At 34.3% G+C, this 72,089-nt stretch overlaps 3 protein-coding genes and 2 non-coding genes across 10 annotated transcripts; 2 read left to right on the top strand and 3 right to left on the bottom strand.

The window, feature by feature from the left end:
• The first annotated feature begins 7,648 nt into the window (after nt 1-7,648).
• Nucleotides 7,649-7,755, top strand: LOC112098639. Its single transcript, XR_002905749.1, has one exon. It is a non-coding gene; the product is annotated as a small nucleolar RNA R71 (small nucleolar RNA).
• Nucleotides 7,756-21,132: 13,377 nt separating this feature from the next.
• Nucleotides 21,133-22,089, top strand: LOC112098126. Its single transcript, XM_024183749.1, has one exon. The coding sequence runs from the start codon at nt 21,133-21,135 to the stop codon at nt 22,087-22,089; it is 957 nt and encodes a 318-aa protein (XP_024039517.1).
• An 8,939-nt stretch (nt 22,090-31,028) lies between these two features.
• LOC112098438 lies at nt 31,029-32,415 on the bottom strand. Of its 4 annotated transcripts, none has more exons than XR_002905544.1 (6): nt 32,324-32,415; nt 32,074-32,153; nt 31,819-31,988; nt 31,646-31,699; nt 31,280-31,390; nt 31,029-31,142 (listed from the first exon to the last, which is right to left on the bottom strand). XR_002905544.1 is itself a non-coding variant. In XM_024184806.1 (6 exons), exons 3-6 carry the CDS (start codon nt 31,888-31,890, stop codon nt 31,049-31,051), a joined length of 375 nt encoding a protein of 124 aa, XP_024040574.1. In that variant the 5' UTR covers nt 31,891-31,988; nt 32,074-32,153; nt 32,320-32,415; the 3' UTR covers nt 31,029-31,048. The 4 variants fall into 4 exon arrangements, 3 of the variants coding, with proteins under 3 accessions (XP_024040574.1, XP_024040576.1, XP_024040575.1); XM_024184806.1 differs by having other exon boundaries at nt 31,029-31,186; nt 32,320-32,415; XM_024184808.1 differs by having other exon boundaries at nt 31,029-31,390; nt 32,320-32,415.
• A 25,883-nt stretch (nt 32,416-58,298) lies between these two features.
• LOC18041254 lies at nt 58,299-59,628 on the bottom strand. 3 transcript variants are annotated; one of them, XM_024184817.1, is made up of 5 exons: nt 59,544-59,628; nt 59,300-59,379; nt 59,043-59,213; nt 58,870-58,923; nt 58,299-58,655 (listed from the first exon to the last, which is right to left on the bottom strand). In XM_024184817.1, exons 2-5 carry the CDS (start codon nt 59,372-59,374, stop codon nt 58,314-58,316), a joined length of 642 nt encoding a protein of 213 aa, XP_024040585.1. In that variant the 5' UTR covers nt 59,375-59,379; nt 59,544-59,628; the 3' UTR covers nt 58,299-58,313. The 3 variants fall into 3 exon arrangements, with proteins under 3 accessions (XP_024040585.1, XP_024040586.1, XP_006432875.1); XM_024184818.1 differs by having other exon boundaries at nt 59,300-59,376; XM_006432812.2 differs by having other exon boundaries at nt 59,300-59,376; nt 59,548-59,628.
• A 7,066-nt stretch (nt 59,629-66,694) lies between these two features.
• On the bottom strand, nt 66,695-66,798 carry LOC112098624. The gene has a single exon (XR_002905734.1). It is a non-coding gene; the product is annotated as a small nucleolar RNA R71 (small nucleolar RNA).
• Between the last annotated feature and the right edge of the window lie 5,291 nt (nt 66,799-72,089).

The raw sequence follows: 72,089 nt of genomic DNA, 5'->3' as shown, positions 1-72,089 counted from the left end.
AACCTCTTTTTTTTTTTATTTGTTGCATAAATATTTTTAAGCTATGGGGTTTAAAATAGTTAATTTTTAACTCTCTTCAATCTCACTGCTTAAGAACGTTTCTATATTATAAAAAAAAGGCGTCCGCACTTAAAAATAATTATATACACGCGCGCGCGTGCGCGCGCGCACACACACACACACACTGATATACGAAATTGATCTTTTGGCTTCTCCTTAGGATCATTAAAAATTTGGCCCAATAATGTAAAAATTGTGGATGTTATAAGCAATATATTTTATTTGAATTTTTTTATAATATTAATATATATGGATAGAGAGACCATTTATAAAACCAAAATTAGAAAATTGAAAGACCATTAACTAAACCAAAATAAAATCAAAGGTAGTTCATTTGCCCCAAAATGTTTTAACTTACTTTGCAAAAAATTGAAAAAAAATTCACCATTAACTTTTCGTTTCTCTTTTTCATTTTTAGAAAATTGACCATTATACAATTTCATTTCAGACATGATTTTAATAGAAGTAAGATACAATTTTTTTTAACAATTAAATTGAGTAATAAACCATTTCAATTATTTATATATTTTTTACATTTTTTTCTATGATGCAAAAAATATGTTATTTGTATATTTGGGCAAAATTAAGAAAAAAAACTTTAATTTGAAAATCACTGCTAAGTATGGTTTATCATTAGACTCATTTAAAATTTAGTCAAATAATGTAAAATTGTGCATTTATATGTAATACCTTTTATTTGAAATATTTATTTTTATTGCATAATATTAATATATCTAGATAAAGAGACAGTTTGTAAAACTAAAATTACAAAACTGAAAGACCATTAGATAAAGCAAAATAAAATCAAAGTTAGCCTATTTATTGAATAAAAACACCATTAACTCTACTTTCTATTTTTCTTTTTGAAAAACCATCATTGTAAAATTTCACTTTACATGGGAGAAGTAGTCTATTTTCCAACAAAATTACATCTAATATTTTAAATTTTAATTTGTAAGTAGGGTTTAGATGACATGTCCTTTGTCATTTAATAATAAAACGACATGCCATCCAAAGTATTAACGTAAATAGTATGCGTTGGCGGTTGGCATATACAATTTGTAATTTGTCATTTGCCTTTTGGTGCAAACGACAGATTGTTTACTTTATCAGTGATCAAATGGTAAGACATCTATATATGTTACTAGAAAATGACATATCATCTATTAAATTGAATTCCACTTCATTTATGAAAGCAAGAGATTGTTTATATTTTAACAGTTAAATAGAATATTAAATCATTTCAATTATTCATATATTTTTACATGTTTATTTTCTTTCAAAGAATTTTTTTTGAAAATAACAATTAAGTACGAATATATATACACACATATATACAAATAATAATTTTAAATTATTTTTTATCAAAAAAGGAAAAATAAAATTGTATATATACAAAAAAAATTGATCAAGATGGACAAGATGCTTAATTTTATTTATTTGCTTACTTTTGTATACAGTCTTTCTATCTAAAGAAAGCTTAGTGGTGAGAACGACATGAAGTCGCAAATTGCTGTCCATGGTGTGGATTAATAATAACAAAACAAGAAAAATTGTTGTGGAAGTAAACTGTTTACCATGTTAGGTGTGTGAATTATTGTTAGTGGAATAAGTTAGGTATGCTTGAATGGATTGAGTTAGGCTTATGTTTTGTTAGTGGAACAAATGTATGGCTATGAAATAATTGGCTTTGTTTATATGTGTGGTGTGGATTGATCATAAGCTAGTATAAATAGCTTCTTGATCACTTGTTTTTAGTATTACAATAAGAAGAAAAATCTAAGTTGTATTGGAGTGAGTTTCGAGCTTTGAGAGTTGTATGAGTGTTGAGTTTTAATGATACAAAAGTGTTTGATTTTTCAGAATTCTCAATAAAATTGTACTAGAGCTAGTAATCAAGTCTCCACAATGTAGCATATCAAATCGAAGAGCTTGACGAGAGGAACATGATACTGTAAAAATCAGCTTGATCGGAGTAAGCATATCAATACTTGCTATCATTATAGAAGGTGATGGGTGTCGAAGCCAACAAAAATAAATTCCTACTCTAAATAAATTGTGTATAGTGATTGAGCAGGGTCGTGTCCACAGAGATCGGTAATTATTTAAATCCTTTTAAAACGTAAAACGTAAAATGGGGGAATTGTTGACAATAATAAAAATCAAATTAAAATAACGAGAATGTAAATTAAAGTTGTGATTCAAATTGGAGAAAGCTCTGGTTGAAGGAATTAACTCAGCTTGATTCGACTACTGATCATTGATTCAAATATAGATTATTATTACTTATGAATAGACCGGTTATAGCTACTGAGACCCTCTAATAGCCAATCTCTCCTTAACTAGTCGATAACCAAGGTACGACCGTTGGTTATTTCCCTAATCAATAGACAACCCTAGATACGATCATAGGATTTAATCAATTGACAGCCTGAAAAACCAGAGAAACCCAAATCCTAATCAACACATATGATGATTCATTTAAATTAGATTGTTTATTCTCACAACACAACTCTCTGCTATGTTATTTGTCACAAACATTAAATTCTTCATACGATGAATCCTTTAATTGACAATAGATTAAGTTGATAATTAAATAGTGGCCAATTACCTAATTAACAAACATAATCATGAAAATAATTCAGAGAATAAACAAATACCCAAAAAACAATAAAACAATTAAAGCACAAGAAAGATCTCACAGTAGTGATGAATCAAAGCTTCATTATCCTTCAACCAGAAAAATAGGTTTAGTTCTTCATAGAGAGAAGAGAAAAATTAAGATCTAGGGTTTCTTTGTTTTTCTCCAATCCAAATCCCCCCTTTTTCACAATAGATTCCTCCCTTAAATACTCTCTCTCTCTTCTCTTTTAGAATTCTATTTAAAATAAAATACTAATATCTGAAATATTAAATTCGTAATTACAAAAATAACCAAAAATACAAAACACGTTAAACTAAAAACTGCAGGTCCGCAGTTGACAGCACGCGCCCACGCCTTATCAACAAAGTTCTTCTGACGCTCATAATTTCTCCAAGAGAACAATCCTCCTTAAACATCATCTTTTAGCTCAATTTTATCACCAATCAATAGAATTGCACCTACAAAAGTAAAACACAAGTAAAACATTATTATTAAGTGCAAAACATCGATATTAAGGGAAGTAAACAATGCAAAACTAGTGCATAAATTGCACTCTAACAAATTCCCCCACACCAAGATGATGCTTGTCCTCAAGCATATAACTCAAGATTAATCCCAAATCTCCACTCAATTCTCATCTCAACTCATCCAAAAATAATTTTAAGCAAGCATACCTCAAGAAATTAAGTCGATCAACATTCGAGAGACAAGGACTTTTAAAGCATAGAATCTCATAAGATAGAATAAGAACATTTAACCACCAAGAAGATCCATTCAAAATTCAAGTGCAACAAGATTTAATAGCCCTCTCAATGACTTCACTCCATGCACTCAAAGTGTTTAGGGTATCATCTATGCACTCAAATCAAATCAAAGAATGCTATTACCATAAGCTTGCTCATATATCACATCTCAATCCACAAAACATGAATAAAATGCAAAAATCTAAGGGTCTTAAAAGGGTTGTAATGGGGTTAAATAGGTTAAATGAAAAAGAAAGGTCTATGAAAGAAAAAGAGATCAAAATGAGAAGAATGAACTCATTGAATGAACTTATGATATCAAAATGCTTATTTCTACTCAAGTCACCACGAATGTAAACATTTTTTTTTTCTTCTTTTTCTCTTTTTTTTTGATTTTTTTTTTGATTTTTTTTTATTTTTCTTTTTCTTTTTTTTTCTTTTTCCTTTTTTTTTGAATCAAACAAAAGAAATGAACCTTGCACAATTTAATTCAAGCATAATGCTTGTTGATCTAATTGAGAAACTTTAATACAAGGTAGAAAAAGCAACAAAATATATACAAAATATATCCACACAATGAGTCCAAAAATCTCCTTAAATTGAGGCTCAAAAAGAAGAAAAATGGTTAAGTAGACGGAGAGAATTAGATGGGTAATGGTTAAGGCTCAAACAAAGATAGTAAATCAAGGTCTTCGGGTAGAGAAAAAAAAAGAAAATGCGAGAATAGAAAAATGGTAAATGGTTTGCCCTTATCATTTTAATGCAAAAAATCCCGTAATGTGGCTTCAACATGCATAACAAAGCAAGTTCTAGAATAAACAAACTAAGATTGATATTCACATAATAAAAATAATTAGAGCAAAGTGGTTGCTCATAGGCTCAAATCCTCACAAAGTTGGTAAATTTGCCATCAAATCATGTACACTCTTCAAATGAATCAACCATCAATAGTGGTGTAGAATGGGAAGAAGGTATGAGTGAAGGAAAGGTAAAAATGATAAGAAGTGAGAAAGATGTATGTAGTAATATGAAAAGTGAAAGATAAAATGTGAGTGATGAAAGAGTATGATAGAATAAAAATAGATGTAAATAATTTGAGATAGATGGGAAAAAAGTAGTGAGAAAGAAAAGAAAAGAAAAATAATAATATATGAAGCATACTAACTCCAAAATCATTTAAGGATGAGTAGAATGAAAATAGATGAGTAGAGTGAAAATAATACTTCCAGACATCAATAATGCAAAAATCCCTCCCCCACACCAAGAACTTACATTGTCCCCAATGTAAGATAATTAAAGCTCATATAAAAATTAAAGCGTAAGGATAAAAGATTAAGGGCAAAAAGAAACTTCCCTGAATTGTGAGCTTTGATCCACATAACGTCTATGGGCTTGGAGGAAATGGTGGGGTAAAACCCACACTCTCGAAGTATGCGGCCAAATTATGCTCCATCTTGTCACGGATTTTGATTCACGCGGCTGGAATGCAGGTTGTAGGCTGGTTGCGGACTATTATTGCTCGACTGGAGCTTGCGGATACACGACTGTTGGTTCAGTTGCGCGCGGATGGTTGTGCTTCGCGGGTTGGTGCTGGTTGTGTTGCGCGTGTGGGCTGGGACTGATGCTACGAACTGGTGACGCTGGATCTGCGTGCTGCGGCTGTTGCTGCGCGCTGGGGGATTGCTGGTGCTGCGCTGGTGACGCTTGTTGGGTTGCGTGCTCGGGCTGGGGCTGGTTCGTGCTGCGCGCGCAGCTGGGGCTTACGTTGCGCGCTGCGCTGCTGGGGCTTGCGTTGCGCGCTGGTTGGACTTGCGAGACACGGGATGCTGGTGCTGCGCGCGCGGGGTGGTGCGTTTTCTGGCGGGCTGGTTTGCTGCTGGTGTGCTGCAAGCGGCTGGAGAAGAAAACAAGATTTGGAAAATTAGGGATTTTGTGAACAGTAAATTTTTTTTTTTTTTTTTTTTAGTGATGAATCACTTTGAGACACCAAAAATTTCAGAAGTACTTTTTTAATAAGCACGTGGGCACGCCTTAAAACTATTTTACTTTAAAAATTACAGAAGTACTTTTTTAATAAGCACGTGGGCACGTCTTAAAACTATTTTTCTTGAAAAATTACAGAAGTACTTATTAGTTAAAACGTGGGCACGCCTTATCAAAAAATTTCTTCTGACCAAAATAAGCAAACACAAATTTTTTTTTTTTTTTAAATCTGAATCAAAACTAAAAGAAGATAAAACAAAAACCAAAATAAACAAATCATTTGGGTTGCCTCCCAAAAAGCGCCTTTCTTTTATGTCTTTGGCTAGACACATTTATGCATCAATCTCCATAATTGGGACTCTCGAGAGCCACATCCTCCATAATATTCACCGAAAAACCTTCATAAAAAGATTTTAAGCGATGACCATTAACCTTAAAAACTTTGTCAGAGGTCGGACTCCGAATCTCAACTGCACCATGAGGAAAAATATTAGTAACAATAAAAGGTCCAACCCAACAAGAACGTAATTTACCCGGAAAAAGTTTAAGCTTAGAATGAAAAAGAAGAACGTTTTTACCAACAGAGAACTCCTTTCTCAAAATCATTGTATCATGAAATGTCTTCGTCTTTTCCTTGTAAAAAACTTCCTGCACTATAGGGTTAATAACATCCACAGAAAATACCGAATGTTCCTCACTAGGATATTTCATGGCATCATTCATATTGAATTCTATAACCTCTCCATCAAACTCCATAGTGAGAGTCCCTTTATGTACATCCATTTTAGTCCTAGCAGTCTTAAGAAAAGGTCTTCCTAGCAAAATTGGGACAGAATTAGAGGAGTTATCATCTTCCATATCAAGTACATAAAAATCAGCAGGAAAAACCAACTCATTAACTTGTACTAAGACATCTTCTAATACCCCGTCAGGATATGCATTAGACCTATCAGCTAGTTGAATTATCACGCCAGTTTCTTTTAATGGACCAACATTCAAAGATGAATAAATGGAACGAGGCATGACATTAATAGAAGCTCCTAGATCTAACAAAGCCTTTTCAATTCTAACACTACCAATTTTACAAGGGATAGTAAACATACCTGGATCCTTGCACTTAGGAGGTAGTTTCTTTTGGAGAACTGCTGAAACATTCTCCCCCATGTGAACTTTTTCATCTCCTCTTAATTTTCTCTTGGAGGTGCACAGTTCCTTAAGGACTTTAGCATATCGAGGTATTTGTTTTATAGCATCTAATAAAGGATTATTTACCTCAACCTTGCGAAATGTCTCAAGGATGTCTTTCTCTTGTTCCTCCTTCTTGGATTTTGCAAACCGGCTTGGAAAAGGAGGAGGTATCACAGTAGGTAGGGGTTTCGCTCTGGTGGGTTGCGCATCTTGAAATTTAGGCATCAATTCATTCTTCTCAAGCTCATCTTCTACATGCTTTGTCACTTTCTTACTAGGCTCTTGCGACTCCTTCCTACTTCTAAGGATGACAGCACTAACGTTTTGCTTTGGATTCACCTCAGATTGTGAAGGCAATCTCTCTAATACTTGAGACTCCAGACGGCTCACTGTAGTCGCCAATTGACTCATTTGGTTCTCCAAGTTCTGAATGCTTGCTGTAGTTGCCTGTTGAGTGTTAGTCGCAAGTGATTTAACAATTTCTTCAAGAGATATACCTGACTTGGAGTTTAACTGTGGAGGTGCTGGTTGTCTTGGTGGATACTGTTGTGGGAATCCTGACGGCCTAACTCCATAGCTGAAGTTGGGATGATCCTTCCATCCCGGATTGTATGTTTGTGCATAAGGATCATACCTCCTTTGAGGCATGCCTGGAAATCCTCCAACTGCATTGGCTTGTTCAACGGGTTCTTCTTGAAGTGTAGGACACATATCAGTTGAATGACCCATATTGTAACAAATGCCACAAGTCTTCACCTGTTGCACATTGCCTACAACAAACTTTTCCACAAGAGAAGTAAGTTTATTTAAACGTTGTTCAACAGAAGAAATATTTACCTCATTCACCTTCCTTGAAGTAGGATCTTGCCTGCTGCCAAATTGTTGTGCGTTGGCAGCCATATTTGATATCAACTCCCTTGCTTGAGTAGGGGTCTTGTTCACTAACACACCTCCACTAGCAGCATCTATCATACTCCTATCCATCAATGATAGTCCTTCGTAAAAATATTGAATAAGAAGTTGATCAGAAATCTGATGCTGAGGACAACTGGCACACAATTGTTTGAATCGCTCCCAATACTCATACAAAGTCTCCCCAGGAAGTTGTCTGATCCCACAAATGTCTTTTCTGATGTTGGCAGCTCTTGAAGCAGGAAAGTACTTCTCGAGGAACTGCTTCTTCAAATCATTCCACGTTGTAATCGATCCAGGAGGCAAGTAATACAACCAGTCTTTAGCTAGCCCATCTACAGAGAACGGAAAAGCACGCAGCTTAATCTGCTCTTCAGTCACGCCTTGTGGTCTCATACTTGAACACACAACATGAAACTCCTTAAGATGTTTATGAGGATCTTCACCTGCAAAACCATGAAACTTGGGTAATAAATGAATAAGACCAGACTTTAATTCAAAATTTACCTCCAAGTCTACATATTGAATGCAGAGTGGTTGTTGATTCAAGTCTGGTTCAGCTAACTCTCTAAGAGTTCTTTCTACAGGTGCAGCTCTATCCATCACTTGTTCTTCTGAATCGCTAGATGATTCAACTAAATCAGGCACCGTATCTGTTTCAGAAAGCAAAGGCGACGAGGATCGTTGCTTAGCTCGCTTTGTCTGCTGTCTCAGCTGGCGAGCTGTCTTCTCAATTTCAGGATCAAACGAAAGTGTACCTGTACAAGAAGAAAGAACCATACACCAAGTAAAACGTAAAAAGGATTAAATAAATGACACCAATCCCCGGCAACGGCGCCAAAATTTGATGGGTGTCGAAGCCAACAAAAATAAATTCCTACTCTAAATAAATTGTGTATAGTGATTGAGCAGGGTCGTGTCCACAGAGATCGGTAATTATTTAAATCCTTTTAAAACGTAAAACGTAAAATGGGGGAATTGTTGACAATAATAAAAATCAAATTAAAATAACGAGAATGTAAATTAAAGTTGTGATTCAAATTGGAGAAAGCTCTGGTTGAAGGAATTAACTCAGCTTGATTCGACTACTGATCATTGATTCAAATATAGATTATTATTACTTATGAATAGACCGGTTATAGCTACTGAGACCCTCTAATAGCCAATCTCTCCTTAACTAGTCGATAACCAAGGTACGACCATTGGTTATTTCCCTAATCAATAGACAACCCTAGATACGATCATAGGATTTAATCAATTGACAGCCTGAAAAACCAGAGAAACCCAAATCCTAATCAACACATATGATGATTCATTTAAATTAGATTGTTTATTCTCACAACACAACTCTCTGCTATGTTATTTGTCACAAACATTAAATTCTTCATACGATGAATCCTTTAATTGACAATAGATTAAGTTGATAATTAAATAGTGGCCAATTACCTAATTAACAAACATAATCATGAAAATAATTCAGAGAATAAACAAATACCCAAAAAACAATAAAACAATTAAAGCACAAGAAAGATCTCACAGTAGTGATGAATCAAAGCTTCATTATCCTTCAACCAGAAAAATAGGTTTAGTTCTTCATAGAGAGAAGAGAAAAATTAAGATCTAGGGTTTCTTTGTTTTTCTCCAATCCAAATCCCCCCTTTTTCACAATAGATTCCTCCCTTAAATACTCTCTCTCTCTTCTCTTTTAGAATTCTATTTAAAATAAAATACTAATATCTGAAATATTAAATTCGTAATTACAAAAATAACCAAAAATACAAAACACGTTAAACTAAAAACTGCAGGTCCGCAGTTGACAGCACGCGCCCACGCCTTATCAACAAAGTTCTTCTGACGCTCATAATTTCTCCAAGAGAACAATCCTCCTTAAACATCATCTTTTAGCTCAATTTTATCACCAATCAATAGAATTGCACCTACAAAAGTAAAACACAAGTAAAACATTATTATTAAGTGCAAAACATCGATATTAAGGGAAGTAAACAATGCAAAACTAGTGCATAAATTGCACTCTAACAGAAGGATAACAGGAAATGATGTATAAGTTAATTATGTGATGTTAAAAGACCAAGTAGGTGATACATTCACCAACCCATTCAAGATAAAAGATTTTATTAGATTAAAAAATTTACTTGGTATTGTAAAATAAGTTTAAGAGGGGGTATTATGAAAGTAAACTTGTTTACCATGTTAGGCGTGTGAATTGTTAGTGAAATAAGTTAGGTATGCTTAAGTGGATTGAGTTAAGTTTATGTTTGGTTAGTGGAACAAGTGCATGGCCATGAAATAATTGGCTTTATTTATGTGTGTGGCATGGATTTTTACAATACTATGTAAATTTCTCAATCTGATAAAATCTTCTAGCTTGAATGGATAGGTGAAAATATCATCTACTTGGTCTTTTGACATCACATAATCAACTTGAATATCTTTTCTTGTGATGCACTTCCTTCTGTAATGATAGCAAGTGTTGATATACTTAGCTAAATATTTTGCTGACTTGTTATCGATACAAATCTTGGTGGGTTATTCCAGCGGTCCTTAACCTATTTAACAAATTTCTGAGCAAAATTTTTGAAAAATCAAACACAAATAAATTATTTCAGGCCTATATGTACGTATACTTTCTTATATTATATATAGAGAGTATGAATATGGTGTCCCATTCATATTAAGACTAAGAAAGAATGATTCTTAAAGAGGTGAATAAATTACAAAACTTCAATCATGAGGAGTTTGCCTATAACTTTACTTGCCCTTCTTTATTAATAACAGTAAGAATTAATTCCCTGTAATTTGGGAAGCCTAGCGCAATTAAAATCATACAGGGCATCATCCCTTGTGAAGCTCTAATTTTAATGATGCTCTATTTATTTAATTATTTTATAATCCGTCCGGCCCCCAGAATCTTTTTTGATTTAATCACACGTTCAAGAAGATTTTCCTGAATTTTCTTCAAGAGGAGTTGGATCTGTGTCTCTCCAATTAGCCAAAGAATTCATTGCCACATTGTAATGCCTACATAATGTTGTGAAAAATTTTAATATACTCGCAAGTGCACGAATGTAGAAAAAGAATATAGTGTTAACGAGGTCGAACCCACATGAATTATAATAAATTGAAAAGTATAATTTAAATATAAAATTAACATTAATTCTAACATAGTTGAGCAAATTGAGTTTTTAAGATAAATAAAATTAATTAAACTAAGAAAATAATTAAAGCGAAGGAAAATTCAATAAAACAAAAATTACCAAGCTTTCAGAATCCACCACTATTCAACTAGTAAGTATCTAATTGTTAATTAATCCTCAATTTTTAAGTGATAATTCGAAATCAATCTATGTCATCTCATAGATATAACAATTAAGTCCAATTAAAATTAATCTTGTGTAGATTCTTTTTCTGCTTAAAAATATGATATCTAAGCATCCCATGCAAATATATTGAATAACAAAGAGTCAAAATTTTTCTAAGCACTCTATGTAAACATTTTAATGAAATACATAGAATCAAAGATAATCATATATCAACTTCATAGATCCAAGCATAGATTTAGACAAATATTAATCCTAATAATTAATAATGCATGACATAATTGGTGAAAAGATTTAATTACACCCAACTAATTATGTGAAATAAGAACTATAAATATTAAAAAATATATGTAGAGAATTAATTAAATAAAAAGATAATTATTTTATTGAATAGAGTTTCATCCTTAACCTCAATATAAGAAAATTAGCTAAACATACTTAAATTAGGAGCAACAAATAAAATAAACCAGCCATGGGGAATATTGAAGCTCTGCTGCGGCTCTCGTCCTTTTCTTCTCTCTGTCTCGCAGCTGCTTCTCTTGCAAAAGGCAAAGTTCGACTTATATAATGTTACCGACCAACCTATTTCATCCAAAGGCTAAAAGGCTTGGCTTTCTAAGCTTTGATTTGGTCTTGCACGTGCTCTCCACTTAGAATCACATTAGGATTTTCATTCCTTTTTAATGCCAGGCATTAAAATGGCAATTGCTTCTCACGTAAATTTGATGCATCCCCTCTCATCTTGAATTAAATCTTAATAGATTAATTTTTAATTCTTTGTCCTGTTCCCAATTTAATTTGCATTGCTTCTTAAATTGAACTTCTTCATGTCCTTTTTATCCATAATCTTTAATTAATTTCCTGTTTAAAAAAATAATTCAATTAATTAAAAATAATAAATAAAATAACCAACAATTATATAATTAAGAGTAAAAAATGTATATATTATATGCTCATCACCCAACAAATTATACGAGTGAATTCTATCTGCCCCGGTGCCCCCAGTAAATATGGTTAATTATTGTAACAAAAATTCAATGTGTATAAAAATTCATTAATTTGATTTCTTTTTTCTTTTTAAATAATTAAGTTCGACAAAGCAAGGAATAGCATGGGTTGGGTTTGGTATGTTAAAATGGTGAAAGCCCTGGCAACATTGCCATTAACTTTTCAATGAAAGGCTATTGCTAGAAAGTTTAGGATCAATAGTGATATATAGAAATTTAGACTTTTGAATAAAGGTTAGTTGGCCTACAATGCTGCTTGATTGCTTTGTTTTAATAATACAATTATATGTATATAAATAATTTAAACAAGTCTCTCTACTTGTATGATTTAGTTGTACTTAAGGATGAAAAGTATTGATAGCAATTTGTGACACGGTGGCTCAAACAAATTTGAGGCATTAGAGAATTTTTTAAAAAAACTACATGCAGACACAGGAAAGGAGTAGAATTTGAGTGATTGTTGGTTGGATGCACAAAACCAAAATCTTGATCAAGGCGTATCAAAGAGGAAAACATAATAGTTATGTTTTTTTAGTGTAAATAATAGAAAGATCGGGAACCTCTAAAATTTCACAAAAATTTAGTTGCCTATATTCCCATCCCTCCTTTTGTGTAACACAACACCACATTTATTTTTATTTTTAGTACTTTCGTTCGTATTGATGAGTAAAATTATTTTTTCGGTAAGAAAAATTAAAGACTTTTTGACATAAGTTTTAGTAATTAATTAATTATCATCAGTATGATCTTTTAATACATCTTCTCCCTGCTGTGCTGTTGATTCTCACTAAATTAGAAAAATCCAAAAAGAATTTTTGATCTAGAAACTACTGTATGTACATCAGGATGTTGCAACGTCTTCAACCTTGGAACATGTATCTCTTTTACTCCAAATGAGTCATAGCAATGTTGGGAGAGTAGTCAATGTATGTCTACTTTGATGCCATTGAAACTTCCTGGAGCTACCAAGCTAGAAAATCATCATTACAGGCATTTGTTGATTGCTTTCATCACTTTTACGCTTCAAGTGTAAGCTATAATATGGATAATCAAAGATAAAGTTTTACTGCCAACTGGATATTCTGGTCATTAAAGAAATAAAAACATATATTATGAAAAAAAAGGTTTGGCTCGTACGCATGTTGTTGTCTGCGAAGGAAGTGTGAGAATGGGAAATCCAGTTGCCTAAAAGAGTAAAAATGTCATCCAGTGGGGTTTATTTACAAATTAACATGTTTTCAAAGATTTTAATGGGTTGTGTTTTGGCAGCGGAACTGGTGGTGTTAATTGAATTGGATGAAGCCGTTTCCCGCTCTGATACACCAAGTTAAAATTCTAAGGGAATAAAAACTACTAGATAGAAACAAAACCCACCACTCAAAGGAGAAGAAAATTTTGAAGAAAAAGAGGTCTCTCTGCATGGAACCGAACTCTAATTTGCTGAAAGCGGCCCCTCCCCTGCTGGAGGAAGACCGCACGACTAAAAAGGCACGCTTCAGAGAACAGGGGTCCGATGAAGATAATCCGCCGGCTATGTCTTTTAAGGATAGTTTAATGAAAGATCAGTCGGGGCTGCAACTGAGATGAATGGAGGTGAGGATGACCTAGATATTGCGGATGAGGATGTAATCATTGAAACAGATGGACGTATTCCTTCAGTTGTGTTTTCACAGAAGATGCAGGAACAGCTGATTCGACCATGGAAAAACACAGTGATTGTGAAACTGTTAGGGCGATCCATAGGCTATAGATCATTATGTAATAAATTGGAATCCTTGTGGAGAGCGGAACGAGGGTTTACAGTAATTGACTTAGAAAATTATTACTATCTTGTATCCTTTGGAGCAGAAGAGGATGGGGAATTTGTCCTCACGCAAGGCCCTTGGACTATTTTTGGGCACTACTTAACTGTGCAAAAGTGGTCTCCAACCTTTGATTGCTTGTCGGATAAAATTGAGACCATAGTGGCGTGGATCAGACTTCCTGGCATGCCGCTTCATTACTATCATAAAAGGGTTCTTCGGATCCTGGGGGAAGTGGTTGGTCGTGTCATAAGGATAGCTTACAATACTTTGGCTGCAAAGCGTGGAAAATTTGCTCGAGTGGCTGTTGAAATTTGTTTGAATAAGCCCTTAGTCTCACAATTTCAGTTGAATGGTAAGATTCAAAGGATTGAATATGAGGGGCTTCCTACTATATGTTTTGAGTATGGCAAGGATGGGCACACAGTTGATACTTGTCAAAGAAAGAAGGAGGTGTCAATAGGGCATGGCTGCGACGGGGGGCCTCAACTGGAGGGTGAAGCGACGGGTGTGACGGTGGATCCTTCAACCTTTGATAATCCGAATAATTCGCTCTTTGGTCCTTGGATGATTGTTACTAAAAAAGGAAGGCACGGAAGGCTAAGGAAGGTACGATTCAAGGAAATTATAATCGAGCCCAGAATGGTAATGTTAGATCTGGATCTCATTTTTCACTCTTCAATTCTGAAGATATGGATAATGATCGAGAAATCATTGAAAGGATTCCTCGCAATCATGATCTTGAGGTCAGCCTGGCATTGCAAGATGAGAACCAAAATAGCAACCAGCCCATGCAACCTAACCATCGATATTCCTCACGTAAACAGAATCACATGTCAAACCGTGGCAACGTTGCGCATCCTCACAGCCCGAGCCTGGTCCAGTTACATACCCGCCCTCCCCATGCAAACCATGCAGACCAAACCAAGCTCTTACCACCAGCCATGGAAAACTAACACAAGAGTGTTTGAAATATTTGGTAATCAAGTTATACCAAGTGCAGCTCAAGTTCTTACATTAATCAAGTAAGCAGAATTTCTGTACACAAGGGGCATCTTTGGGAATTAAGCTGTACTGCATGAGATCCAATTAATTTTCGAGCCATACATCATTGGAAAGATATTTCTGTTAGCTTTCCAATGAATTTTACTAATCTAAATTTGGAGTTTTCTACAGTAAGTTATGATCAGTTAAGTGCAGACTGTTCAGTTTTGAGTCAAGAAGAATATTTCGGGACTTGGATTTTTTTTTAATGTTCTTTGTTATGTTTTAAGCATACCAATGTTTTATTAATGTCTAGCTTTAATGTTGGTCTTTAAAGTGAATTTATTTAAAGGGTTTCTTTGTAGTAAATCTATGCTTGGAGGATTGTTCCAAGAAAGCTATTTAAGCTTATGTAGTTGTAACCAAAGGACAGAGATTAATTTTGGGAATTGGATGAACTTTGAGTTATTATCAAACTCTGTATCTCTTTGGTGGATTCCATTGAGTGGTGAGTATTTTTAAGCCCTGTATCCTTAGCTTAAACAACTTTAGGTGGTGAATTTTTCTGTATCCTTTTGTTGTTTGCTGTGGTGGTGAGCTTGTGATTTCTTGGATGTGTGACGTTGTGTTTTCTCATCTATTGATGTCCGGTGTCAAATTTGGTATCAGAGCATTGGGTTCTGAAAATTTATGGCTCAACAACGTCGGTGTAATACAAGAGTTGCAGAGCCTTCTGTTCGTGAAAGGGACTTGGGTGATATAGAAAGGGATGATCTTAGAGGACAAGTAGAACAGCTTCAGCAACGATTACAACACCTTGAAGGAACTCGAGAAGCTGCTCCTAATGGTAGTTCGGAAGAAGAATGCTCAATCAATGACGGGGTAGATTATAATCCCTTCCATCAAGAACAAAGCTCCAATAGTGAATTTTCTTCTCGTTCTCGAATTCAAAGGCGTCGCGATTCTTATCAGCCTTTCGACTTCAAGGTCGAAATTCCTGAATTTGAAGGAAGAATGCAACCAGAAGTGTTTGTTGATTGGCTTAATACTGTTGAACGCATTTTTGAATACAGAGATATGCCTGGAGATCGCAAAGTGAAACTCATTGCCATTAAACTTAAAAAGTATGCTTCTTTATGGTGGGAAAATCTTAAGAGGCAAAGGGAACGAGAGGGATGGAGGAAAATTGTTACTTGGGAGAAAATGAGAGCTTAAGAGAAAGTTTTTGCCCGATAACTACAGGCAAGATATCTACCTTAAGTTCCACAACTTCAAGCAAAAGGAATTGTCAGACTATACAACAGAGTTCGACAACCTAATGATGAAATGTGATTTGGTAGAGGCGGAAGAGCATACGATCGCATGCTATCTGGGTGGTTTGAAACCTGAGATTGGTAATGTGGTCCAACTCCAACCATATTGGACTTATAGTGATGTATGCAGACTTGCTCTTAAGGTGGAAAAGCAACAAAAAGATGCTCGTGGTGGGGGTATTCGGTTCACAGTTCGTGATGTCAATCGAGGGAGTGGCTCCGTTTCTAAGCATAATTCTGGTTCGAATTCTACTGCAAAGAAAATTACGAGGAATGATATCGGGGAAGGATCTAAACAGTGAGCAAGTGGTTCGAATGCTAGTTCTCGTCCATGTTTTAAATGCCATGGTTATGGGCACATTGCTTCTGAGTGTCCTAATCATAGGGTGGTTGCCCTTGTTGAAGAGGAAAGCAATGACGAGGATGCGGAAGATCATGAGAATCCTAGTGTCGAAAAGGATGTTGAAGATGGAGAAGTTACATATGCTGATGATGGAAACTCTCTAGTTATTCAAAAGAGTTTGAGTATTGTTTGTGAAGATGGGGAAGATTGGCTGAGAAAGAATATCTTTCACACCAGATGCACTTGTCATAGAAAGATATGTAATGTCATTATTGATAGTGGCAGTTTTGAGAATGTGGTAGCAATTGAAATGGTGAAGAAGTTGAAGCTCAAAACGGAGCAGCATCCTCAGCCTTATAAACTTTCTTGGCTTAAAAAGGGAAATGAGATTGAGGTAAACACGCGTTGCCTTATTTCATTTTCTATTAGGAATAAATATAAAGATGAAGTTTGGTGCGATGTTGGCAGTACGATAGAAGGGTTGTTCATGATGGTTATAGGAATACTTATACTTTTATTAAAGATGGAAGTAAAGTCATTCTGGGTCCTTCAAAGGTAGAGAAAAGTCCCAAACCTATCAAAGGAGTGGAAAACAATTTACTGAATGTTTCAGATTGTAAAAAAGAATTTGAAATGGGTAGTGAAGTTTACATGCTGGTGGTGTTTGAGGAAAATGAAGATAGCAATGAACCGCCTCTGATTATGAAGTATTTGCTTGAAGAATTCTCAAATGTTGTTCCAAAAGAATTACCACATGGCCTTCCTCCCATGAGGGACATTCAACATTGCATTGATCTTATTCTGGGTTCTGTACTACCAAATAAAGAGAAAACACAACGTCACACAGGCCTCTGTATCTCAAAATGGCCTCCACCTTACTTGGATCCATTTTAATTCCATCTTTCGATACAACATAACCCAAAAAGACAAGACTCCACTTTTGACTGATCATCAATTTAGTGGAGAGGCTGAAGAACGCTCTAAAAGTATCAAGAAGATGCATGAACAGGTTCAAGATAGAATATTGAAGCAAAATGAGAAGTATAAAAAATCTGCAGACAAGCATAAAAAACATGCTAAGTTTCAGGAAGGACTTTTGACCTTGAAGTCGAAAGGCTGATAAGAATCGCGACGCCTATGAATTCGAGAACGAGAAGAAAATTCACTATTGGAGCTTTGTTCCTGATGGAAGGGATTATAATCTACCCCGTCATTGATTGAGCATTCTTCTTCCGAACTACCATTAGGAGCAGCTTCTCGAGTTCCTTCAAGGTGTTGTAATCGTTGCTGAAGCTGTTCTACTTGTCTTCTAAGATCATCCCTTTCTATATCACCCAAGTCCCTCTCACGAACAGAAGGCTCTGCAACTCTTGCATTACACCGACGTCGTTGAGCCATAAATTTTCAGAACCCAATGCTCTGATACCAAATTTGGTATCAGAGCATTGGGTTCTGAAAGTTTATGGCAAGAATCCAATCAGTCCTTTGGATTTGGCTCCACTTTTGACTGATCATCAATTTAGTGGAGAGGCTGAAGAACGCTCTAAAAGTATCAAGAAGATGCATGAACAGGTTCGAGATAGAATATTGAAGCAAAATGAGAAGTATAAAAAATCTGCAGACAAGCATCGAAAACATGCTAAGTTTCAGGAAGGAGATTTGGTTTAGGCTCATCTTAGGAAAGATCGTTTTCCACCTGGAAAATTTGCTAAACTTAGACCAAGGGCTGATGGACCATTTAAAGTGTTGCAACGCATTGGAGATAATGCTTATAAGATTGAGCTACCAGATGGCTATGGTGTTTCGTCAACGTTCAACATATCAGACTTGTCTCCTTATCATGAAGAAAATTATCAAACTCGAGGTCGAATTTTTTTCAACTAGGGGAGATTAACACAGGAGTGTTTGAAATATTTGGTAATCAAGTTATACCAAGTGCAGCTCAAGTTCTTACATTAATCAAGTGAGCAGAATTTCTGTGCAGAAGGGGCATCTTTGGGAATTAAACTGTACTGCATGAGATCGAATTAATTTTCGAGCCATACATCATTGGAAAGATATTTCTGTTAGCTTTCCAATGAATTTTACTAATCTAAATTTAGAGTTTTCTACAGTAAGTTATGATCAGTTAAGTGCAGACCGTTCAGTTTTGAGTCAAGAAGAATATTTCGGGACTTGGATTTTTTTTTTAATGTTCTTTGTTATGTTTTAAGCATACCAATGTTTTATTAATGTCTAGCTTTAATGTTGGTCTTTAAAGTGAATTTATTTAAAGGGTTTCTTTGTAGTAAATCTATACTTGGAGGATTGTTCCAAGAAAGCTATTTAAGCTTATGTAGTTGTAACCAAAGGACAGAGATTAATTTTGGGAATTGGATGAACTTTGAGTTATTATCAAACTCTGTATCTCTTTGGTGGATTCCATTGAGTGGTGAGTATTTTTAAGCCCTGTATCCTTAGCTTAAACAACTTTAGGTGGTGAATTTTTCTGTATCCTTTTGTTGTTTGCTGTGGTGGTGAGCTTGTGATTTCTTGGGTGTGTGACGTTGTGTTTTCTCATCTGTTGATGTCCGGTGTCAAAAACATTAACCCAGCCCTTGCCACAATACAAAATCAATCATCCATTAACAGAGACACCCAGCCCAGGCCATCTCGCCAGTACTTCCCTTGATCCTCTTAAACATTCGGTGTACTCTTTTGCTAATCCCCCTGATGGTGCTGACATGCTGACTCATTTTGCTAGAGAGAACTCCCTTTTTGCCAATATGACGAAGGATAATAGGAACTATCCCCTGGGTGAGCCACCTGATAATGCGGGATGGAATGAGTCTGGTGATGATGAGGACTCGGACGGAAGCGATTATATGGCTCGAGGTGGTGTTGACGAGTCCCGAGATGACTCAGAATCTGGAAGGTCTCTAGAGGAAGAAGCGGATATGGAGTTGGAGCTTCAAGCTGACAACCTTTGTCAGTAAGGGTCTTGGTTCTTGTTCTCTAATAATTCTTTTAATGATTTTTTCAATTATGTTTTGGAACTGCCAAGGTGCACTTTCCCCTGACTTTCGAAAGACTTTCAAAGCTCTAATTCAGAAGTATAATCCTTCCATGGTTGCGTTATTTGAACCAAGGATAAGCGGGAAAAAGGCTGATGATTTTATTATTCGGAGTGGTTTTGAGAGGTCGCATAGAATTGAGGCCGAAGGTTTCTCCGGAGGTATTTGGTTAGTGTGGAAAGATTGTTTTAAAGTAGAGGTGATCATAAACCATAAGCAATTCATTCATTTTAGTATAGCTACTGATATGGGTTATATCTCTTGGGCTACTGCAGTTTATGCAAGTCCCAATAAACATATTAGGAAGCATCTATGGAATAACCTTGAAACAGTGGCTCGTACTATGTCGGGGCCTTGGCTCCTCGGAGGTGACTTTAATACCATTTTACATCCTTCGGAGAGGAGAGGTGGTTCGACTCGTTCAGATGGTGTTTGTCATCGGTTTAGTGATTGGTTTCATCGGAATCAGTTTTGTGATCTTGAATTCAATGGGTCGAAATTCACTTGGGAGAGAGGAAATTTGTTGAAACGACTAGATAGATGTTTTTGTAATGATGAGTGGGTACTGAAATTTGATAACTCCCAAGTCATGCATTTGCCTAAACTCAACTCGGACCATCGCCCTATTCTAGTTAAATTTGAGAGGGTAAGTCGGCAAGCTAGTGGTGCTAAACCGTTCCGCTTCTTGGCGTCTTGGCTCACCGATAGCAGGTTTAAAACCTTTGTTTCTGAGACGTGGCAAGGGAGTGGAGATTATGTGAACTCGGCTAGCCATTTTATTATGGAGGTGCGGAAATGGAATAAGGAGGTCTTTGGATACATACACAAACGGATGAATAACATTTTAGCAAGATTGGCCAGAATTCAACGTGCTCTAGAGTGGCGCAGACCATGACACCTAGTGGATTTAGAGATGACCTTCAAGAGGGAATCAAAGAGTGTTTTGAATCAGAAGGAGATTTTGTGGTATCAGAAATCTAGGTGTGACTAGATTGAGTTTGGTGATCGAAATACTAGGTATTTTCATTGCCAAACAATCCAGAGGAGAAGATAGAACCAAATAGCGATGATTGAAGATGATCATGGCAATTGGATTGAAGATGTTAATATTATTAAAGCTCATACTGTAAACTTTTTTAAGAATCTTTATACAAAAGAGCCTAGGGAGCATATCCCTTATCCTTTGGTGAGTATATTTCCTGGAATTGATGAACTTAATCTCGGCAAGCTTAATGCGGAACTGTGTGAGGATGAAATTAAGGAGGCAATTTTTATTATGCATCCGTTCAAAGATGGTCTGAATGCTGTATTTTATCAGACGCAATGGGATACTGTGGGAAGTTCGGTATGTACTTTAGTGCAGGGGATTTTCAATGGACAGCGGATACCTAGTGAGATTAATAAAACTCTGATTGTGCTTATTCCAAAAGTTGAGCATTCGGATAACCTCCAATTATACAGGCCTATAAATCTTTGTCCTGTAATTTATAAAGCAATTACTAAGATTGTGGCGAATGGATTAAATGGCATTCTTCATGACTTGATAGGGTCAATGCAGACTAGCTTTGTTCCTGGAAGGCACATAACAGAGAATATTATTACTGCTCAGGAAGTTATTAATACCATGCGTCAGAAGTCAAGAAAGATTGGTCAGATACTAATTAAGGTGGATCTGGAGAAAGCTTATGATAAACTGAGCTAGGCTTTCATCTATGAAACTCTATATGAAGTAGGGATTCCTTAAGACCTTATTCGTATCACAATGGACTATATCACTTTAGCATCTATGCAAATCCTGTGGAATGGGGGATACACCGAGGAGTTTGTTCCCTTTCGGGGGATTAGACAAGGAGACCCTATTTCTCCGTATCTTTTTGTCCTTTGTATCAAGAGACTTAGCCATGGAATTCATCGTGCCGTTAATAATGGATCATGGAAGCCAATCCGGCTTTCTAAGCGATTTACCCCTATCACTCATTTATTTTTTCCTGATGATTTGTCACTTTTTACTGAAGCTTCTTGCACCCAAGCTGCTGTGATCAATGATGTTCTTAATACGTTTTGCGCGAGCTCAAGGGAGAAGGTCAATAAACAAAAATTTCAGGTTTTCTTTTCTAAAAATGTTAAACCGTGCATTGTGAGTAATATTGGCACGGCTCTTGGCTTCTCTGTGACTACGGATTTGGGCAATTATTTGGGTATGCCACTATTGCACTTGAGAGTTAGTAAAGCAATGTATCATGGCATATTAGAGAAGGTGGAGCGCAAATTTAATGGTTGGAGTGGCAAAAACTTATCTTTTGCTGGTAGAGTCACTCTCACGCAGATTGTAATGCAGGCGTTGTCGATTTATTCAATGCAAACAACGAGATTGCCTACAACTACCATAACTAAAATTGAGCAACAACGCCGCAGATTTATTTGGAGTGGGAACTCTGAGGTCAAGAAGCTTCATCTGGTTAACTGGGTTGATGTGTGTCATTCGAAACTATCAGAAGGTTTGGGATTGAAGAATTTAATGCTTATGAATAAAGCTTTATTAATGAAACTTGGTTGGGGCTTGCTAGTCAATAATAATAGCTACTGGGCACAAGGTATCTGCTCGAAGTATGGCTTTGATCCTACTGGTTATGCAACTTCTCTACATACAAAATATGGCTCATATTTGTGGAAGGCTATTGGTCGGGTTTGGCTAAAGGTGTTGTATGGGTTGCGATGAATGTGGGGAATGGTAAGCATATTCGTTTTTGGCAAGACACTTGGGTTGCAGATGTTGGGCCGCTCGTTAATCTGGCAGTGGCACCTATTCATGAAGCTATTTTTCATGATTGGGTGGCTGATGCCATTAATTCTAATGGTTTATGGAACTGGAGCCGATTTGGGTTTCTTCTCCCTCATAATGTGGTGCTAATGATTGCAGCCATTAAGCCTCCTACCCCGAATAATAATGCTGATCAGTTTTATTGGGGTTCATCAAATTCGGGAATGTTCACGGCAAGAATAACTTATAACTTGATTCTTGGAAACGTTATTCAGGATGAAGAGGTGAGATGAAGGAGTATTTGGAAATGGCGAGTGCTGCTAAAAAAAGAATTAAATGCAAGGCCGAGCTTTATAGAAAACATATTGGGATGGATATGATATGCATGCGTTGTGGTTGTGCTGTAGAGGATACAACTCATGCACTTCGCGATTATATCACATCTCGGAGATTTTGGAATATGTTGTTAACAGGTCGTGAGCATGATTCTTTCTTCACCTTGCCAATCTGAGATTGGATTTTCGCCAATATTCAAGGTACGAGTCTTCATAGTAGCACTCGAGAATTGAGTTGCATATTCGGGGTAGCCATCTGGTGTATATGGGTGGGAAGGAATAAGTTGCTTTTTGAAGGTAAAGTTGTGAATGAGGAAAGCATGGTTCAGGATATTAGGGTGCGAGTTGAGGAGATACTTCGTACATTTGATGCTTTTCAAAGTGATCGCGGGTTGAGAGTTCAAAACATGTTTGGGTGGTTGCCTCCTCGATGGCCGTATTATAAGTTAAACTCTGATGGTGCAGGAAGGGATCTGGTTTGGTGGGTGCAAGTGGTTTGATTAGAGATGCTACTGGTAGATGGCATGGTGGTTTCTGCATGAATATTGGTATTTGCTCTGTAACAATTGCAGAGCTTTGGGGTTTATATCAGGGACTAATCTTGGCTTGGCAAATGGGTATAAGACTGTTGGTGGTTGAGATTGATAGCCTTTGTGTTACTCAGTTACTTAACAAGAAAAGCTTTAATGCTACCTTGCCCCTCGTCAATGATATTCTTGGTCTTCTCTCTCATGATTGGCAGGTGTTTGTACACTATATTTATCGCGAAGCTAATTTCGCAGCAGACTTCTTGGCTAGTCATGCCCTTACTCTCCCTCTTGGCCTTCATCATTTTGCTACCCCTCCCCTGGACGTTGAGACTTGGCTACGTAATGATGGTTTAGGGACTGTGTTCCCTCGTGTTGTTAAACCTTAGCCTTAGTTGAGGTTCTTTATTTAACAAAAAAAAAAAGATTTTAATGGGTTGTGATTAGAATTGGATGCTATACATTGAAAAAAATGGTGGAAATAATTAAATAATTAGATCAATATATCGATACATATGTGTTTGAAGTAGATTTGGGGCTGAAAAAAAAAAAGTAAAAACCTACTTAAACACAATAAAATTTGTATTAAGGTGACAAGGTGCCTTGAGTGGTGAGATGCATTACTTGATATGGTCTTAGATGAAGCTTAAGAGTGAAGGGAGGAGGTGAGGGTGTTGTCAGAGACTTAGATCTAGAGTGAGAGTTGAATTGATGGGCTGTGTTTAACCTACAAAATTGAGAAAAGAGGTTACACATGGAACATGTGATGACCGACGACCACACTCTGATGTCAAGTTAGCTTCTAGTACTATTTTTTGGGTGTTAAGAGCCTGCAAGCTCTTAATAACGATGGTTGAATGCTGAAGAAAGCCTCAGCCTTGTTGTGTGTGGATTTTTATGATGAATGAGAAAAATAGAATATGATCTCTTTATATGGATTGCCTTGGGGTGCTTGCCAACTTGAGCATTTTTATTGCTTTACACAAAGGACATTCTTGTCCTTTGGCTTGTATGACTGTTTGGACAATTGAGAGTATGCTTAGAGAGTAAGTAGGTGTGCCATTTGTGTATTTTTTCCACACATACACGTGCTGGGCAATGCTTGGCGGTCTTACGTGCTTCTGAGAGGCTGTTTGGCGTGGCAGGTAAGGATAGATGGTCCTAACTCGCTTGATAGGCAGCTTTGGCAATTTTTACAAACGTGGCAGGCTGCTGCCTCTACTTTTCCGACCTGGTATCTCCTCATCGATTCCCTAGTATCAACTAAGGAATCAATATCTTTTTGATATGATAATGACACTTCACATGCTTGATTTTTTAGGCATTTTCTCTGACCATTTTGGCTTTGATATAGGAAAGTTTGCATGCCAATCTAATTTTTTAGGGTATCCGACATAAGTCAACCTCACTTGGGTGACTTTACAAACTCTATGGGTGCGTTTGGTACATGTATTGTATTATGCTGTTTTGCATTATTTTAATGCTGGTGTATTGTATTATGCTGTATTGCATTATTTTAATGCTGGTGTATTGTATTATGCTGTATTGCATTATTTTAATGCTGATGTATTGTATTATGTTGTATTGCATTAGCACTGTATTATAATAATACTGTACAATATTTGGTACTACACTGTACTGTAATAAATTTTTTGATTAATTTAAATTAAATATTATACTATATTATATTATATTAATATACTTAAATTGTATTAATATTTTATATTATTATTAATTTTAAATTAATATTATTCAAATTTATTCATATTTAACTATTTATTATTAGTTATAATAAATTATAAATTTATTATTAAATTATAATGTAAAAAATAATATAATATAATAATATTGAATAATAAATTACATGTTTATTAATCTATATTAATAATTATAATATAAAAATATAAAAATAATATTAAATTAAAAGTTATATTTAATAATAATTATTATTATTATTATAAAGCAAAAGTCAAAAAGCAAAACTCAAAAACAATTGCAAAAGCAAAAAGGGAGAGAGAAAGAAAGAAAAAAAACAAAACAAGCAGCAGTTGCCGCATTAGTTTGGGCTTTTAATGTGGTGGTCCTCTAATTTTTTATTTGCCAAACATGGGCTTGTGTAAAATTAATACAATGAGAGGCTTTAATACAACAACCAAACAAGCCCTATATCCACACGTTGCCTTTCATCATTTGTCTTTTATTTCTTCCCCAAACATTATGTTTTATGTTTTATCCATGAACAATAAGAGTGTCTTAATTAAATTGGGATGTTGGAGTCAATTAAAAGATAATAGAATTTATTTATTTTTATTTCTTTTATGAATATGAAATTGTCTTTACTTTTAAATTCGTGAGCGAGAGAATTTAACGACATATGTGCAACTTTCGTGGAAACACAACAAGAAATTAAATAATATTTATGCTTGCTCTTCTTTAGATTCAGATAGGGGAGGCAATCTAGGTTATGATTCATTTATTCAATATTTAAATGAGTTTGGGTTTGAAAAAATTGATTTATTTAATAAATGGGCGAATTCTATTCTATTTACTAACTAAAGGAATTGAATTCGGATTTGAGTACATTAATTCGTTTATTTGTTTATGATTTATTTAATAAATGGGTCATAAACGAATCAAATATGGTTAATTCGATGAAAATTCATTTATTAAATTACTTATTTATCTTTAAATGTTTTTTTTTAAATTTTAAAGTTGGATGATTGAGATTGAATAAGCAAGGGCATATGTAAAAGGAATAGTGCTAAATGAACAATGGAATGACAAAGGGACGATAGAAATAAGTTTTTGTGGGTCCTATTTCTGTTTCTATTTTTTATTAAAAAAATATTAAAATAACAAAGTTCAGGGGCTCTTTCCTTTCTCCCTCGTTACACTGCTTTCCTTTCTCCCTCATTGCAACTCTTTCTCTCTCGTCTCCTAGCTGCCAGCCGCAGCCATAAGCTCCACTGCAGCAGCTGTTTTCTCCCATCTCCACGCAGTTGCCTCATTCCCAACAGTACAACAACAAGTCTCTTTGCTCTCATACCCTCACATACACAACTGTCTCATCCAATAAATCAATTTGTTAACATCAGTTGGGTTTTGAAGGTGGGTTATGAAGAAATCATTCAAGGCGATCAAGCTTCACTCCAACTTCCAAAAACTTTGATCTAGCAATAATGTCATCACTGAGCCTTTGTCGTTGTTGTTCTCAGTTTTTGTTCTGGACTTTGCCATCTATCTTTTCCATCAACTTTGCAGCCTCTAAATTGTTCTATTTTGTTTATCAAATTTATTACCCACTATTGCCATAAAAAAAATTTATAGTCTGTAACTTTCATTAAAAATTCACACGCTTGTCAGTTAAAGTGAAGTATTTTGTTTGTAATTTTTGTAGTATTTAAAGCAACTATATTGTTTAATTAATTATTTTTCTTGCTCTACCCGTGTTTTGTTTTAATTTGCTTCTTTGTGCTTCAATCCTCAGCAGGATACTTCTGAGGTTAATTACAAATTCAGCAAAGTTAAATCTAAGTGGGTTGAAAGCAAAAGCACACAACTTAGTAAATAAATTAATTTCGTTCAAAGCACCAAGGAATACAATCCAAAAAAAAGGAAAAAAAGCTCTACCGCATTCTTCATTCTTAAAACAAAACAAATACAAAGTTATTTTGTAAAATCACTTCTAAACATTACTGCGATTATGTTGTGAGAAAAGAGACTGATACAGTGGAGCTTGTTGTAGTGGCTGGCAGCTTGGAGGTGAGAGAGAAAGAGTTGTGATGAGGAAGAAATGAAAGAGCCAGACGCGTGAAGGTGGCTGTTGGGTGCTTTTGTTGCATGTGTGAAATCGTAAGAGACATTTCATACTTTATTTCGTGAGAACATCGTTTTTGTTTTTTAAACTTATTTTATTATTTATTGTCAGCCCCACAAAAAAGATTAGAAAAAAGAACGCGTGAAACGACAGCATTGGCTGCCGCTTCTGTCTTTTTGTCTTGCATTTGTTAGTTTATCATTTTCCTAGTGACATCATCGCATGCATCACCGCTGTAGGGCCTACAGTCAATTCAATTTACTTGGCAATTGCAGTCTGAATTAAGATAATATCCACGTGACTCAACGGACTTATACAAAGCAATATTCCTAATTGTCAGCAGTTTCTATCGTTTGATTCGTTTCCTCCCGCCAGTAATCTCTGTATAAATGGGAATCAGCAATCACCAGCACTCCAGTTCGTAGTCTTTGAAAATCGTAGCAGCAACAGCCACATGTCCGACCTTGCATCTACTATTAAAAGTTTTTCCTGTTTATTTTTTTTTTTTGCATTGTAGATTTAATTATTATTTCCTTAACAATATTATAAATTCACAATATATCTGATATTTTAAAATATTACAATGACTCTTATCAGTGTTGCAATATATTAATATCATCTTATTTACTTTTTATGTGCAAGATTCTTGTTTTCAAGATGACAAAGACAAAATGAAGAGAATTAAAGAAATCATTTTGGTTTATAATTTGAATTTGAATTACTTTTATTTGTATTGTCAAAAATTTGTAATTTGGTGTTTCAATGTTTGTATATTTTAATCTTAGAATATGTTTGGATTATGTTATGTATATTTTGTAGGATGTTAAGTTTATGGTATTTTTATATTTTCTTTGGCTTAATTTTTGTTTATTAATTATATTTTGGTAAACCAATTCATATTCAATTCGATTCATTGTAGATTTATTATATGATAAACAAATAGTAATGAATCCAAATTCGATTTGATTTGTTTATGAAATCCACTAAATGAATTAAGTGAATTGAACTGGATATTTGTTTAATAAATGAATGGAATTTAAATTATGAGATTTCCATTATTTTATCTGAATCACTAGAATTTTGACCAAATTTGTTTATGATTTGATTCGAATTCGATTCATTTATTCATTTTACCGCTCTTAGATTCATGATAATTTGGATAGTTTGCCACTCTTAAAGAGAAATGCTTTAAATTTATTGGGAATCTTGTATTTTATGATATATCAATTTTTTCTAATTCATTTGTTTAAAATTCGTTATCTTCAAACAAGCATTATTTCTTCAAACAAAATACTCAACTTCATAAAACAAATAAATATGGGGAGAGGAGGCAACCTTGTACGAGCCCTCCTTGTGGAATTATTTTATCTCGAGTCTCTCACCATTAATAAGAAATGTGAATGCAGGCAAGCAAATAAAGGACATAATTAAATCAACACACCTGACTGAAAATCCCAGCTTTAGCATATGTACAACCTTTAAAAACTTCTACTTGTAGAACTTAAATTTAAAGGAAAAGAGAAGTTAATAGGTCACTTGCTTGATAATTCATCTTGAAAATATAAAAAAGATATTTATTATATGAAAATGTTTAAAAATAACAAAAAGTTGTAAAAATATCTTATTATTAATTTTTTTATTCTCACTAAAACATGTATTTCTTATTTTTATACTAAAAATTTTTATTTTAACTTTATTTTTTTATAGTTTTCAATTTATAATAAATATATATAAAAATATATTTAAAAATAAGGAGCATACTGTAAGATTATTCTGTCAGGCAGGTTATTGACTATTATAAAAGTGCTAGGTGGATATATTGATTTCAGTATAAGAAAGTGAAATTAAATAATTCATTGTACCCTATAACTTTTAGATATAGTTCAAATTAGGTATCTACAATATTACTTTTAATCATTATCTTGGGTTAAAAAATTCATAATCAAAACTTCAAACTTGTGACCTAACTAGAGTGCCCTGTTATTTTAAATTTGCTTTTTTTTGGGGGGGGGGGGGGGGGGGTTGGCGGTGCGTGTGGTGGGGAGATAAATGGGATTGATAAATATGGCTCAATAATCATTACGTCTCTCTGCAAAGCTCATTGTAAAATGCTCTTGTCTTCCTCAATAATCATTAATAGATGTTGTCACATGCCAAAACCCTGATCGATGGTGAATGTTCTCTCCTCTCTAGTGATAGGGATATAGTTATGAAGAAATAGTGGATCGCTTCCCGTTAGGACTCAATCTTTCTTGTAACAAGCTAATCATTGAGATTCCTCCTCAAATTGGAAATTTGACTAGGATTCAAATATTAAATCTGTCACACAACAACTGACTGTCTCAATCCCTTCAATATTTTCAAACTTGAAGTAAATCGAAAAGTTTGGATTTTTCTGTTGAAAAATAGCGTACCAGTCGCTATTTTGAGGCATGATTTTGAGTGGGACCTTAGTGAAAGTAAAGGTCTAGGGCGATTCAAATGCTCCTTCGCAGGTACTTCAAAATAGTATAGTTATATGATCAAAATGATATTCGAGTGAATGAGAAATTGTTACTCAACGTACAACCATGGAGTTGGAAAAATTAAAGAAAAAATGCACTTGTCTTACATGGGAGAAAGTTAAGGTATGAAAGGTTATATATGATTACTCATGTCTATTTGATTAAGAATATAAGCACAAAGATTCCCTCTTGCATGTGCTCACGCAGTGGGGTGCAAGTCGCAGCCTGGTTAGCTTGATTCGTGTGCGCTCACATTCTACATACATGAACATCAGCTTGATTTGTATGTAGTCGCATTCTGTGTAGACAAATGTCAGCCCAAAAAGTGCCAAGCTCATCTTAGTTGTGTTTTACAATTTTTATTCAATTTTCTTTAATGTTTAACTGCAAGGATTATTATTTTTAATTGATTTGCTGATTAAGCGTGAATTTAAATTCAAAACAGTGATTATGCCATTTAATCAAACAAATAATGGCTAACAGTTATACATGCTTTTAATTACTAAATTGTAAAAGATTTTTCCTCCCTTGTCATTTTCTTTGGCAAACAGTTTAAGCACTTCGGATGTCCTCGGAATAGATTTGTTGATGTGCCAAAATTATTTCATACCCGTTGTATTTTAGGAAACAAATGTGGTCACCGAACAATAGATGGCGAATGTATTTTAAGAAAACTGTCTAGTACAAGCCTTGGGTGTTCTACAATTTTATATTGTTTACAGCTTCTATTTAGTTACTGTATTTGTTGTAATTTAGCTGTATAGTTTAGTTGCATTTTAGTTCTGTTCTACTCACAAGATTATATATTTCAACACTTTCACACAACAAACTGAATGGGAAATCCCTCGTCAACTAGTGGATTTAAACACATTTAGTTGTTTTCAGTGTGCACACTATAACTTTTGAGGCTAACCCCATAGTGGACTGCACAATTTGCAAACAAATAATTTTCAAACGCACGAGGGAAATCCTTTTCTTTGTGGATTGCCATTGCCCAAAGGTTGCAACGAAAATGGAATCCAATTTTAATAACTATATTCAGGGTAAGCTGATAGTATAATTTTCGAGGCTTGATCAAGTTTATAGGAATTTGATATTGCTTTCAGTCCTGATCAAGTAAAAAGTTTAATTATTTAGGTCATCATTACTCATTGCACTTTCAAGTGGAATAGGAAGAGGAAGATTATGCTACCATACATTCTCCGGGATGCTACCAGATATTTACAAGTCAATGCTCGGAGATTTCAGAATTTTATGATTGGAAATTAAGTTTCACGATGACTCGATAAATTCTGGATTCAACCTCCATCTGAGGCCAATTCAGGCAGGAAGTGATAATTGATATCAAGCAACTGATCAGGCAGGAATTGAAGTAAAGTAAAACTGGGAAGAAATATTAGTAGAAATTTACCACTAAACATTATATCATCTGAGGCCAATTCCTTTATTTGCAAGGAATGAATAAGAATTAGTTGTGCTTACCGCAATAATTGATTGCGTTAACCATGCAACTATATATAATAACAAGATTTCAACTGCTAGCTAGTGACATAATTAACGAGCTGATCTTCAATTGTTATAAGTACACGCACACACACAGATATATATTTACATATGTATGTATGTATGTATCGCTCTAGGACCTTGTTATAAAATAAAAATAAATAATTGCAAATGAGTAATTGATTATTAAATAAGAAAAAATTAAGTTAAATAATTTTATAAAGAAAGAAGTCACACAATTTCGTCTGAGCCTGAGCTCTCAGCTGGTTCTTTTGCTGTAGTAGCAGCAGCGGTTGTGGTTTCCGAGAAAACGAGGGGTTGGCTCCTAATAAACTTGAAGCTATCAGCATCGCAATTTAGTAGCAGCGGCTGTATAAAACTTATTTGGAGACATGAGAAGCCCGACAGAACATAACACATTAAATAGTAAAAGCCGTCTCCTTGCGGTTCGAGAAACAATACCAGTGGTGCTATGTAGAGGACGGCCGCATTTAGAAAACCCGCAAAATTTAGGAATACGAGGGATGACAACATGAAAGATTTTGGTGTCGCCTGATGGTGATCATACATTATCTGTAAAACAAAAATTAATTAATTTTAGTTCTTTCGTTCGTTCATTAGCTAACTGCAACTGGTTAATTTATTTATTAAACAATATGCAATTAACTAACAACATACATTATTATTATATCAAAAATTTTCCGATCTATGAATCTCGATTGTATTTTGATCTACTAATAACGAATTTTAATAAAATTTGAGTTTACCAGATTGGAAGCTGACGACACTGATTATATATATGTAATATTATTAATAATAGATATATACCTGACAATAATGTAGGGTTTCAGTAAATTGAATGATATTCTCCAAATCTGCCTCCTGAAACACAATATACAAAACATAATTAAATAAATTAAAAGAAATAACATTATCAAATTAATCTCCTTCTCATACCAAAACCTCAATAATTACCATATATAATTAGATCTTTTACGTACCTTTTTAAAATATTTGAATAGACACCTCCACCGTACCTCAAACAAACTGTCAATATTAGTGCCATGGAGCATGTTTCGGCCGTCAAAGTAATGAGAGGGGCGTCGACGCCATACATGACGAACCACCAACAGAATAGCAACAGCACAGGAAAATAATCCAACAAAATCAACTGCATACACGCATATATGCAGATGCAAATAGTAATTTTAAATTCTTTTTTAATAAAAAAGGAAAAAGATAATTAATTTACTTACTTTCATATACATTGTCTTTCTATCTAAGGAAAGCTTGGTGGTGAGAACGACATGAAGCTCTGAGTTGCTGCCCATAGCCGCTGAATAATAATAAAACGAGACAAATTAATTAAACTGAGGCCTATATGTATATATACTTCTTATTTTATTATTATATACATAGTGTGTGTGTGTGTGTTTCTTATTCCTAACAGGACTAAAATAATCTTTAATAACAAGCCAATAGGAGTTTGCCTCCAACTTTACTTGCCCTTCTTTATCAATAGCATTAATAATTAATCCTCTGCAATTTGGGAAATCTAGCGCAATTAAAATCGTGCAGAGCATTTTCCCTTGTGAACCTCTAACTTTAATGATGCACTACTTATTTATTTTATAGCCCGTCCGGCCGCCACATTCTTTTTATGATACAACCACATTTTCAAGAAGATTTTCCTGAATTTTTTTTCTCCATGAGGATTAGGATCTGATTAACCAAAAATTCATGGTAATATTATATTGCCCACCCAAGAAATATGAGTGAATTCTGCCCGCCCCGAGTAAATGTAGCTAATTATTATAACAAAAATTTAACATGCATACAAATTCATAAATTTAATTTGTTTAAAAAAATTAATGAAGTTGGACGAAGCAGGGAATCATAGGCGGTGTGGTTGGCATGAGAATTCTGCCCGCCCCAAGTAAATGTGGTTAATTATTGTAACAAAACTTTAACATACATAAAAATTCATAAATTTGATTTTTTTAAAGAAAAATTAATGAAGTTGGACGAAGCAAGGAATCATAGGCCGTGCGGTTGGTATGATCAAATGATCAAATTGCCCAGGCAACATCTTAATCACTGTCATGTTACTACAACAAAAACGACTTTTAACGGCAAAAAAAAAAAAAAAAATGCCGTCAAATAGTTATGTTGACACATAAATGGGTGCGATGTTGATTCATGAACCGTGGAAAGTCATTTAGTTTTTATGACATAGATTTAATGCCGTAAACATTGCCGTTAAAAGAAGTACATGACAAAAGACTTTTACTATTGATGGTCAGTTTAACAGCAACAACTGCTCTCCTGTTATAATTAAAATAATGCATTCTATTTGTTAGAGTGAAACTGCCTTGGATTTATTACTATTTTTTTTTAAATTCTTTTTTATATTTATCCGTCACATGCCCCATCCAATAAAAACAGTACACTTGAAAAAAAAAATCAATAATAAAGCTTTAATTACAACAAATCACCTTTGTCCAATCAAGCAAAATTGTTACAATTCATTAAGATATGAAAGAAAAGAAAAAGCGTTTGAAGTAGAAGTGCAGAAGGAAATAACTAAAACACAGAGCCTTCTTTTTGCACCTAAATGCTAAAGTCATTGCGAAAATAACAAAACAAATGTTAAAGTCTAGATAAAACAAATGGAATATATGTAATTAAATAACTTTTCATTATTCTATTGAAAACTAATTTTTGTATTCGATATGCTCACCTCAACTTATCAAAAACACTTTCTAAATCTTTCGTCCTTTCTTCATCATAGAACTCTATTATAATTATTTCCAAGTAGTTACCTACACTTGCTCAATTCCGATTCATATGACTTATCCAATTATAATATTTCATAGTAACGTTGGTTATTTGCCTGATTCGGTTTTATACATACAAGAAAAATAGAGAAGAAAACAGAATACTTATAGAGAAGACAAAAAAAATTATTTATTTTATTTCTTAATGATCTTAATTAGTCTTACAATTGACATATATATAGTAGCTTCAACCCTTTGACAATAAAGAATTTATCTAATCTAACATAATATAAAATTATAGGACTTCCAGTTGTTGTGGAAGCGCGGCTTAAGTAATTATCAATATTACGATGACTGCGACTTTTAGGGAAATGTAAATGTGGTGACAAATAAATACAAAGAAAATCGGACACAACAATTTACGTGGTTCAAATTAAAACTTACATACACGGACAAAGACTGAAAGATAATTTTACTAATAAATGAGAATTTACCAAGTTTAGGAAAATCTCTGAAAATCCACAACCTCAATACACCCATTTATATCCTCACTAGAACACTCAAGTAGAAGCTCTCTCAAATCTCTCAAGTTGCTTCATTTGCAATTGCTCTCAAACTTGGGATATTAGGATGGATTACAAATGGATTCTACTTCTCTATTTATAGGCGAAGCTTACATTATGAATACTTGGAAAAAAATCTTGGCCATCTTTCAATTTTAATGGCTTTGGTGCTAACTTTGTTGAAGAGTAGGAAATTTCATGGTAGCACATGCAAATGCAGTCAAAAGTTTCTAACCATATGCAAATGTTCAACAAAGTTGGCTTCGGTGTTGACTTTTCAACAATTCTTCACTTCAGAGATTGTTTCAATCCATAAAGCGACTTTGTCAATTTGCAAACCCAAATTTTCTTTTCTAGTAATCTTGAATCTATTTGGTTGAGTCATGTACATTTCCTCTTCGAAATCACCATGTAAAGATACAATTTTTACATCACGCTGAACTAATTCAAGATTAAATTGCGCAACCATGGTTAACAAAATTTGAATAGACAAGTGTTTCACATTTGGAGACAATACCCCATTGTAGTCTATTCCTTCTTTCTGAACATAGCTTTTTGATATCAATCTAGCCTTGTATCAAATTTCATTCTTATGAGGAAATCCTTCTTTATTTGCATATACCAATTTGCACCCAATTGCCTTATTTTCCTTGGGCATTGTAACTAACTCCTAAGTTCCATTTTTATGAAGAGATTGCATTTCTTCATCAATTGCTAGCTTCTAATGTATTCTTTCAGGCTACTTATTACTTCTCTATAAGTGGAATGAACACCATCATTTTCTTCAACTAGAAATGCATAAGCCACCATATCAACAAAGTAAACAGATCTAGAATCTCTCTTTGTCCCCTTCTATATGCAATTGAATCTTGTTGCTATGAAAGTTCCTGGGTCAGAACCTCTTCTTTATCCTCGGTTGATGAAGAATCACTATTTGTTTCCTCAACACTAGCTGGATTATCTTTAATCTTTTCAAACTCCATCTGCTGCAAAGTACTATTGGTTTTGTCATCCTTTTGTTAATATTTTTGTTTCAACATGACTGATTCATCAAAAGTCACATCACTACTAAAAATAATATTATTTGTAATCGGAAACTAGAAACAATATCCTTTTACTCCACCAGTTATACCCATGAACAATGCTTTCTTTGCTCTTAGTTGATATGGTGGCTTATGCATTTCTAGTTGTAGACAATGGTGGTGCTCCTTCCAATTTTATAGCTAATCACGTGTTTATTGCTTTTGGGATATAAACTAACAAATTGGAAGGAGTTCTGCCGAATTCTATACATTTGAGCCTGAAGAACAAAAGCATGAAAGCAGGTCAATGTTTAAACTTCTTGTGCAGTATATACATCTTTGTTTGTTAATGAACAATGTAAGTTGATGATGATATATCTTAACTTTGTTTTATTCCATATCTGTGGCATTATTTTTAAAGTTTGACAGTATTAATCTTGTGATTAACACTCTAATGGAAAGAAAGCATACACTTAGGATGAACTTGATGAGGTTCCTTTGGAGTCGGCTAACCATTTTTTTGACATCCTTGTTGCTTCAGCAAAATGGTTGGTATGAGTGTAAAACTATAGATGCACCTTGTTATTAGTTGTTACAATTTGTCAAAATTAAAGTTGTGGTATCAAACTATAGTGGTTGTTCTTAAGGATTGTAGTGTAGATGTTATGCATTTGATAACATTAGGTATTTTGATTGATTCTACATAGATTGGGTCACTGGATATAGGTTGGAGTGTTTCTATATACGTGGTTGGAATTAGAGTGCTGTTGGAAGATGTTGGGTTGCTGCATATGAGTTGGACTAATAGTTGGAGTGTTGCAGGGCATGTGGCTGGAATTAGAGTGCTCTTAGAAGATTGGATTGCTGTTGGAAGTTTTACTGCAAGTCCTGTTGTTGGAATACTTGAATTAATCTTTAGAAGTTTTGTTAAGTAACTTGGCTTTGTGGTTGTAATTTTAATTGCTTTTCTTGGAGGTTGATTATAATTTAACTTTTTTTTTAATACTTTGGGATGATTTTCTCAATTTGGGATATTTTATTATTTATTAATGGTGATCTCATTGAATATTAGATGTATTTATTTTGAAATTAGTTTGTTGGATTGAATGGATGTTAATTAATATTATTTTTTTTGGTTTTTCTAATGATATTAAATAGGAATTCATCAATAAATTGTAATTGTAATATATATATATATTTTTTTAAAAAAATGAAAACTTTATGACGGGAAATAGCCATCATACATTCTGTCATAAATAATTAAATTACTGCTAAAATTGAATAATAAATTTACAAATGATAATTCAATTTTTTGCCAAATTTTTTTTAAAAAGCGCGTAAATAAATTTAAATTTTATTTAATTATTTTTTATATTAAAATATTGTGTGACAGATATATGACTGTGAAAAGCCATCATAAATTAATGACGGAAAATATTCTGTCATAAATTAATGACAGTGATATAGATGACATATAAACTGTCTGTCATGCACCCTCTTTTATGACAGTTATTTTCCGTCATCTATTGCCTATTTTCTTGTAGTGAATTTGATCGATTGTTTGCCTTGAATAATATTTTGATTCTCATTGGTTTGTCAATTTTTACTTTCCTTATAAGCTATAAGTTGGCGTTGACAATGTGGTAGATATAGATTGGATAGGAGAAGTGCGGTGAGAACCACTTAACCAAGAGATGATTATGGAATATGTATGATTAAAAAGACCTGAAACTTATGGGAAACTGAAGCATAATAAGTTTCGTCTTTTTCTTTATTAATAATGTTATCAATTGTTTGGGGGACAAAGTAGAAGGCCTAGCGACAAAGTGCCACATGTCGATACTGTTGCATAAGTGCGAGTTGAGCAATTCTAATATTTTGGTAACTGCGACTTTTGGAGAAATATAAATGTGGTGATAAACAAATGCAAAGATAATAAGACACAATAATTTACGTGGTTCGGCATAATTCATATTTCTACGGGCAAAGACTAGAAAATAATTTTACTAATAATGAGACTTTACAAAAATTGGAAAAACTCTCAATATTTATAACCCCAATACATCCAATTGAATCCTCCTAGCACTCAAGTAGAAGCTCTCTCAAAATTGCTTCACTTGCAATTGTTCTCAATTCTCTCAATTTTAGGATCATCAAGCTTTAACCTCTCTTCTCTATTTATAGGCATTGCTTACCTACCATTGCATTCAATTTGACCAATTTGTCAAATTGGAAAATTTAATTTTGAAATAATAAAAAATTCAACTTTGATGGGCATTGAATTCGATGCCCACAAAGTAAAGTTTGATTTTTCAACAATTCTCCACCTCGTCGAAAATTTTTTAAATCTGAGCTGATTATCAACAAGTCATCCTCCAGTCTTTGCCTTCTCCGGCTGCTTTCATACTTGTAGGATATTGATTAAGTTTAGACAATGCTCAACTTTTGTGAATATTTTTGTTTCAATATGACTAATTCATCAAAAGTCACATCTCTACTAAAAATAATATTCTTTGTAACAGGACACTAGAGACAATATTCTTTTATTCAACCAATTATACCCATGAACAATGCTTTATGATAATAAGTAGTAGAACCAAAAACATGTAAAGAATCATAATCATTAGTAGGTTTACTAGTCTACATCTCCATGGGTGTTTTGCCCTTAATTACAGTTGAAAAAATGAAATCAAATTTTGTGGGCACCAAATGCAAAGTGCTGAAAAATCAAACTTGGTGCTAACCAAAATTGAGTACAATTTGCCAATTTGGCAAATTGAAGCCAAATTGAAACTTGTGGTAGGTGAGCAATGCTCCCTATAAATAGAAGGACAATTCTTCATTTCTTACACATCCTACATTTGAGAATAATAGTAAGTGAAGCAATTTGAGTGATTTGAGAGAGCTTTTACTTAAGTGTTCTAGTGAGGATACAATTGGTGATTTGGGGTTTTTTTTTGTTTGTTTTTCACAGTTTTGTAAATTTCCATTTATTAATGAAATTATCTTATAGTCTTTACCCGTGGACATAAGTTTTAAGCCGAACCACATAAATTATTGTTTCATCTTTTCTTTGTAGTTATTTATCATTATATTTATGTTTTTTTTCCAAAAGTCACAGTCACCATAATATTGATAATTGCTCAACCCGCGCTTTCGCAATAATTAGTATCATAGCAGAGGCTCATACTTGGGTATACGGTGCTATTTACGTATTCAATACTGTTGACGTATATGGTACTGTTCACACATACTGTGAAGATGACCATTTGTACTTGGGAGATTGTTTGTTGTAATTAATGTGAATTTATGCTGTCTAGGAAAGGTTTGTCAATAAGATAATAAGAATTTAAGGAGTTTGACTTTTAAGTGGGACCTTTGTGACCCCTCTATTCTCCTGAAAACTTTCTTGGCGCATTTATTCACTTGAATTAATATCATAGAGGCTGTTCTTTCAACTGTAAGTAGTTGTTGTTGAAGGCATTGGTTATTTGGGTTAAGAAAGATGGCAAAGGCATTACTGTCGTCTTAATCAGCAAGGACTGCTATGACTAATGCGAAATTTGAAGTGGAGAAATTTAACGGTACCAATAACTTTGGTATGCGGCGATTTAAGGTGTTGGATGTCTTATGTTAGCAAGAGTTGGATTTTATCCCTGAAGAAAAGCCTGACAAGATGGATGATAAGGATTTAATAAAGATAAATAAACATGCATGTGTTATTGTTTGTTGATATTTAGGTAAAAATAAAAAAATACTCTTTCATGAGGGAGACATTAGTAAAGAAATTACAGAAGACACTGGAAGAAAAGTACATGAAAAAAGCCTTGAAAATAGGCTTTGTATGAAGAAAAAAAACTTTATCGATTTTTATATGCACTTGGGCTGTCAACGAATGACTATGTGAACTTATTCAATAAGATATTGGTGGATTTATTACATTTGGATGAGAAATTTGAAGATTAAGATAAAGAATTGTTGTTATTGAATTCTCTTCCAGATGAATATGGTCATCTCATCACCACTTTACTTTTTAAGAAGGACAATGTCACATTTGTTGCTATATGCAGTACATTATATAACTCTAAGATCAGAAAGAAAGACATTACAGAAGCATTGACAATGAGATGTCATTCACAAATCTGTAAACTTGGAAAAAGGAGCAAATCTAAAGGGAGGCCTGCCAAAGATGAATGTGTTTTTTTATCCCTAGAAAGGGCATTAGAAAAAGAATTGTCCTAAGTTATGAAAGGGCAAAGCTATTTCTAATGCACGTGTAGTAAAGCATGATAAAGAGTCATACTTTAATTTGTTTGGCATAAGATTAACAAGTCACATAGATGAATATATTTTGGATTTGGGTTGTACTTATCATGTGTGTCTTAACAAAGGCTGGCTTTCTAGCTTTAAAGAGCTGGATAGTGGAGTTGTTTTTACAAGTAATGACAATGTCTGTAAACCCATGGGAATTGGTTCAATCCAATTAAAGAATCATGATGGCTCAATCTAAGTCTTGGTAGATGCTCGCTACATGCCAAGTTTGAAGAAAAATCTCATCTCGTTAGGAGTCCTAAAATCCAAAAGGCTTACAATCACTCTGAGAGATGGATTTTTAAAAGTAGTAGCTTAGGCACTGATGGTGATAAAAGGCACAAAAAGAAATAATTTGTACTATTTCTAAGCAAGTACAGTTATTGGATCCATGTTAATAATGTTTGGAAAAGATGTAGATTTAGAAGTAACCTAGTTATGGCAAATGCATTTGGACATACTGGTGAAAAAGCTTTGCATACTTTAGTAAAGCAAGGCTTATTGAAAGGTGCGAATTCTTGTAAATTAAAATTTCGTGAGCATTGTGTTCTGGGTAAGCAAACACCGGTAAATTTTTGGCTAAAAAATTCACCGTACAAAAGGAATTCTGAACTATGTTCACAATGATGTTTGGGGACCTATCTCAATAGCTTCTTTAGGAGGTATGCACTATTTTGTTACTCTTGATAATGATAATTCAAGAAACGTATGTGTGAAATTAACGAAGAACAAGAATAAAGCTTTATGCATATTTCTAAAATGAAAGAAGATGGTCGAGACTTAGACTAGTTGAAAGGTCAAAAGAATTCGCTCAGACAATAGTGGTGGTACATGAATAATCCATTTTTACAAGTATGCCTAATTGAGGTTATTATGAGATACTTCATTGTTCGAGATACACCATAGTAAAATAGGGTGGGAGAATGCATGAATCGGATTATACTGGAGAAAGTTTGGTGCACGTTGTCTAATGTTAGATTGGGCAAGGAATTTTAGGTTGAGGCAATTGTATATGCGCGTCATTTGATCAATTTTTTTGCCATCGGCTGCAATTTAGGGCAAAACACCTATAGAGATGTGGAGTGGTAAACCTGCTACTGATTGATTAGTATTAAAAATTGTCTAATTATCAAGCAATAATAATATTATTTTGTGCTTATGTTATAATTTATATTTGTGTTTATGCAATATATTAGGAATTATTAATTATGTTTTAAATATATCTAATTTTGTGTATTGTTGTGTGTTTATTAGGTAAAATATTAATTTCACGTAATTCGAGGCTCCAAACAGATAAACGAAGGTCAAATTTAGATTTCGGAGGTCCGAAAACCTTAAGATCAATCAAGATCGACTTAAAATTGGGCATGTGTAAAAAGAGTTGACTTTTTCTGTTGACCGGGCACTGATTGGATGATAAAATGAGCTTACAATAGATATGAGTGCATGGGATAGTTGGCAATTTTGACTAAATCTCAACCGTTCATGATTCAATGGCCATAATTGTGCCATGTGGCAATGGTTGGTGAAGCAAGTTGTAGGATCTAAATCTTTGTATTTGGGTCGACCCGATCCACCCATTAACCCGCCAAATCTCAACCGTTCTTTGGGCAAATTGGACGAGTCAAACGATGCCACGTGTGATGTTGACTTTTGAAGTTTGACCAACCATTGGATCTTGATCTAAAGGTTGTGAGGAGCACATACATGAAGGTTATGATGGACCGCAACACACTGGATTATGAATTTATTTTTCTACAAAAAGAGCCTCATTTTATGTTTTTAATCATCTCTCTACAACTCTCTTCTTCTCAAATTCTCTCCATCTCCCTGTGATCTTGATTTTCAGGTGTGTTTTTAATATTTTGTATAATTATTTTATAAATAAAATTAGTTTTATTTTCAATTTTAGTTGTTTTTATTACTTTTAATTATAAGTAATTCAATTTTAATATTTCTTTTTATTTCAATTATGCTCAACTAAATAATATTAGTTAGGGGAAGGTGAAACTCTTAGGAAATAAATATGATTTAATCAAATTCTATTTTTAATTTTATAAATTAAATTATTTTCTATTTAATTTTATACATATTTTATATTTTGAAATTTTGATTTATTGTAGACAAACAAATGAATTTGGCATAATAAATTCTTAATATCTTAATATAAGGTATGGTAAAATGGTATTTTGACTTATTGTAGACAAATTAAATTTGGCACAATAAATACTTAATCCATCATAAAATTAAAGGGAAAATAATAATAATTTATATAATTAATCTTTTGGGCAATAAATCTAAAAAAAAAGGCAAAAAGAATTTGTTAAGTTTTATTTACTACTAAGAGTGGATCCACAACCTTAACTAGTTCAATTTCATAGTTTCATTTAAATTAAGTTGTTTATATTCAAGTTTAAATTTCAATTTTTAGTTAAAATAAAATAAACAAATTAAATATTTTCTCTGTGGATCGACTTCGGACTCACCGAGTTATAATACAACAAGACACTCTTATACTTGGGAGTTAAAAATTACTTTTAAGTTGTGTCATTGGTTATGATTCTTTACATATTTTTAGTTCCACTACTTATTATCATATAAAAGAATATGAGTTAGACCCAAAAACAAAAGAAGCTATTCATGGGTATAACTGGTGGAGTTAAAGAATACTATTTCTAGTATCCTATTACAAAAAGATTTTTTTTAGTAAAGATGTAACTTTTGATTAATCAAGAATGTTGAAACAAAATGATGGCAAAGGTAGTCATACTTCGTAGTAGGTAAAATTTGAAAAGGTTAAAGATGATCTAGTTGGTATTGAGAAAACAAATGGTGATTATCCATCGATCGAGGATGAAGAAGAGGTTCTAACCCAGGAATCTTCACAGAAACAAGATTCAATTGAATGTAGAAGGCCATGAAGAGAGATTCATAGACCTTTTGGATTTGTAGATATGATAGATTATGCACTTCTAATTGTAGATGATAATATTCCTTCCACTTATAGAGAAGCAGTTAGTAGCCTTAAAAGTGTGTAGTAGAAATTAGCAATAGATGAAAAAATTCAGTCACTTTATAAAAAATGAAACTTGGGAGCTAGTTACACTATCTAAGAAAAAGAAGACAATTAGGTGCAAATAAGTATATGCAAAAAAGGAAAGATTTCCTCGTAAAAATAAAATTTGATACGAGATTAAATTAGAAGCGAGGGGTTATGCTTAGAAGGAAGGAGAATATTATAATGAGGTATTTTCTCTAATTGTGAAACACTCATTTATTTGAATTTTCATAGCCATGATTGCACAGTTTGATCTTGAACTAGTTTAGATTGATGTGAAAACTACATTTTTACATGGTGATTTAGAAGATGAAATCTATATGACTCAGCCAGATGGATTCAAAGTTGTTGGAAAAGAAAATTAGATTTGTAAATTGACACAGTTGCTTTATAGATTGAAACAATCTCTAAGGCAGAGATAGAAGTGATTTGATCGGTTTATGAAAGGTTAAAAGTACACAAGAAATAAATTTGATTATTGTGTGTATTTTTGCAAGCTATAAGTGGTATCCTTAATATATTTGCTCTTGTATGTTGATGACATGCTAATAGCATCTAAGAGCAAATATCAGATTGAGAAGTAGAAGAAGCAACTTAATAAAAAATTTGAGATAGAAGATCTGGGTGAAGCTAAGAAAATTCTTGGCGTGGACATATGCAGAGATATAACACGTGGCAAAGTCAACTTTTCTCAAAAGCAATATTTAAAGAAGGTACTACAACAGTTTAGCATGATTGAGTAGACAAACTTGTGAGTATCTCGTTGGGTTCTCATTTCAAGCTTTCTACACAACCATCTCTTTCGATAGACGTAGAACGAGAGTACATGTTACAAGTTCCATGTTTAAATGCAGTGGGTAGTTTGATATATGCAATGATATGTACAAGGTCTGACATTTCACATGGAATTAATATAGTGAGCAAATATATGTATAATCCCAGAAAAAGGCATTGGTAAGCTGTAAAATGGATTCTGCAGTACATTAAAAAAATCGTAGATGTTGGTTTATTGTTTAAGTAGGATGATTCACTTGGTCAAAATATGATTGAATATGTTGATTCTGACTACGCTGGTGACTTAGACAAACAATAATCAACCACTAGATATATATTTACTCTTGTTGGTGTACTAGTAAGTTGGAAGTCTACCCTATAGTCTACAGTTGCATTGTTGGCCACAGAGGTTGCGTGCATGGCAATTAAAGAGGCTATTAAAGAGACTATTTGGTTACAAGGCTCGCTTACAAACTTGGGCCTGGTATAGGAACATGTTAACGTGTCCTGTGATAATCAAGGTGCAATGACTTGATAAATAATCAAGCTTATCATCCACATACAAAACATATTAATGTACGATTTCATTTTCTACACGGAATGTTATTGATAAAGGAAAGATTCTTATTCAACAAATCAAAACTGCAGAGAATCTCGCAGATATGTTGACTAGGGTGGTGTTGTCGATCAAGTTTGAATATTTTCTAAACTTAATCAATATCCTACAAGTTTGAAAGCACTCAGAGAAGCTAGAGATTGAAGGATGGTTTGTTGATAGTTGGTTCTTGTTTAAAAATTTTTGTCGAGTTGAAGAATTGTTGGAAAAAAAAATCAAACTTTGTAGGCACCAAATTCAAAATCTGAAAAATCGAACTTGGTGCCCACCAAAGTTGAGCACAATTTGCCAATTTGGCAAATTGAAGCCAAATTAAAACTTGTAGTAGGTGAGCGATGCTCCTTATAAATAAAGGGTAATTCTTCATTTGTTACACATCCCACATTTGAGAGCAATTGGAAGTGAAGTAATTTGAGAGATTTGAGAGAACTTCTACTTGAGTGTTCTAGTGAGGATTTAATTAGGTGATTTAGGGTTTTTAATGTTTTGAGAGTTTTTCTCACTTTTGTAAATTCCCATTTATTAGTGAAATTATCTTCCAGTCTTTACCCATGAACCTAAGCTTTAAGCCGAACTAAGTAAATTTTTATGTCCTATTTTTTTTTTGCATTTATTTATCACCATATTTATATTTCTCCAAAAGTCACAATCACCGTAATATTAGTAATTGCTCAATCCACTCTTCCACAACTATTATAGGTTTTAAGAGTTTTTCCTAAATTTTGAAAATTTCCATTTACTAGTAAAATTATGAAAAATTATTACTCTTATACCCTTAGTTTACTCCGTTATCAAACTTACTACAACACTTTCAGGGTATATTAATCGTCTACCCTAAGCTGACAAAATGTATTTGCCGTCCACTAAATTGTTAGTTTCCGTTTAAATATGTTGATGTCAGAGGGGTCATCTGGTCTTTTCATATGAAAATAAAGAATGGAAATGATAATTTAAGGGCATACAAGTGATAATACAAGATTTTAGGGTATACAAGTGATAATATTCCTTTACTTTAATTTAAGTTCCAAGGGTAAAATTGTCAATTCACTGCGATTATGTTAACTTTCAAACGACGACTAATGATTTAATGGTCAGCAAATAGCTTTTGTCAATTTTGGGTAGACGATTAACATACCCTTAAATTATTGTAGTATTTTTTTATAACAGAATACATTTAAGTTATATAAATGATAATTTTCCTAAAATTATCTTATAGTCTTTGTTTATGGAAATAGGCTTTACATCAAACCATATGAATTATTGTGCCTGATTTTCTTTGCATTCACTTGTCACTATATTTATCTTTCTTTAAAAGTTGGAATCACCGTGATATTAATGATTACTCAACCCATGCTTTGGCAATAATTGGCCACTAGAACACTCAACTAAAAATTTACACTAGTTATTAGTATCAGCAATTTTGTGTTACAATGGTATCACATAAATTTTGATTCTAAGACATCACGTAGATATTGATTGTATGGTATCAAAACAATATTGATGCTAAGACATCATATACATATTGATCCTATGATGTCAAAAAAATTTTGATGCTAGGACATCACGTACATAATGATTTTAAAATATTAAAAAAATTGTGATTCTATGGTATCAAAGAATTTATAACTCGATGGTATCAAAGAAATTCTGATGTAATGCTTTAAAGAGTTAAAACAACTTCCTTTATTGGGTTGCCTCCCAATTAGCGCTTGAGTTTAGGTCTTTCAGCCTAACATTTCTTGTTTCCTCAACCTGGATCCTTCAAGAACCGATCCTTCCTTAGGTTGTTCACATTATCTCCCATATAATGCTTCACTCTTGGCCCATCAACCTTGAATTCTTGTTGGTCTGGAGTGAGTTCTCTTTGCTGGATTTGCTCGTCAATTCTGAAGGGTTGCTTCTCCCCTAACCATACTATGTTAGTTACTCCATGATCTTCATCATTAAGTTCTTCAATTGTTACAGCATTGATTTCTTCCTTACTACAGCAACTGTGTAATCTCTCTACTACAACAAAGTCCACAACACTGATAAAATTACAATATTCAATCTCATCGGGACTCTTCATGGCATCTAGCACATTGAATGTAACTTGCTGGTCATTCACCCTCATGGTTAATTCTCATTTTTAAACATCAATTAGAGTCTTTCCCGTGACTAAGAAAGGTCTTCCTAGAATGATTGGCACTTCTTTGTCTGCCTCAAAGTCTAACATAATGAAATCCACCAGAAAAATAAATTTATCCACCTTCACTAACACATCTTCAATCTTCCATTCTGGATATGCATGAGATCTATCAGTAAGTTGTAAAGACACTGTTGTTGGTCTACATTCACCAACTCTCAATTGCTTAAACACTGATAAAGGCATGAGATTGATGTTAGCCCCCAAGTTACAAAGTATTTTGCCACTGTATTTAGTGCCTATGGAGCATGGGATTGTGAAGTTTCCTGGATCTTTCATCTTCTATGATAACTTACTCTGAAGCATTCGGCTGCACTCTTGTGTTAAAGTAACTGTTTCAAACTCTCCAAGTCTTATTTTCTTTGTCAAAATATCCTTAAATTTTTTTGCATAATTTGGCATTTTCTCTAGAGCTTCCACAAAAGGGATACTGATATGTAGCTGTTTCAGCACTCGTAAGATTTTGTTGAACTGTTTGTCTTGTTTTTGCTTCTGAAACCTTTGAGGAAAGGGTGGTGGATGTCTAAACTGTTGTGCTGTAGCAGGTTGTGCAGACTGCTTCTCTTTTGCTCTACTCAGGTCTGTTGCTGTTGGTGTTGTAGCTTCCTCACCACCAGGTGCTGGATCATGACTTTCTGCAGATGTTGTAGCACAATTGTATTAATTTGCATTCTGAAAAGTGGAAGACTGTGACTCATTCTCTACTTGAGTGTCTTTTTTGCCTTTATTGAATCTTCAAGTTGATGGAAAGATGTGATCTCGTTTCTCAACTTTGCATTCTTGGTTGGCGGGAAGTATTTCATCAAAACTTTGTTAGCCAAATCATTCCATGTGGTGATAGAATCTAGTGGTAGAGAATTCAACCATGCTCTTGCTCGATATCTCAAAGAAAACGGGAAAAGTCTGAGTCTCAATACTTCTTGCGATGCTCCAGCAATCTTGAAAGCATCACTTACTTCCAAAAATAACTTAAGGTGTAGATGAGGATCTTTGGATGGCAAACCATACAATTGCCCCACTGTTTGAAGCATCTGAAACATTATGGGTTTGAGTTCAAAATTGTCAGCTTGAACATCGGGTTTAACTATTCCCGGATGTATGGCTTGAGGAGTCAACACTGCGTAGTCTCGAATGGCTCTATCTCTATCATTCGCCATGTGAATAATGTTGTTGTTCCCTGGTTGCCTTTGAACACACTGTCCATTCAGACCTTCATGTACATCGACTGGTTGTATCTCTTCTCTACAGTTCAAGTTTCTCAAATCTTGCAAATCATCCATTGCTGCAGCAGCTTGTAATTCCCGATGCTCTTTTCTCAATCTCCTTACAATTCTTTCAATTTCTGGATCAAACTGGAATTCAAAAGATTTATATTTGCGCATGCAAGGGTTGCTAGATCACCTATGTCAACAAAATAAACAAATTAAAATAAAATTAAAAATTAGCACTGTTAAAACTAATTTCACAAATCACAATGAACAATCAATCCCCGGCAATGGCGCCAAAAACTTGTTGGTAATTTTTATAATCAAATACTATTGGTGTCAATGTGCAAGTGTACACAACAGGTAATAAAGTGATGAGTATTTAAGATCGTCTCCACAAGGATTGATGTTATTAGACTTACTACAACAATCTTAACAGTGCAGATTTTGTGCTAAAATAAAAGAAAACAATTAATGTAACTAATATACTAATTAAAATAAAAACGCAATAAATAAAATGCAATAAAGTAAATTATCATGTCAAATTAAAGGATAAAACCAATGGGAATATAGAGTAGTTGAGTGAATAAATTCTCTTAATGGTATTGACTATTTTTCTAATGTTTGGCTCGATTGCTACAACATTTGCTACAGCGCTGGGCAGAATCCTTATGTATCCTCAGTCATCGCATGTTGGATATCTTATATCTATATGTAACCTAACAGTGATAAGTTGTTATGCCAATATAAGATATAGTATTACACGCTTAGGTTCTATTTATCATACAAGGTGAATCCTTATGTCTAGTTCATCACTAATCTTAAATCAAGCATGGCCCTTTTGGGACTCAAGTAAAACTCAATCTGGGAAACCCAAGTTAAGATCAAGTATTGCTTTGATATGTTCCACTAAGACATGCCCTTTTGCGGCTCTCCCTTAGCTAGTATCATTAAATGGTTGATCAACCGAAATAATGAATAAAAATAAATACTATCCAAACAAACTGCTACAGCAAACATGCAATAACGCATATTCCAGTCAATAAACTATCAAGATTGTTTATCACTCAACTACAAATAAATTTAGTTCATGATTTGTAAAAGAAAAATAAAGAACAAAGTTTCGGCTATGAAACACATCCCCATAAATAAATAGAAAACGAGAAAATAAGAGAAGAATAAGAAAGATTGAGCTCCCAATTGATTTCTACAAATTCTCTTCTTGTGCAGCCCTTAATCTGTCTCTTGAATCTTGTTTTCCTTTTGTTTCTTTGTGTTTTTCTCCTTGGGTGACGACCCTTTCTTTTCCTTATGATGTGTGCTTCTTTTATAGTTGAAAATTAGGGTAAACGGAAGCCTAGGTCGCGCATAAGTCAGATTAGGAAACTACAGAATGCAATTATGCAATTATCCCGCATAGAATTTTCTCTGTCGTTGTTCCAGGATTGCTACAGCAACTGCACTATTCCTGATTTGTTTCAACTCTTTTGTAGCCATGTTCTTTCCTTATTTTTGCAAGCCTATTGCATATCATTCCTTCCATGAATTATGAGCTTCTGGAAACCTACAATTATGCATACAATTTTAGCACAAATTACTTTAAATCGACCAAAACTTATTAAGATTGACTAAAATGATTATTTATGCAAAATCTAACAAAAGTGCAATAGAAAAACATAATTTACTCTCTAAGTAGTATTGATTTAAGTCTAAAAGTGCCATGATAACTCTCATTTCATAGAGTTATCAATATGCATGTGCCGTACGTGCGATTTTTTGTCTACTAACATACTGCCACGTCACCGATTAATGATACATAAGAATTTTAATCCAATAGAATCCTGACACCTCATCAGTCAATACCATGTCATAGTTTCGTGTATGTGAACAGTGTCGTGAACAGTAATATGGATAGTACCGTACATATGAACATATACATTTTCCTTTTATGCTCTTCCTAAGGTTTTTGACTGTCCTGAGTTCAAAAGTAATGTCCGTTTTGCCGTCTGATCTCTCGTTCATTGTGAAATAACCACGATGCCCCTAAAATACATAAAATACTTAATTAAAATAAAACACACATAATTAAATCACAAGAGACTTAAATACATAAAAGTATGAATGTTAGTTAAACTTGAATGACGATTTTCTCCTTTATAAATATACACTTTCTAAAACTCAACATGATGCATGTGGGTAATTGATGTAGGTGTGATGTTTCTTTAGACTGTAGATAATGCTTATACTTTTATTTGATTGCTATCATTAGTCTGATTAAATAAACATGATTATTTTTTTAAAAAGATTATTTTGGGTTTGAATTTTTTTTTCGCTTTATTTGCTAGGGACTATCAATAAACTGGTTGGGGGGTGTATTGAGTGTTAGAAAGCGTATATTTATAAAGGAGAAAATCATCATTTTACACTTCAAGTTTCACTAATATTCCTACTTTTATGTATTTAAGTCTCTTGTGATTTAATTATGTGTGTTGTATTATAATTAAGTATTTTATGTATTTTAGGGGCATCATGGTCATTTCACAATGAACAAGAGACTAGACAGCAAAACGGACATCACTTGTGAACTCAGGATAGTCGAAAACCTTAAGAGGAGTAGAAAAGAAAAAATTGTATTGTTCACATGTACGGTATTATCTATGTTATTGTTCACGACATTGTTCACATATACGGAATGATGATGTGGCATTGACCGATAATATGGCATTGACTGATGAGGTATCATGATTCTATTAGACTGAAATTCTTATGTATTGTTGCTTGTGACGTGGCAGCATGTTAGTGGACCAAAAATCGTGCGTACGGTACATGCATATACACAGAGTTATTTACAACCAAACTGTGTCACTATTCAAGCCCCATTACTGTTCATACCGTGTCACTATTCAAACCACGTATTATTGACTGATGACGTGGCGCAATCCTGAGCATCCAAAATATTTTTAATCCAATTGCCATGATTTACTCAATGTATCCATAAAAAGATAGCTCCCCCCTAATTTGGCATCCCTGAATTCATTTTTTAGTTTCATTTTCTTTAATTTCTTCTCCATCTTGTATTTTCTACGTATTTTAATAAATTCTCATTTTACCCCTAGTTCAATTATGAGTAGCTAATTTTCTTTCAAGCTTGGGTTGAAAATGAAGTCTCAACATGTGCAATGAGCTTTATTTGGTAAATTTACTTTCTCTTTCCCTCTAATTATTGTGGATGTTTTAACTTTTCATCGACAAATAGTAATAATCTTATCTTGATACCGCACTGGTTTAACCGGCTCCCTAGTACAAGGTTATTATTATTTGGCACGATAAACTCTTAGCACCATATTGATTAGAGTGTGGTTCATGAGGAGTGGAAATCCCCCTCATTATTTAATTGGCATTAATAAAGAATATTTAGCCCATGGTGCATGTTGATGTAGATCCAGATACTAAAGTGCTTTAGTTCAATAAATTTCGATTTAATTAATACCCGCCATTTTAATTTAAATTTAAAGATAATTTAAATCACTTCCACCACAAATCCAACCACCCACTTAGAAAATTAATTCTACACATAATTAAAATTTATCTCCTCATGGGATCGACACTCGTCACCATTAATCTATTCGAAAATAGATTCATGCACTTGCAAGTTCAATAAAATTTGTACAACAAAAACCAAAAAGGGTAGAAAATATCTCAAGTTTGGAGGAAAATTTTTGTTAAATTGTGCCTGTTATGAAATAAATTCTACTCGAATGGTTTAAGTTGCTGAGTAACTAGGGCTGAGTATGAACCCCATATGCAGACTTAAGTCAAAAGGCAATAAGAGCTATGAGCAGTGCTACAACAATTATAAAAAAAATGGTGATGAAGAAATGAAAAATAAAAGGGTCTGCTGCCTAGGATACTGTGTAACCAGGTTTGTTCATGAGCTCCATATTCAGCCTTGAGTCAAAGACATCCAAAGGTAAGACCTAGATATAGCATTCTGGATGTGTTTTTTGCAGCAACTCTAACATGTATTTTGAGTAAGTAATAAGGTGTCGTCATTACAAGTGATAGGCATTCACATGAAAGCTCAATATTGCATTGAAGGGTTTGAGTGAACTTACACTAGACTTTTTAGTTGTAGAATAGTTTGAGCTTATTTGTAACTTCTGCTCCCCTTATGTGAATGAACTTATGCTCTACCTTTAAGCTATAAGCACGTAATACCTGTGAAATGTTGCAGTATCTCTGGAACTTGATCAAAGTGGCATATACACTTTGGACAGAATGAGGCCTTAGTCTAGAACTGAACTGTTGTGACCATTATACGTGATTCAAAGTGTGATCTGAGGGTGGAAGAATCCTTGTAAATTTGGTGACAGAGCTAAGTTATTTGTTGCATTATTGTGTGATTGAAGTGTAAGTGTTGTTATCATTACTTGAGGATAAGTAATGGTATAAGTTTGGAGGTCTGATAACTCTATGAAATCAGAGTTATCATGGTACTTTTAGTCTTAAATAATTATTACTTAGAGAGTAAATGACATGTTTTTATTGCATTTTAGTTGTATTTTACATGAATAATCATTTTAGTTTATTTTTAATAAATTGCGTTGTTTTAGAATAATTTTGTGTGCATAATTGTAGGTGATTGGAAGCTCAAATTTCAAGGAAGGAATGCTGCTGCAATAAGCTTGCAAAAAATGAAAAAAAAACTTGGCTATAAAAGAATTGAAACAAATTTGGAACAGTGTAGTTGTTATAGTAATCGTTGTTGTAGCAATCCTAGAACAATGACAGAGAAAATTTTGCGCGAGATACTCTGAATATTGCGATCTGCAGTTTCCTAATCTAGAAGATACACGCCCTAAGTTTCGTTTACCATAATTTTCAACTATAAAAGGAGTACACATCATAAGGAAAAGAGAGAGCCGTCAATCACAAACAAAAACCGAAAAGAAACAAGAGCAAAACAGAACTTAAGAGCAAGATTTAAGGAGGCATCAAAGGAGAATTTACATAAATCAATCGGGAACTTAGTACTTTTTATTCTTCTCTTGTTTTCTTGTTTACTTTTTAGTCACGAGGATGTGTTTGATGGCTGAACTTTGTTCTTTATTTTTCTTTTGCAAACCCTGAACTAAATTTATTTGTGGTTGGGTGATAAGCAATCTTGATAGTTCATTGACTGATTATACGTGTTACTGCATGTTTGCTGTAACATTTTGTTTTGATAGTATTTATTTCTATTCATTATTTCGGTTAATCACCCATTTAATGATACTAACTAAGAAAGAGCCATAAAATGGCCTATCTTAGTGGAACATATCAAAACAATACTTTGTTTTAGATTGAGTTTTCTAAGTTGAATTTTATTTGATTCCAAAAAGGACATACTTAATCTAAAATTAGTAATGAACTAAACATAGAGATTCACTTTGTAGGGTAATTAGAATCTAAGCGCGTAATACTATATCTTATGTTGGCATAAGAACTGATCACTATTAGGTTGCATATAGATATAAGATGTCCAACATGCAACAGTTGATGATACATAACGATTCTGCCCAGTGCAGTGGCAAATGTTGTAACAACCGAGCCAAACATTAGAAAAATAATCCACACCATTAAGAGAATATTTACTCAACTATTCTATATTCTCATTGGTTTTATCCTTGAGTTTGGCGTGATAATTTATTTTGTTGCATTTTATTTATTGCGTTTTTATTTTAATTAGTATATTAGTTACATTTATTGTTTTGTTTTAATTTAGAACAAAATATGCATTGTCATAATTACTATAGCAAATCTGATAACATCAATTCCTATGGAGACGATATTGAATATTTATCATTATATTACTTTTTGTGTACACTTACACTTTGACACACATCTCATTAGAATCTATCGCAACATATACCTCCATGGTGCACCCAATCTTCTCTTTGAAGATTTTGTCTTTCAAGCATTGATAAGTGGCATCAACATTCTTCAAACCGGATGGAATAGTCTTGTAACAACATAATCCACGATTGGTGATGAAAGTTTTTTTCTCCTGATCAGGCTCATACATTAGAATTTAGTTGTTGTCAGAAAAGGCATTCGTGAAGATGAGCATCTAATGTTCTGCCATGGCATCGACTAGCTGGTCTACTCGGGGAAGCGAAAAGCTATCCTTGGTTCAGGACTTGTTCATGTTCGTAAAGTCCATTGGCCATTTTGAATAAGATGATGTTAGACACCCAATCAGGGTACACTGCCTCCCTAATGAATTCGACTCTAATAAATGGTCTACTTCTTACTCAATGGCATCATATCATTCTTGATTGAAAGGTAAGATACCCGGCATATCGACATGAGACCAGGTTAGATACCCAGCATATCGACATGAGACCAGGTTAACACATCACGATAAATGAAATATAGATCATGCATATTGATAAGTTGTTTCCCTTACTGTTAAGAGAGGTTAGAGCTAACATTATCTATTTTGGTGGAGTTCATTATTGTAGATTGAAACAAAAATAAGATCTTTAATTTATGTACCTTATTTCTCCTTCTTTGGTACCAAAGGATCTATAGGTGTTTCCAACTCTTTGATTGACTCCGAACTTGGGTCATGTGGTACCCCAAGTACACCATGCATTATTGCATCTAACTTCATTGGCTCTGCTTCTTGTTGCTTTAAATGATCGGCTATCTATAGGGCTTTCTTGTATGCAATTCTCTATCATTTAGCAAATGCCCGCTTAGTTCGGCTAATTGATGGCCCTACAATGGTGGGATACCATTGCAGAAAAATATTAGAAGCAATTTGATAACTCATCGTAGAGGCGACAAAATAACATCCTTAAGTTGATTGCTAGTCCTCATTGATTGTGATTATTGCCCTGGCGGTTGAAATCTTAATGGCGTAGTAATGCATGGGGACCATAACTTTATTTGCCGCTAGGAACGACCTTCCCAAAATGATATTATAGGCACCCGGGTAATCCACCATAATAAAATCAATCATGTAGACGACCTGGTGGGGTACCTTGCCAATGGTAATGAGCAATGTGATGATGCCCTTAAAGATGACCATATTCCCTGGAAAGCCAATGAGAGGCGTGTCATACATAGTGATCCTTTATGATTCGATCAACAATTGATCCAATGTGCTTTTAAAGATGATGTATATGGAGTTATTGGTATCTACAAGCATTCTTGCTACTTTATCAGTGGCAACTTTAGGGTAATAACTAAAATAACTCATGAGGGTATGAGATACCTTCAGCATCTTTATTTGTAAAAAGGATGGGGATACGATGGTCGGGTACATGAGGTACCCAAATCTGATTTCGACTAGTAAAGTTGACCTCGTTGGCAATACGGGTATCTAGGATCAGTGACATTTTATAGCGCTTGATGGCCTACCTAGATTCACTGGTTAGGGTAGGTTCATCCGCTATCAGTCGAATGTAAACCCCACTTTTGGATCCCTAGGGTTCCTTGAGCTCAGAACTAAAGTCGGCGATTTATCTGCCCTTAGCTTACTTCAAAGACTTCTTAGCTTGTCACATGTTGCCCACAAACTCATTAAAGTACCCATTCAGGATCAACAACTCGATGTCTTCCAGTACGCTAAAACAGTTGACAGTGCTATGGCCGAAATTCTCATAGAACTCACAGTATTTCAAACTATGCTTTAATATTGGGTATCTCCATATTAGCTTGGGCAAACGGAGTAGGCCAGTATTTCTGATTTGGTATAAGATCTATTCTGGATATTGATTCAAAAGATTAAAAGAATTGTATCATGGTTTCTGTGGCGGTTCGCGTTGTTCTGACGATGGCAACTTATCAAACGGTGGTGCCCGGGGTACACCAAGTACGCTGAATTCCCTATCATGGGAAGTAAGATGGGGTGGGCTGCGTATTCAGAGTATCCTTATTGGGGGTACCTCAATTTTCTTATGTTTCTCCTTACTTTTTACAGCTTTGGCTTTGTCTTCCTCTCATTTTAAATGACACTTCTCATCCATTTTAATTTGTTGTAAGGCCTATGAGCTATCTTCCCCATACGAGAAGGAGTAGTGCTTTTAGAACAACTGCCATAATTTCCCTAAACACAAGCTCTTTTCAAAATTAGTGAGTGTTTATTGGTGGCTAAACACATTCGTAGGCAACACTTCTTGGTGGTAGCAGTTTACATATCAGCCAAAGACTCTTATTCTCCTTGCTTAACAAAAGCAAGTTGAAAAGAAAGCGTAACAAAACTCGTGATCAAAATCTATCAACAATTGGTCTAAAGAGGATACATTACCTGCCTTCAATGACCAGAACCATGATTTAGCAGGAACAGTGAGAGTATGTGAGAACATCCAACACATAGCATTGTCGTCCACACCCTTAATCAACATTTGGTCATGATATAGCTCGACATGCTCTGTGAAAACTGAGGTACCCGAGTATTGTGGTATTTAAGGCATGGCAAATGTTTCCTGGAGAGTTACTATTTGAATCTCAATAGTGAATGGTGAATTATACGTTACTAGTGCTGGAGTACTGATGACATTTTGATTTTCAAAAAAGGGTGCTTGAGCTTAAAAAAATTCCATTTTTGCCATAAACTTGCGGAGCAACCCAGGTGCTCTTGAGGATGCCACTGTCGTTTGGGAAGCTCATTTGGTGTTTAACTTATCTCGGAGATCTTCTTAAACCCTTTGTTTGTGCTTGGTACCCTAGCTACTACGGGAGTCGCAAGAGGTGATGGAACATTCTTCTCAAGAATTGCCAGTTGAACAGGTACCCAGTGACTCGTGCTTCAATCTACTGCTCTAGGGTATCTCCGATCATAGTATGCTCTGCTTTCGCCTCACGGAGGAGGAATATCACGAATCACAGGGGAGGCAATTGGTTCGGGTACTTGAGATCCTACTATTCTATGGATCGTGTGGGCTAAATCCTAAAAGTGCTTATGAGAAACGGGCTCTTTATCAGGGTAAACACCGATTGACTGCTTGATAGATTCGCCCCTCTCATCATTATTGTGATCTTCCAATCTATCATGATCCAGCATCATGTTATCAGTGGGTACATCAGGTGCCATGGTTGTGTGAGCACATGTACCGACAAACTTATCACCGTGTAGAGGTTTTTTGTGTGCTCCCCATCCAGACGGTGCCAATTGTTTTTAGTTGATTTTGGGTGTGTGAGTGAAAGCTACAAAATCTAACTAACAACAATGAATTTATTTTTGTTGGGATGTAGGGTACCTAGCTTAGTCGGGGTGTAGTAGTGTACAGGCTGTTTTGGTTGTTATAGTGTGAAGGAATAGTGAAAAGAAATAGGACTGGTGGGAGGTTTGAATCTGGACTCAGAAAGCTTGCCAAATCACCTTAGACCTGCAATATAATGAGAAAAAGTTCAGAGGTGGAAACTGGGTGGCCTAGCGACCATAATCTTAAGCTCAAGTCAAAGTTAAGTTATCTCATGTTAGAGAGCTTACATTAGTAATGGTGGCTGAGGTTTAATAAAACTTAGCCCTCATGGTGTTTGTGTTAGTTGCTTTGAGAAAATAAAACCTAAGTATTTTCTACGAAGTGCCTTGCCTGCCATACCACCTGGCATTATCTTATTGGCATTCCTTACTATCATGTCAAAGATATTTTTGTCCTTCATAACCATTCGGGTAATTCAAAATATACGTGGAGAACAAGTTTGAGGCATTTACACGTGTTGGGCGTAGAGGGTTAGTGTTGCGTACCTCTACTGAGGCTGTTGGGGATTTGCAGTTGTGTCAGGAGATGACATGTAATCCAAACTATCCTGTTAACAACCTTTTTTGGCCCATTTGTAGGTGTGGCATGTTGTTATCCCCTCTTTTTCAACACAATATTCCGTCATTAATTCCTTATTTTTTTGACAAAGATCAACCAATCTTTTTAAGATTAGGCCTCTTTTATCACTAAATTTTTTTAATATTTTTCTGACTTTTCTACTCATACATAATGCACCGTAGGTACTCTTCAAAAGACCTGGGGTGCCCAACATAAGCCAATATCCTTTTGATGACTTTTCTTTTACTATAAAATTTAGTACCGACATGTGGCACTTTGTTGCTGGGCCATCCACTTTGTCCCCTAACAATTGATAACATTATTAATAAAGTAAAAGACGAAACTTATTATGCTTCAGTTTCCCATAAGAAGTTTCAGGTCTTTTTAATAATACGTATTTCATAATCTGGTTCAGTGGTTCTCACCGCACTTCTCCTGTTCAATTTCACTAGTTACATAATTATCAGAAATTGAATGGAAAAAGTAACGGTAAAAAATTTTCTGACTATACAAACGCAAAGACCACTAAAGTACGTAGGTCAAGACATATCCCGACGAATTTTTTATTTAATATCATATTATTCTATTTCAAAAATGTTAGATGAAAACATGCAAATTTTACACTAAAATGAATGGATATATTGGATAGTGTATAAACTGGTGAAGGTTAGAAACCAGGTAAAAAAAGATCATGCAATATGATAGATACACAGATCTATTGCATTTGATGGGTAAAATGGTATTTTCAATTTTTGATATTTTTCAACATATAACCATGTGTTACAAAGCCAATGCATGCTGAAAGAACGTATTCTCTTAAGGTTGACGGTAAAAGTTTAAACAATTCTTGTGCAATCCAATTTGCAGATTATTGAGGGCGATTTTTGGCACTTTCTCAAAAAAAAAAATTGGTTTTACCATTTATTCGCTACAGTTTTCAGAATATATTGTTTTCTATTAATTTTTAAAATTTTAACAAAGAAAACAGTCGACAACTAAAATTTTTTAAGTGAAGGCATGCATTTCATGAAGGAAAAAACATAAATTGGTGAATGACGCAGATATATATATATATATATGTATGTATAATAAAAGCAAACAATTACAAATGAGTAACAGCTAATAACAAAATAAAACAAAATAAAATTATTTTTACAAAAAAAAAAAAGATAGTTACACAATTTCGGCTGAGCCTGAGCTCTCAGGTGGTTCTTTTGCTGTAGTAGCAGCAGCAGTTGTGGTTTCCGAAAAAACGAGGGCTTGGCTTCTAATAAACTTGAAGGTATCAGCATCACAATTTAGTAGCAGTGGCTGTATAAAACTTATTTGGAGACATGAGAAGCCGAACAGAACAAAGCCCATTAAATAGAAAAAGACGTCCCCGTCCGGTTCGAGAAACAATCCCAGTGGTGCTATGTAGAGGACGGCCGCATTTAGAACACCCGCAAAATTTAGGAATACAATGGATGACAACATGAAAGATTTTGGTGGCGCCTGATGATGATCATACATTATCTGTAAAACAAAAATTAATTAATTTTAATTCTTTCTTTCGTTCGTTCATTAACTGCAATTGGTTAATTTATTTTTTAAACAACATGCAATTAACTAACAACATACATTATCATTATATCAAAAATTTCCGATCTATGGGTCTCAGATTGTATTTTGATCTACTAATTTAAAATTTAGGAATACACTGATTATTATTTATTATATATATATATACCTGACAATATTGTAGGGTTTCAGTAAATTGAATGATATTCTTCAAATCTTTTTCCTGAAACACAATATACAAAACATAATTAAATAAATTAAAAGAAATAACATTGCCAAATTAATCTCCTTCTCATACCATAACCTCAATAATTACCATATATAATTAGATCTTTTACGTACCTTTTTAAAATATTTGAAAAGACACCTCCACCGTACCTCAAACAAAACTGTCAATATTAGTGCCATGGAGCATGTTTCGGCTGTCAAAGTAATGAGAGGGGCGTCGACGCCATACATGACGAACCACCAACAGAATAGCAACAGCACAGGAAAATAATCCAACAAAATCAACTGCATACACACATATATGCAGATGCAAATAGTAATTTTAAATTCTTTTTTTAATAAAAAAGGAAAAAGATAATTAATTTACTTACTTTCATATACATTGTCTTTCTATCTAAGGAAAGCATGGTGGTGAGAACGACATGAAGCTCTGAGTTGCTGCCCATAGCTGCTGAATAATAATAAAACGAGACAAATTAATTAAACTCGGACCTATATGAATATATACTTCTTATTTTATTATTATATACATAGTGTGTGTGTGTGTTTCTTATTCCTAACAGGACTAAAATAATCTTTAATAAAAAGCTAATAGGAGTTTGCCTCCAACTTTACTTGCCCTTCTTTATCAATAGCATTAATAATTAATCCTCTGCAATTTGGGAAACCTAGCGCAATTAAAATCGTGCAGAGCACGCATTTTCCCTTGTGAAGCTCTGACTTTAATGATAGACTACTTATTTATTTTATAGTCTGTCCCGCCACCACATTCTTTTTATGATATAACCACATTTCAAGAAGATTTTCCTGAATTTTTTTCTCCATGAGGATTAGGATCTGATGAACCAAAAATTCATGGTAATATTATATTGCCCACCCAATAAATATGAGTGAATTCTACCCGCCCTAGTAAATGTAGTTAATTATTATAACAAAAATTTAACATGCATAAAAATTCATAAATTTAATTTTTTTTTAAAATTAATGAAGTTGGACGAAGCAGGGAATCATAGTCTACAGTCGCACTGTCGACCACAGAGGCTGCGTGAATGGTAATTATGGAGGCTATTAAAGAGATTATTTGGTTACAAGGTTCGCTTGCAAACTTGGGCCTGGTACAAGAACATGTTAACGTGTACTGTGATAGTCAAGGCACAATCGACTTAGTAAATAATCAAGTTTATCATATACGTACGAAACATATTTTATTCATATTCAAAAAATCAAAACTGCAGAGAATCTCGCATATATATTGACCAGGGTTGTGCCATCGATCAAGTTTGAGCATTTTCTAAACTTGATCAATATCTCCAAGTTTGAAAGTACTCGGAGAAGATAAAGATTGGAGGATGGTTTGTTGACAGTTGGTTCAGGTTTTAAAATTTTTGTCCAGATGGAGAATTGTTGAAAAAAAGTTGAACTTTGTGGGCACTAAATTCAAAGTGCTGAAAAATCGAATTTGGTGCTCACAAAGTTGAGCATAATTTGCCAATTTGCCAATTTGGCAAATTGAAGCCAAATTAAAACTTGTAGTAGGTGAGCAATACTCCCTATAAATAAAGGGTAATTCTTCACTTGTTACACATCCCACATTTGAGAGCAATTTCAAGTGAAGCTATTTGAGAGATTTAAGAGAACTTCTACTTGAGTATTCTAATGAGGATTTAATTAGGTGATTTAGGGTTTTTTGGGTTTTGAGAGTTTTCCCACTTTGTAAATTCCCATTTATTAGTGAAATTATCTTCCAATTTTTACCCGTGGACATAAACTTTAAGCCGCACAAAGTAAATTATTGTGTCTTCTTTTATTTGCATTTGTTTATCATCATATTTATATTTCTCCAAAAGTCACAGTCACCATAACACTGGTAATTACTCAATCCATGCTTCCACATAGGTTTTAAGAGTTTTTCCCAAATTTTGAAAATTTCCATTTACTAGTAACATTATGAAAAATTATTACTCGCATACCCTTAGTTTACTCCATTATCAAACTTACTACAACACTTTCAGGGTATATCAATCGTTTATCATAAGTTGACAAAATGTATCTCCCATTCACTAAATTGTTAGTTTCTGTTTAAATATGCTGATGTCAGAGGACTCATCTAGTTTTTTCATATGAAAATAAATGATACAAGTGATAATTTAAAGGTATATAAGTGATAATACGAGAATTTAGGGTATACAAGTAATAATTTTTCTTTAATTTAATTTTAGTTCCAAGGGTAAAATCATCAATTCGGAGTAATTCTGTTAACTTTCAAATGACGGCTAATGATTTAGTGGTCGGCAAATAACTCTTATCAATTTAAGATAGACGATTGATATACCCTCAAAGTGTTATAGTATTTGATGAGTAAATTAGCAAGTGTACTAGTCGGCATAAGTAATATAATAAAGAGTAGAGTATCTTTCCACCGAGATTATATATCATATTAGCTACCGAAATTATCTAACCCTAATTTAGTTGAACAGTCAAATAGGCGAATTTAGATTAAAATTAAATAACTAAAAATTAAATAAAGATGCAGGTAATAATAGAAATCACCAAGAGATTAAAACACTAGGATATCCGATTTCACCATAACTAATCTAATTTAATCCTCCATCTATGCTATTAAATTTTATTACACATGTTGACAGTCAATTTCCCTAATCTATTCAATACCCTCTCTCGAGTATTATCAAAAATACTTTCACGTATTAACCCACTATATCTCTATGTGAAATTAAATATACAAAGATTCATTAAGCTCTATGAAAATTCTTAGATAAAAATGCACGAATCACATTGGCACATCTTTGTCTTTTGTTCAATTCATGGCATCCATTACACAAAACAAAAATACATAAATCTCCTCTCGGTCTCATTATGTATCCTCAAATTATTCAAATATTGGTCAGATATTTAAAAGCATTAAGCAAAATAATGAACACTCAACCATGAAATAATAAATTAAAAATAACACAGATTTATTGAATTAAATCTTCATACTTAGGCTATATCGTAGCCCTAGCAAAATAAATTAGTTCATGGGAATATAAAGAGAATTCATGAATTTAATTGGGAACATTCAAGTAAGATAATAGAGAAGAGGAAAAAAAACACTCAAGAAGTTGTCTCTCTCCAATCTCTACAATTTGTTAGAAAATTGAGCTTCCTCCCAAGATCACTCCAAGCAATTTATCAAGCAACAAATTAATAGAAAAATTAAATGGAGAATACACCAATCATACAACACAAGATTTACGTGGAAAACTCCAAATACGGAGAAAAACCACGGCCGTTGTCACAAGACAACCAGAGAAAAATATTCACTATGTGGAAAATTATTACAACCACTCTCAGAAATAATTTTCTCTCACCCAAGCCCCAAATACATAATCCTGAGAAATATCCCTTAACAAAGCACACCCGTAATACCCATATTGAGGAGCCAAATGCTCATTCAATATAACTACATGCTTAAGAACATTTCTCTCCTCTCAATTTGGATTGCTTCTCTCCATGGCCAACATTTCATGTCTATTTTCTTGAGCAATGCCGAAGCTCATTGCTACTAATTTCTCATCAAATGACATTCCAATTTATAGCCAAACTATCACGTCAAAAATCTAACAAGTTGGCAACAACTTTCTTCCTTTTTGACAAATTCATCACGCGGTTCAAAATTGGCATTTTGCTTGTCAAAGTCCAGCCGCCAATTTGAATGCAATCAATGTGTTCCCATTTGACTTTTCCTTTTTTTTTTAATCAATTTCAACACAATTGACTTCTCTAAATTGTTGCTCTCGAATTTGCAGCGGTGGCTTCTCTTCTTCTTCTTTTCTTTTTTTTCTTGCTCTGGGTTTTCTCTCCAATTTTCAATTTTTTTGCGGCTGCCTTCTTCACTTTTCTTTTTATATTGTTGCGCCCTAAATCCTCACATGGAAAGGATTAAAATTGCAGCCACCACCTTTACAATCTTAGGCCATTATCTTGCAAAATCAAAAGGCCCAACTTCACGTGAAAGCCATATTTTCTTTGAAAAATAATTCTTCAATGCTTCCCCACGCGATTGCATGCATGTTGCTACATTTAATAAAATCTTCCTTGAATTATTTCAATTAAATCTCTTTATTGCGATCCCTTTTTTATTCCTTCAAGTTGATTTCCTCCTAAATGTTCCAATTTAATTCCTTTTTAATCTCATACTATACTTAATATAACAAATATAAAAATTAAAATAAAATTAATATAATAAAATACAATTTAACCTAAAATTAAGTTAAAGAAGTATTAAAATAATAAATAAATTATGAGCACATCAGTACTTTTTATAACAGAATAAATTTAAGGTATACAAATGATAATTATCCTTAAATTATCTTGCAGTTTTTGTCTATGGAAGTAGGCTTTACATCAAACTATATAAATTATTGTACCTGATTTTCTTTGCATTTACTTGTCACTATAATTTATATTTCTCTAAAAGTCGAAACCACCGTGATATTGATGATTATGCAACCTATGCTTTGGCAATAATTGGTTACTAGGATACTCAACTAAAAGCTCTCAAATTGCTAAAGGTACTTCACTTGCAATTGCTCTCAAACTTGGGATTTTAGGATGGACTACGACCGCATTATGCTTATCTATTTATAGGCAAAGCTTACAATATGAACGCATGGAAAAAATCTTGGCCATCTTTCAGTTTTAATGGCTTCAGTGCTGACTTTGATGAAAAGTAAGAAATTTCATGCTAGCATATGCAATTGCAGTCAAGAGTTGCTAACCATATGCATACGTTCAACAAAAGTTGGCTTTGGAACTGGCTTTTCAAGACTAATATGACTAGGATTAAAGAAAATTGAACATAACTTTAATCAACATTCTCCCCCTTTAGGTGATGTTTTTCAACTCCCAAAAGTTCCCTTAGCTGATGGAATGTCACTTCTGGCAGAGCTTTTGTGAATATGTCAGTCGTCTGCTCTTTAAACTTGCAATGCTTGAGCTAAATGTCTCCATTGCCAATTGCTTCTCATATAAAATGATACTTTATGCTTATGCTTCTTGTTCTGCTGTGATAAGCTAAATTTTTTACCATGCTTATAGTTGATTTAATGTCATAAAACAACTTTTTGTCATCATCTTATTTCTCTTATATGTCTCCTAAAATTCATCGTTGCCAAATAGTTTAAGAAGTTACCAATGAAGCATAAATATGTTCGGCTCAAGTAGTGGATAATGCCACTATTAGTTGCTTCTATAATGCCTAAGAGATTATGTCAAAACTAACCCGAGGTGCTTTTCATATCATCAAGACAGCCACCCCAATCACTATCACCGAAACTAATTAAGTTCACATCTATATCTCTATTAAAATTTCCAGCCATAATTCATTGTGACTTGTGAGTATCTTAGCACTCTTCTTGCTACCCTAAGATGAAGGGTAAAAGCTCATTTAGTCCATGTATTTTAAGATTAGTGCTTATTTAGTCCCTATAGTTTTAAAATACCTTGAAAGATCCATGTCGTTAAAGTATTAATACCCATACCATTCATTTTTATTTCTTTTGGCTTACTTTTATAATAATTTTTTTGGATATTGTTGAGTGTTAGAAAATACATATTTATAAAGGAGAAAATCGTTATTTTACATATAAAGTATTACTTACTTTTATGAGTTTAAGTTTCTTGTACTTTAATTATGTGTGTTTTATTTTAATTAAGTATTTTATGTATTTTAGGGGCATCATAGTCATTTCACAATAAACAAGAGATCAAATGGCAAAACGGACATCATTTTTTAACTCAGGACGGTCGAAAATCTTAGGAGGAGCATAAAAGGAAAAATGGCATTGTTCACATGTACGGGTACTATTCACGACACTGTTCACATGTACGAATCGATGACGTGGCATTGACTGATGACGTGTCAAGATCCTGTTGGACTAAAATTCTCATGTACTGTTTATGGTGACGTGGCAGCATATTAGTGGACCAAAAAATGCGCGTACGGTACATGCAACACAGGGGATTATTTACTGTGCAAACCGCGTTACTGTTCAAACCGTGTGTAAACTGTGTTACTGTTCAAACCGCGTTACTGTTCACGCGTGCTGTTGACTTTACTGTTGAATGATGACGTGGCACAATCTTGAGCGTCCAAACTGTTTTTAATCCGATGGCCATGATTTACTCGATGTATCTATAAAAAGGGGGCCTCCCCCCCTAATTTGGCACCTCTGAATCCATTTTTGGGATACATTTTCTGTAATTCTCTCTCTATCTTGTATTTTCTACGTATTTTAATAAATTTTCATTTTGCCCCTAGTTCAACTATGAGTGGCTAATTTTCTTTCAAGCTTGGGTTGAAGGTGAAGTCTCAACATGTGTCATGGGCTTGATTTGGTAAATTTTTTTTCCCTTCCCCTCTAGTTTTTGTGGATGTTTTGACTTCTCGTTGACAGATAATAATAATCTTCTCCAGTACTGCCCTGGTTTCACTGGCTCTCTAGTATAAGATTATTATTATTTGGCACGATAAGCCCTTAGCACCATATTTATTAGAGTGTGGTTCATGAAGTGTGGATTCCCCCCTCATGATTTAATTGGCATTAATAAGGATTATTTAGCTCATGATGCATGTTGATACGGATCCAGATACCCAAGTACGTCATTTTATTAGAATTCTCTTCATTTTATTATTGCCATTTCAATTCCAATTTCAGAATTTATTCTCGCCATTTTAATTTAGTTTTAGCATATTCTAAATTATTTCCACCACAAATCCAACCACCCATTTACAAAATTAATTCTATAAATAATTAAAATCCACCTCATCGTGGGATCGACACTCGTCACCATTAATCTATACTACAACAGATTCGTGCGCTTGCGAGTTCAATAAAATTTGCACAACAAGTTTTTGGCGCCGTTGCCGGGGAGGTAAGTAATTTTAATTCATAGATTTAATTTTTGTGAATATTTCCATTTAATTATTTTCTTGTATTTTTTTACCAAAAAAAGAAAAGAAAAAAAAAAGTGAATCTACATTTAGAGGTTAGTATTTCTGTTCTTTTTCTCTTCTTTAAAATTCTATAATTTAATTTTCAAGTTATTTTTTTATTTCTTCGTTGTGATTTTTATTTATCTTATTAATTTATTTTTAGTTAATTTATTTTGCGTATTTATTTTTGTGTTTTTATAGTAAGGTTGTAATAGCGCAATAAGGTTAGTATCGTAATTTCTCATTCTTCTTTATTTTTATTTGTTTTGTTCCCATTTATTTTTGTGTTTCTTGCATGCATGGTCGTAGGTCATTATTACCTAATCTTGAACCTATAGACCTTGAACTAGAGAAAACATTTCGCACACGCCAAAACATTAAAAACAAAATGGATTTACAAGCACCACAGGAGAGGCCATTTAAGGACTACTTTAGTCCCTTAGCTAATTTGAGCACATCATGCATACGATACCCAAATGTAGCTGCTAGGAGTTTTGAATTAAAACCTAGTGTGCTAAATTGTCTTTCCACATTCTATGGCTTAGAAAATGAGGACCCATACAATCATTTGAATAATTTTCACCCAATTTGTCAAACATTTAAATATGAGAATTTTTCAGATGATGATGTAAAACTCAGATTATTCCGATTTTGTTTGAAGGATAGAGCTCGTTCATGGCTTAATACATTACCTGCTAATAGCATTGCATCATGGGAACAAATGGTTACAAAATTTTTAAATAAACATTTCCCAGTACATAAAACCAATGCTATTCGCAAGGAAATCTCAGAGTTTACCCAGAGAGATGACGAGCAATTTTTCGAAACATAGGAGCGATTCAATGGGTTACTTTTGAAGTGTCCACATCATGGGTACGAGAAATGGCACCAATGCCAATACTTCTTGGAGGGATTATTACCGAATATGCAAGAATGACTAATGGCAACAAGTGGAGGAAAGCTAATGTCAAAAAGTGCATCAGAGATTTGGGAATTCTTCCAGCGACAAGCGGATAATTCCCAACAACGGAGTCGATCACTCAGGAGTACTAGAAGAGCGGGCTTCAACTCACAAGCTCAATCAGTTTTAAGCCTTGAGAAGATAGTGGGACAACTTGCTTCTTCAATTCAGACTTTGGCAATGACTGTCGAGAAAGGTAAATTTCCAAGTCAACCAGTGCCTAACCCTAAAGGAGTGCATGAAGCAAGTACCAGTTCACCGCAGTAGCATGGAGAGGTCAAAGCCGTCATGACCTTGCGAAAAGGAAAAGAAGTTGACAATAAAGTGGAGATGCCGGTGACGAAAGAAAATCAAATTGTACCTGTGAATGTTGAGGACTCATCATCGGAGGAGAAAGAAGAAATCAACCCACGAGAATATGTTCCCAGAGCTCCATTTCCTCAAAGGTTAGCTAAAGGGAAAAAGGGAAAATCTACAGGTGAGATTCTCGAAATCTTCAAACAGGTAAGTGTTAACATCCGATTGCTTGATGCTATTAAACAAGTTCCATCTTATGCCAAGTTTCTTAAAGACTTGTGTACTAAAAAGAGAAATATGCATGTTCAAAAGAAGGCATTTTTAACAGAAAACGTTAGTTCTATACTCCAACATAAAATTCCTCTAAAATGCAAAGATCCGGGTTCCCCCACTATCTCATGTAGCATAGGGAACCACACAATTGAGAATGCTTTGTTAGATTTAGGAGCTAGTGTAAATTTGTTGCCTTACTCTGTTTTCGTGAAACTTAGACTGGGAGAATTACACCCAACTCCAGTGGTATTACAACTTGCAGATCGGTCCACGAAAATACCTCGTGATATTGTGGAGGACGTGCTTATCCAGGTAGACAAGTTTTATTTTCCTATTGACTTCATTGTAATTGACACTCAACCAATACAGGATTCAAGGAAGCACATCCCCATTATTCTAGGCCGACCTTTCTTGGCAACTGCAGATGCTCATATTTAATGCAAGACTAGAAATATGCAGTTGTCCTTCGGCAACATGACTATGGAGCTGAACATCTTCAACATTGCCAAACAACCTCACAATACAGATGATGGAATCGTTGATGTGGATTTAATTGAAGCATTAGTTGATGACACTTTTGTTTCAAACCTTAGTGATGACCTTTTACAAACATGTTTAACTCACTTAGGTTTAAATTTTGATATTGACAGATCGGTCGATGAGGTCAACGCCCTACTTGACTCAGCACCATCCATGGACACTAATAAATGGAAGCCAAGAGTTGAACAACTAGCACCATCAGAGAAAAAACTCATCCCATCATCAGAATCACCACCGAAACTCGAGCTCAAACCATTGCCCAACACTTTGGAATATGCATTTTTGGGGGAAGAAAGTACTCTACCGGTAATCATCTCAGCATCCCTCAATGACGAACAAAAAGGTAAGTTGTTGGATGTTTTAAAAGAGCACAAAGGAGCATTAGGATGGACCATAGCAGACATAAAAGGTATAAATCCCGTAGACTGCATGCATTACATTCACCTTGATGAAAATGCTAAATCTACTAGGGAAATGCAACGTCGGTTAAATCCTAATATGAAAGAAGTAGTTAGAACTGAAGTCCTTAAGCTATTAGATGCAAGTATCATTTACCCCATTTCTGATAGTTCATGGGTCAGTCATGTGCAAGTTGTCCCCAAAAAGTCAGGAGTCACTGTAGTTACAAATGCCGATAATGAATTGAAACCAACTAGAGTAACTACAGAATGGCGTGTATGCATTGATTATAGGAAGTTGAATTCTGTCACACGTAAAGATCATTTTCCTTTACCATTTATCGATCAAATGCTTGATAGATTAGCAGGCCATGAATTTTATTGCCTTCTAGATGGCTACTCAGGATATAATCAAATTCTCATAGCACCAAAAGATCAAGAGAAGACCACTTTCACTTGCCCTTTTAGCACTTTTGCATATAGGAGAATGCCATTTGGATTATGTAATGCACCTGCTACATTTCAACGATGCATGTTGAGCATTTTTTCTGATATGGTTGAACGATTCCTTGAAGTCTTTATGGATGACTTTTCTGTCTTTGGTGATTCATTTGATCAATGTTTACGTCATCTAACACTAGCTCTGCAGAGATGTATCGAAAAGAACTTGGTCTTAAATTGGGAGAAGTGTCATTTTATGGTAAAACAAGGTATTGTTCTCGGTCACATCATTTCGAGCAAAGGTATTGAGGTTGACAAAGCCAAGGTGGATCTCATTTATAATCTTCCTCCACCCAAAACAGTCAGAGAAGTAAGATCTTTCCTTGGGCATGCTGGTTTCTATAGATGTTTCATTAAAGATTTTAGCAAAGTTTCTAGACCCTTATACAATTTACTTGCTAAAGATGTACATTTTATCTTTAATGATTCATGTCTTGTGGCATTTGAAAAATTAAAGCAGTTGTTGACATCATCACCCATCATTCAGCCCCCAAATTGGAACTTACCATTTGAGTTAATGTGTGATGCATCTGATTATGCAGTAGGAGCAGTATTAGGACAAAGAGTTTATCGAATTCTCCATGTTATTTATTATGCTAGTATGACATTGAATGATGCACAGTTGAACTATTCAACTACTGAAAAAGAAATGCTAGCAATAGTTTTTGCATTGGAAAAATTTCGATCTTATCTTATTGGTTGTAAAATAATTGTATTCATAGATCATGCTGCTCTTAAATATCTTCTCACAAAGAAAGATGCAAAAGCTAGACTAATTCGTTGGGTGTTACTTCTGCAGAAATTTGACTTAGAATTCAAATATAAGAAAGGCACAAAAAATGTTGTGGCAGACCATCTCTCTCGTCTCCATTTTGACACAATTACAGAGCCATTAACATTGAATGAGTCCTTTCCAGATGAACAATTAATGAGTGTGGAAGTTTTACCTTGGTATGCTGATATAGTTAATTATCTTGTTACATGTAAACTTCCAGAGCATTGGACCAAGCAAGACAAGGTTAAATTCTTTGCAGAAATAAAGAATTTCTTTTGGGATGACCCATATTTGTTCAAGTATTGTGCAGATCAAATTGTGAGACGATGTGTCCCAGAAAATGAAATTCAGAATATCATTTCATTCTGCCATGATCAAGCTTGTGGAGGCCATTTCAGTGCTAAGAAAATAGCTACAAAAGTTTTACAATGTGGTTTCTATTGGCCAACTATATTTCGAGATGCTTACACTTTCTGTTCTTCATGTGATAGGTGTCAACGAATGGGGAGCATTACACGAAGGAACATGATGCCACTAAATCCAATTTTAGTGGTCGAGATTTTTGACGTATGGGGTATCGACTTCATGGGACCATTTTCCCCTTCTTTTGGTCATCAATTCATACTGGTTGCTGTTGATTACGTATCGAAATGGGTAGAAGCAGTTCCATGCAGAACCAATGATCACAAGGTGGTGATAGGATTTTTGAAAAGCAACATTGTTTCGCGCTTTGGATTCACTCGAGCAATAATAAGTGATGGTGGTGCCCACTTTTGTAATAAAGCATTCAAGGCTCTTTTGACAAAATATTCAATCACTCATAAAGTGGCGACCCCATATCATCCGCAAACCAGTGGCCAAGTGGAGATCTCCAATCGAGAAATAAAGCACATATTAGAAAAGACGGTGAGACCGGACAGAAAAGATTGGTCATTAAGACTTGATGATGCATTATGGGCATATAGAACGGCTTTCAAGACACCGATTGAGATGTCACCCTACAGGCTAGTATATGGAAAAGCTTGCCACCTACCTGTGGAACTCGAGCATCGTGCATATTGAGCCATCAAGAAATTCAATTTTGACATACAGCAAGCCAGCTCAGAAAGAAGATTACAACTGGCAGAACTTGAAGAAATTCGTAATGACGCATACGAAAATGCCAAGATTTACAAGCAATGAATGAAAGTCTTTCGTGACAAGCATATTATGAGAAAGTCTTTCACTCCAGGTCAGAAAGTGCTTTTATTCAATTCTCGTTTGCACCTATTCCCAGGTAAGTTGCGCTCTCGATGGTCTGGTCCATTTATTGTTCATACTGTTTTTCCACATGGGGTAATTGAAATTAAAGACCCAAAGAACGGTGTTACGTTTAAAGTTAATGGTCAAAGATTAAAGTCATATCTAGAGTACCAACCACATGGAGAAGACACCGAAATAAATTTGAGTGACCCACCAGATTTGAATTGATTTTTGCTTTTCAGTGGTTTGATCTTTTTCTTTTTTTTATTATTCTTTTGCTTATTGAATTTATTTTTGCATAAGTGTGTTTGTTTTACCATTAAGTTTTCTCTTATCATTGTTAATCATGAGTGCCGAAGATCGTTCCTCCTGAACATTCTTAAACCACTTTAACGTATCAAAACTCATCTCAAAAGGCAGATTCAATCTTGTAAAACACATCGCATTTGGGCTCTACAACCACCAGAGTTAGTAGCCTACGTTGAGGATTTAGAAAGCCAACTCAGAAATATTGAGAGAGGTGTTTACGACATCCAGTTGGAGCTTGAGGTAAATTCAAAAAGAGGATGATTTTAATTTTCTTTATGTGTTTTAATTTGTTTTTCTGTTTGTGTGCTTTAGTTTGTTACCCCGGTGAAGTGGCGGTTAACGGTACTCCGTGACAATCAAGTCGGTTACTTTAGTTTCCCATAATAACTGATATTCTGAGGCGATGGTATGGACAGAAATGAGATTCTAGCGAAGCTTCACAAGCGATTCCCTTCACTCCCTCAGAATGTCCTCTTTACGATCTATAAAGCTCGGTCTGAATGCATGCGATTGCTCATGAGGAATAACATACCTACTGACATTCGTTGGTTAATCGAGGCGAAAGTACGATTGGCAGGAATGTTGTCTGATAACAGGGAAAATAAGATTCAATTCATTAGGGATGGCTTGAATAAAAAGTCATTGGATTATATCCTTCGATCTCTTGAAACGCATCCCAGTGGATATGTGCAAAGAGCGATTCTCCAGTTATGGTCATTATTCCAGAAAGAGCATGCTCGATATAGTCTCGGGAATCTGACTATAAACGACCCTGTTTGCCAGTTTATAAGAAAATTGGATGGGAAGCCTATCCTCGACCCATAGAGGGCGTTCAAGCCGTTTCTGGACGTAAAACCAGAGGAAGATGTGA

Source organism: Citrus clementina, unplaced genomic scaffold, assembly GCF_000493195.1.
Source record: "Citrus clementina cultivar Clemenules unplaced genomic scaffold, Citrus_clementina_v1.0 scaffold_5, whole genome shotgun sequence".
Lineage (NCBI taxonomy): Eukaryota > Viridiplantae > Streptophyta > Magnoliopsida > Sapindales > Rutaceae > Citrus > Citrus x clementina.
The sequence above is the reverse complement of the archived record's forward strand: the minus strand, read 5'-3'. Positions and strand labels throughout refer to the sequence as shown.

Excerpts from the sequence above, each read along its gene's own strand:
- LOC112098126 (XM_024183749.1), top strand. The coding sequence starts at position 21,133 with ATGGACTATATCACTTTAGCATCTATGCAAATCCTGTGGAATGGGGGA.
- LOC112098438 (XM_024184806.1), bottom strand. The coding sequence starts at position 31,890 with ATGCTCCATGGCACTAATATTGACAGTTTGTTTGAGGTACGGTGGAGG. Across the intron at positions 31,700-31,818 it reads TATTCAAATATTTTAAAAAG|GAGGCAGATTTGGAGAATAT; the intron begins GTACGTAAAAGA and ends ATTGTGTTTCAG. Across the intron at positions 31,391-31,645 it reads AAACCCTACATTATTGTCAG|ATAATGTATGATCACCATCA; the intron begins GTATATATCTAT and ends TTTGTTTTACAG.
- LOC18041254 (XM_006432812.2), bottom strand. Across the intron at positions 58,924-59,042 it reads TTTTCAAATATTTTAAAAAG|GAAAAAGATTTGAAGAATAT; the intron begins GTACGTAAAAGA and ends ATTGTGTTTCAG. Across the intron at positions 58,656-58,869 it reads AAACCCTACAATATTGTCAG|ATAATGTATGATCATCATCA; the intron begins GTATATATATAT and ends TTTGTTTTACAG.